This window comes from Carassius gibelio, chromosome B19, assembly GCF_023724105.1.
Source record: "Carassius gibelio isolate Cgi1373 ecotype wild population from Czech Republic chromosome B19, carGib1.2-hapl.c, whole genome shotgun sequence".
Lineage (NCBI taxonomy): Eukaryota > Metazoa > Chordata > Actinopteri > Cypriniformes > Cyprinidae > Carassius > Carassius gibelio.
This window is the reverse complement of record NC_068414.1, coordinates 31,287,467-31,359,555: the sequence shown is the minus strand read 5'-3', so window position 1 is coordinate 31,359,555 and position 72,089 is coordinate 31,287,467. Positions and strand designations below refer to the sequence as shown.

The window sequence follows — 72,089 nt, the reverse complement described above, 5'->3', positions numbered from 1 at the left end:
CTCTATTTGAGGATACTAGGAAAATCAGATCCTCTTTTAAAGTCAATGAAATGAGAATATGAAGAGTTAGGAGCTTCAAGTTTTTTTCCAATAACCATTTTAATGCAATTTTCTTGCCATCTCGTCCTCAGACTCCTTGCCTCTTGAAGATATCCTTGGTTGTGCATGTCATGCAATCGACGACAATTGTACAAGTTCAAGTCAATCCTAGGCTCGATCCATGGCAAAAGGTTGAAAAAGACATCTAGAATCTGACATGCAAGTCGAGACTTTAGTTATGTAGAAATCCAGTATGACATCTTAACATAAGAGGTATTTCATGTTGAGTTCTAAGTCGTTAAGGACATATGAAAAACTGGTTGATTCGATCGCAAGAGACATGTTATGCTATCTCTGGTTCGTTTGATCACATTCAGTATGTTGTAAAAAGCATGGGCCTATTAACTAGCGAATTCCTTTTACACAACATCTTCATGTAACAGGTTTAAAATATTTACAAAGTTTTAGAATCTTTAAAAACTGGAATTATGAAAAAACACCCAATGGAAAAAGGAAATGCTTCTATCCTTATTGTGATGGTCTATGCAGCCCTACTTTGATATTTACACTGTGTACACAGCTTGTTATTATTACTGGTATTTGCTTCTTCCAATAATCCCTACAGATAGAGAAATTAAATGGAGGTAAAAACATCTTAAATTCTGTCGGACGTCTTATTACCTCAGTGTACCTTCAAACTAGCAAAAAAGGCTACACATTCCTTGCATTTCCTTTATCAGTACTTGAAATTAATTTTAAAGTATGACTCACTTCCAGAAGCAACAATCACTGGGAAAACCTCCCTTCCTATTCTCCTAAATTTCTTTCATCTTCGCACTCTCATATCGTTTTGTCCGTGTGCGTCCGTAAGTGAGACTGGAGCCTTGAAGACTGGGAGAAACTCTTTCCACATTGTGGGCATCGGTTGGGCATCTCCTCATGCGTTTGTCGGTGGGCTCGGAGAAGATGCGCTCGGCTGAACTTCCTGCCGCACTCTTTGCAAGCATGGGATTTTCTCCTACCTTTGGATTTCAAGGACTCGGTCCTGTCCCTCGTCTCGTCACCATCTTCATCATCCGCCTCATCATCCTCCTCTTCTTCCTTTTTCTTATTCATCTGGTCACTCTTTGAGCCCTTACAGAGTTGCAACTCAGCCGGATCTGTAGACCCTTCCATACTGGGAACGGCATCCATGGACTCATCGTCATCCTCAAGAATCTGGGAAGGAAGCGTCAGGAGTCTTTGCAACATTGACGAGGATCTGATTTGAGAGTCGTCACCTGTATATACAAGGACAGCGAGTTAAAGTTGGTATGATTTCAAATTACAACCCTACTCAGTGCTGGGTAAAATACTTAAAAACTGTAGTTGTTAGTGACATAAGCTAGGTTACTTATTTTAGATAATTTATTCTTTTTTTTTTTAGATTAATTTACATCCAATTTGTTTTACAAAGAAAGTATATATATATATATATATATATATATATATATATATATATATATATATATATATATATATATATATATACATACACACACACACACACACACACACACACACACACGTATATATGTATGCATTAAACATTAATTACACCAGGGTTTCCCAAACTGGGCTTAATTTATGAACTGCACTGATTTTATAAGTTAATGAAAATCTAATAAATCATAAAAATGTAAAACAAAAATTATTTAAAAACTTGAACACTAAAAATAAAACCTGGATGTCAACCTGACCATGATATCAGAGAACTGTAAACATGTGAATCGTGTGTTGTTCAATTATTTTCACATTATCTAACCTATTTTATTTTAAGGAGTTTGGCTGACAAAAAAACAACACTTGGGAATCTGACAATGACATTTTTTTATTCTGGTTTGAAATATTTGTCTTGAATTCAGTAGTCACTGAATTTGATGATGCCATCGTGTTTCACAGCTATACGTCACCAAAGTTTAGTCACTTGCATAAATATTTGTTTTGTACATGGTCTGATTATAGACTGGATATAGGCCCAATCCCAATTCTAACCCTTAGCCCTTCCCCTGTCTCGATTCTCTTTCTCTTTTGGTTGGAGGGGTAGGGCCAGATAGCCCTTCAATGAAAGATTTTTCGGGACCACACTTCAAACGAAGGGGTATGAATTATCTCGTCAACATGGCTGCTACAGCGAACAAAAAGACACGTAAATGTAAGCTTTTTTTTGGCATAAATAAAGATTTTAATTAAAAGTTAACATTTTTTAAATGTTACATTCAATTGCGAGTTCATATTAATGGTCATGTTACTCAAAGAAATGTTGGCAAGAAATCAATAATATTTCCTAATGTCATATTACAGACTGCGTGATAGTGATACAGCATAGGTCTGATCAGGGCGATAACTGCCGTAGACATTGATGGGGGCTAATCCCCCCAATAATTATAAATCGCTAAACCATTTTCTCAAATATTGCCTATTCGAGAAAGAAAGAGAGAGAGAGAGAGAGAGAGAGAGAGAGAGAGAAATGGAAGTTGCGTGTATTCGCGTCTGTACGTTTATCTTTTTAGAGTGAGTTTACTTAAAAACAGTGATGTATCGCTGCTGGAAAATATAATGTAGCGATTCAGTATTTAAACTGTATTTAATAAAAGCCGTGGGGCAACGTTGAAAAGTTTATTTTCTCCTAGATGTGTGAGCTGCGCGATTTCCGATATGTGTGTGTCAGTAAGCAGCTCATAATACAGAACGATAATTAAAGGCTCTAATGCACACCAGCACACCAGTATATGTGTTTATTGTAAGAGTTAGATGACGGATGATGACGTGTGACGGCACTGTAGTGGTGTCCCAATCCTTAGGGGAATATGTTCTGCCCTATCCCTTGACACTCTGTTTCAAGGGACAAGGGAAAGGGGTAGACAGAGGGGTAGGGGAAGGGGTATAAAATAGAATTGGGATTGGGCCATAGTCAAAGCTAAATGGTATGAATGACACACAGTAGGACTTAAGGAAAGGAAAGGAACTAGGGAGAATCAATAAATTATGATTAATTTACTGCCACTGTGTTTATATATAATCAATAAAAAAGTAACCTGAATATTCACATTTTAAAATGTAATATATATAAAAAATAAATATGAAATAAATATGTTCTAATGACAAATACTTCATTTTTGGAATTTGATTACATGTAATCAGTTCCAACCCAGCACTGAGCATTCTAGATCATCAGCACAGCTCAGCCTACCTGTGGCGCTGATGACAGGAACGCCTTGAGTCTCAGAGGTTAGAGAATCAACCTCCATATCATCAAGTGGCAACCAGGGCTGCTGGCCCACCTCAAGCTCCAGCTTCCTCTGAGTGGCCAGGCAAGACGGCATGAGCGTCTCCCGAATTAAGCTGTCCATGTCGGTCACCGAGCCCGAGCTCAGACCAGTGCACTCCTCTTTACTGCTGGTGACCTCTTTGATCTGCCAGAGGTCACTGCACCACTTCTGCCCGAAGACTTTGTCCAGGATGGGCACCCAGTTCTGAGACACTGCAATGACAGTCTGCTTGTCTGGTTCTTTTGGGGGGAAAAAACATTATAAAGATTAAAAAAAAAAAAAAAAAATACTTATTTTCCAGGTTTAATTATATCCATTAATTTAAATAAGTAGGGTTACACATTTAAGGAAATGGGAAACCAAATTTGTTTGCTGATTTCACATTCAAATATATCCAGAGAAGTAGTGTTGAAATCCACAAAATATAATTGGCTTTTAAAGGTGATTTTTGCATTTGAAAGCAATTTCAGTAACTAGTTGGAATGAAATTAAATTATTATAATAACTGAAAAATATTACCATATTTCAGTACAAACACCTGGGTCTTATTCAATAATTACCTGCAATGCAGGCGCTATCAGTCTGAAAACTGGTCTGCTTTGTTTTTATATAACAGCTTAAAAAAATAGAATTTTTAATGAAATTCAAAAAACAGATGGCAAAACAAAGTGCTTTTGTTTCTGGTCTGTCTGCTGTTAAACAAACTGAGGCGGCCAATATAATGCCTTAATAAAAGGGGAAATTCAATTTTGGTGTAATATTACCTATGTTATACTGAATACTGTCCAAGCATTTTACATTAGCTTTTTAACATTAGCTCCACACCAGCCATATCTAAATGAACTCAAAGTCATATTTTAGCACAGACATGCATTCTATGAAAAATCTGATTGCATCTTATTCTCAAAAGCCTGCTGCAATTGATTTCTGCCCATGAAAAGGGACAGAAAGTAATATTTGTGTACATTTTTATTGATTGTAGGAGCCAATCAAACAAGCGGTGGACAACAGTTGCATATCCAGCCTGATACCCAATAACAGATATAGGAACATTGTGAACTTCATTTTGAGACGTTTCAGGTTTCAGGTAGAGGAATGATGTAGAGTTACAGTAAAGTAAGCCACATCACAACAGTGAACCCTCCACAACCAGCCTGAAGTTAGGGAACTGAATCAAACATGTTTACAGTTACCTGATTTTCATAATTAGTTTGGTGAACAGATCCCTGAAGCAACACGGACAGCGCATGCAAATAAACAATGTTATCATAGTGCACAGTTCATTTGGAGGAAATTCTTTCTACAAAAAGAAGTGATTATATCCAACTTTACACTACCAGGGTCAGTAATTAATACTTCTATTCAGGAGGGATGCATTCAACTGATTAAGGGTGACAGTAAAAATGTTATAATGTTGCGGAAAAAAACCTACTTCAAATTAATAAAATGTAAAGCTTTTCACAAAAAAAAAAAAAGCATTGATAATATTTATATATAAAATAATAAGCACTGAAGACTGGAGTAATGTAGAAAATTCAGATTTGCAACACAGGAATAAATGACAAGTATCTTGTATCTAGTGTCTTGTTCTAATAAAAGGAAATGAATGTCAAAATATATCTTTTTCTTTTCTTTTTTATAACATTTTGCAGTATTACTGTTTATAGGCTATTGTATTTTAATCAAATAAATGTAACCAAACCTTTGAACAGTAGTGTACATACATTCTAATTATCAACTACTAGAAAATAAAACAGTTTGTACCATTTGTGGTTTCCGTTTTTCCCCTTTCCCACTCTTTTTTGGGTGATTGGTCCTGCAGGCCTTTCGACTCGTTCTTTTCTGCTTTGGAACTGCTCGGAGAGACAGAGTCGTTTTCACGGTCCTCTGTTTCCACAGCAAGCGCATCACTGTCCTCCACTAGGTCCTTGTCCTGTAACTGCTTTCTTAAGATCTGGTTCTCCCGCTCCTTCTTGGTGAACTCCGAGAGCAGGTCGTCAAAGCTGTCTTCCACGATTTTAGTCAGCTCACAAACGGCGAATTCCAGCACATGCTCCATAACAGATTTTAACTGACCTGAAAATGGAGACAAATGGGGGACATCGTGATATATTTACTCAGAAAAATCCATCTGTAAGGTTCTTGCGACACAAACAGGTAGTTATAGCCTGTAGGTTCTCCGATCGCTCTCTGCACCATCCACACACTGCAGAGAAAGGCACAAAATAAAGCCGCTGACATTTCTGAGAATCACACTCATTTGCTTCACTCCCGTATAGATCTTCTGCAGGAAAAGTTCAGATTTAAAGCCTCAATTACGCTATGTCAAGATCTGAATGCAATCTAAGAAAAATGCGTGTCTGTTGATACAGAAAAGGAACTGATGGACTGTTTAAAATTAAATGGTGTATTTTAAGCCTGACCTATAATAACACCTGCATACTTCCATAATGTATGTACAAACTTATGATGGTCATATTAGGAAGCTCACACTGCAAAACCAAGTATATTGACATTTACTAAAAATCCTGCATTTATTAAGAACAAAAAATAATACAGATATAATAATGCTTTTTAGCATATTCACAAACTGAGCAAATGTATCCTTTTTTTTTTATTTAAACCCAACGTAACACAAAACTGTCAAATTATCAACAGACGGTCAAAGTATTTCAGTCTGAGGATTTAAAAGGTTTAGGCATCTCCAGAAATCTGTACTTTAGGACAAGAGAGGAATCTTTAGTAATCTCAACTTAATTACCCAAGCACTTGTTATAGTGACAGGGTATCGGTGGCTCGTACTCAAATCAGAAGTGTTGCAGGCCTGAATTTCAATTTGGACGCTGATCTTGAAACTTGTATGAAATGCACCTCTCTGCAGAAATACAGTCTTTAAAATGCACCGCATGCAGTCCTCTGCATTCCTCCCTGACTGTACGGAGCCCATTTTGATCAGACAACTGAAAAACCACATCCAAAAATCTCCATGAATGCCTTAAAATATGAACAATATTAACATCTAATTGCCAAAGATATTATATATTAACAGAGGTGGTCAAGTTTTCCTAAAAATGGTCTAAAATATTTTAGTAGGGCAGATGCATTATAGAAAGTAAAAATCAATTAATAACTAAAAACCTTGGGGAAAATAAAACTAGTGATGTTGGAAACTTATAATGTAAATATTCGTTCTTCATTCTTAAACGATGTAATTTGCAAACTGGCTCACACTAATAATAAAAATGTGCTTTCTAGGTGATATGAAATATCATTTGCTCCCCATTTTACTTCAGTAATATGATGCATTGCAGTATGGAAAAGAATATTAAAAGAAAAAAAGATTTAGGGCATGCCGACCTCGTCCTTTCACAACTGATTTGATCTGTATGACGAGGAGAGGCTGGAAAGTAACAGGGCTCTGTGACACTGATCAAAAAGAAAAGTCATTTCACAGGCTTTTATTTTAAATAACGAGCACTAAAATGAATCATTCATAAACATTAAAAACACAATAAAATCGACAATAAGGTTTTCACCAAAATTGTCTCTGTCCTAACTACTAAAATTACAACATGAGTTTATTACACATTATTATTTATAGCAAATATTAAATTGTAAAAATGTGTTTTTATATTCTGATGAAAGCATCTCACAATGGCCTGAAAGGGCCATTCTTACTGTAGAGTACTTAGTGCTGACTATAAGAAAACTGCAATTGGAAATAATAATGATTTACCTAATCAAATACAATTTTGAAACATATTTAATTGCCATTAAGAAATCAAGATCAGATATTCCCATTCAATTTTCATTTTTATTGAAAAATCATTTTTATTTTATTTTTATAAACTCTTTGTGTACATGTTGACACACCAAGCTATGACATCACTGGGCTCCTCTGTGATTTGGCTGCAGTCTCCGCTTAGGATGAAGACTCTCATGATACTCCCCACTGAAACCCCAACCATGGATACCCTCCGCAGGGTCTGGTGGGTGTGGCTTCTTCTAGCCACCTCTATTGGCCAAGATGCAAGGCAAAGGCACCCTCCCCATGCAACCGTCACCACAGTATGAAAAGCAGCGCAACGACAGAAGCGTCATCACCCAAACCAGCCATTGGCAGCAGTCACAACAAGTAAGCCATACTCCAGACATTAAAAGGAAGGTCTATGTATACATGCCCACACAGGCCTGAAGACTGCTGACTAAGATTCATTTCAAAGACCAGACAATTTAAAAACATCCTTCAATCACACAGTTGCACTCAACAAAGACAAAACATTCAATCTAAAACAATGTGTTGCTTCTCTACAGTCACCCATGCACAATTATGCAGATTTGCACACTTCCTCCAACAGAGTAAATGATTGGTTAAAAAAACAATATAACAAAGTTAGATCTAAATAAGTTAGACTTATAAATCAAACAAGTATTCTGGTAGCTGTGTTTTGCATGGTAGATGGTTTGCAGTTGGTTTAAGATTATCATAACTTGGTGCTAACTGGTAGACCATTTTGGATCAGCAAGAAAACAGTTGGTTAAGACGGATTTAGGAACTAGTCAACCAGCTAATGACCAACTTAGACCACCTAGAAAACATCTACCATGTTCAAACCATCTAAAGCTTGGGTTTAACCACAGGGTTACTCCTGCCACGTTCTAAAGTACAGGGGCGTTTAACCACAATTAGGGGATTGAAATCCATGGGTACAGACCAAGTTCATTACGACTTCCTTCTTCCGTTCAAAATGGTGTATATCCTTGTTTTTGTAAACCTCGCCACTGCGCACCAAGCCATCGAGGCACATTTGCATTGCAAACACGAGCGTTTCAATAACACGGGTTATTGAACAAGACACCCAACAGCTTTTCTTCATTTCCATTAAATAAAAACACGGTTTGCACTCAAATAGCCTTACCAACTGCTCGCGCTTTCTGTTCTCGCCTGAGTGTTTCAGATTGAACGCCACATTCAGGGCTTTGACTGGGGGTGTGTTGCTTTGTTTCATCGTTCGTGTCTGTTTTTCCCTTAGACGCATTGCTTGTCCCGTTCCCTCCACGAGACTGAAGGGTCGCCCTTAAACGCTGGTTTTCTTGCTCTTTGGTGGCCGTTTCCAATAGCATTGAATTCAAAGTGGCCCCAACAGTGTTGGTGATTTCCTGAACGGAGAGCTGCACTACCTGCTCCAGCGCGGACTCCAGCTGACCTTGGAAAAACGAAATGTAAAGGGCACCGTTCATGTTTACGATCGCTCCGTTGGAAGACCTCTTTCATTCTTCCTCTTCCCACCTCCCAAAATAGTGTTAAATATACCAAAGTCCCCCAGAACGACTGCCTAGAAACGAACAGTTACCCCTTTCTCGCAAAACGCATCGTGGATGTATACACCCCTCGGTATGTATTACCGTACTCCACTTCGGCAAGACGCACTGGGAGTCCAATAGTCCACAAGCATATAAACGATCTTGCCTCAGACGACCGCTACGCCATTTTGCCATAAATATGGACACGTCTTGCGCATATAACCCAGCTATGTGCGTTAGGAAACACGATTAATACAAGTAATTTAACCGAGCTGTTTACGGATTGTTTTATCCGATGTCGCAGTCGAGTAGCGCGCATAAATGAGCCGATTCAGTTAAACTCCTGAGTAGATTATAGCCACTCCATTATTGACAGTTATATCCAGTTACGCGCTATTTTATTGCATTAGGACTGCCACTTGTAATAAAATGTTTATGATGCGCTCCTCTAATTTAATTACGGTAAATCCGCTGCTGCATTATCTAAGAGGAAGGCGTGACGAGATTCACGTTAGATTACAGATGTAAAGGCATGTTGTGCGGCGCGTAGAAACTCGGCTGCCAGGGAGTGTATATAATATATGTTTTTAATATTTTGTGTTTAGTGCATGTTAAATTTAAAAGTAATTAGTATTCAGTATATTGACCACACCCACAAAAAGCATGGATATTTCAGTTATTGGTGCCATTGTAAAAAAATATCACTCATTCATTCACTTCGCAAGTAAAAGAATTGTAATTTAACCGCAAATTGGTCCCAATCTGTACGTGTTTCTTTCTTCTGTTGAACACAAAAGAACATATTTTGACAAATGTTGATAACCAAACAGTTGACTAGTCATTGACGTCCATAGTATGAAAACTATGCAAGTCAATGGCCTCCATCAACTGTTTGGTTACCAACAGTTGTTTAAAATATCTTCACACACACACAAACAAAATGAAAAACAGAAGGTTTGGAACAAGTGGAGGGTGATTACATGATGACAGAATGTTTTTTGGTCGAACTAAATCCAAGCAAACAAAACACAAAATTCTTAGACTACTAATTTGACTGCAGTCTTCATCTCCTGTGACTGTAATTAAAAATTCTTTCAGGAGTGCTGTTTATTTCATCATGTGTAAATAAAAAATGTTTTCTTCTTCTTCTTCCTTTTTTTTTTGTTGTTATTGATGACATCTGTTGAGATTTTGAAGTTATAAGACAGCAGGAAAAGAACTTCTCCATCATGTGGCCATGAATATAGCACAGCCCCGGTTCCTGTTCCTATCAGAGGAAGAAGACTGACACTCACGCTAACACAGTGTTATTAAACTGCTAGTGTACTGGGCCAAAGAGAGACATAAGTAATTAAGTATTTTCTGTAGATAAAATTGATTGTTTTAAGGTTGATTCATTTTGAACAGAAGATTTTATTGATCGTGAACTTTTGAGAAAACTGATCCCCCATCAAGGAGACAGTTTTCTATAACACACACATACAAAAAATATATATATAATACATTTCTTTACTGTTGGAAGAATTCAGTTTTCACATTCCTTTTTCATAAAGTCTCATTCATTCAACATTCAACTTTTAATCTTGCTTTTATTCAAGGATTAAAGTTCATTACAACTTGTGAAGTGAGTGTTCAGAAGTGCAAATAACAGCACAAATCAATATCATACAGTTATTTATAGATACAATCATATTCAAATTTGAATAGGAACTGCCAGCTTAGAAATAATGCAGTTAACGTGTCAAGACTGTTTGAAAATACGTTTGAAATAAAAGTGTGGTTTTGTCATTTTCTGTTAGAAAAGCTTCTGCGATGTCTAACAGCTGCAGCAATGAACAACTTCATGCAAACCAAACATTGCTATTTTAAATAGTTATTAATATTTAAAGTAAGTACTTACATTGAAATTAAATGATTCATATATATATATATATATATATATATATATATATATATATATATATATATATATATATAAGAGAATATTTCAATATGGATCACTTAAAACATGACAAATTAAGGATAGAACTATAGACTAGCTATATATATATATATATATATACACACACACACACACACAATATATGCATGTTTTCTAATGTTATCATTGTCTTGTAGATGTAGACATAAGTGTTAGTAAAAATAATCTATAGCTTGTAACTACTGTACAATGATAATAATATATATCACTATTTAAATAACAAATTATGTTCCAAAGTCTGCCTTAACTATGTATCTTCTAAGTTATTAAAGTAATTACAATGCTCTAATCACAGCACAGTTTTTAAACACCAGGGGGTGCAGTATGATAACTATACAAAACGTGTTTCATAATGTCATCCTCTTTGACATGATAACTAAACTAATTGCATTCAACTTCTCAGAGGAGAACAATTAGCATAAAGCAATACCTTGATTAAAAAAAAAAACATTAATTAGGAATCATATAAACAATTTGGACAGGAACAAAATGCATAAATGGAGCTGCTATAGAGTTTTAGTTTAAGACTTCCAGGAGGTACGAGGAAGCACAATGCAACCATTGCAAGTTCAGCCATGTCTTCTGCTCTGCCAAGACCTTTAAATCATCATTTATTTCATTATTTCAAGGCAATGCAGTGCAGGTTTTATGCCAGTTGGTTGGTTTGGCCTGTTGTTCTATAACACCAGAAAAGACTAAATCAAGTTTGAAGATAAATCAAGTTGATGTATCCATTTTACCTTGATGTTCCCAATAGAACAGTATTATTCAGTTTTTACAGCCATGCTCTGAAATGACAAGAACATCACAGAAAAAAACTCATTCAGACCACTCATCATGAATTAAACATGCAGAATGTCATTAGCTTTTTCACTGGTGTTGATACCTTGCTTATATATATATATATATATATATATATATATATATATATATATATATATATATATATATATATATATATATATATATATATATATATATTATGCCAGAATTACAAGCAAGACAGCTAGAATTCTCAGAATATCTTACATAAATTAACATTATATAGTTTCCTGGCAGTAAAACTTGTGACAATGTTAATATTAGGTAGTTGTGGAGGGTGACACAACCAAAAAGAATTTCAAACTGCTCTTTCATGCACTTGGGGAGCCCAATGCAGCGGTGAATTAATGACACGTGACAGAGTGCAATAAACACCTGCCCTTCATCCGCGCGCAACGAAAGCGCAGCTCATGAATATTAATATGGCCATATTGCTTCGTAACATTACGCAGGTATTCACGCCACCTATTTAATAAACATAAGCTCAATCCTTCCCTGTAGTAGAATTCGTAAGTTCATCAGCAGTATTGCGCCTTCTCAGCCAATCGTTTAGCGCTACTGATCGAACGTCTCGTTACATTATTAATATTCATGAGCCTCAAAATACCAGCGGTATTCCATTAATATGAGGCTGAGGGACCATGTCACAACATATTATTGTGATAGAGCGGTCTGACTCATATGCTATTATAACTGTGTTGTTATTAGCTTATGTTAGCTTATTAAATGCGTTAACAACACTAAGATTGTGATTTGGTACAGTACAACCCATAATAACATCATAAAAATTATGCCATATGGCAGAGATTAACATTATAAGACCGTTTTCTACCATTATTCTATGTATTTTAACTTCTAAAATTCAAATAAATAAATAAGTAAAATAATAAAACCCTTTGTTTAGGCAAAATTTCATGTTCAAGTTGTTCAGTGAATTCAGTGTTGACCGAAGCTCGGCTGTTTGGTTTAAAAGTGGCTTGTGTTTGAGCTGTACTTCATTCATTACTAGGTAATCGTGGTAATTGTGTCTTTTTATCCCACAGTTCTTACAATTCAGACTTGTGATTCTGAGGAAAAAGTCAGAACTGTGAGATATAAATTCAGAAAGTGTAATATTAACTTGAAATTTAAAAAAAAGTCAGAACTGCAAGATATAAAATCAGAACTGCATGATATAATTACAGAATTGCAAGATATAAACTAAGAATTCTGGTGGAAAATTCAGAACGGCAAGATATGAACTCAGAATGTTGTGATATAAATGTACAATTGTAAGATGCAAACTCAGAATTCTGAGGGAAAAAAAGTCAGAATTCCAGATTTGAGATATAAATAGAGAATTTCATGACAGAGACTAAGAATTCTGAGGGAAAAATCAGAAGTATGAAGTATAAACTTGGAATTCTGAGAAAAAAAAATCAGAATTGTGAGAAATAAACTTGCAATATCAAGAAAAAACAGAATTGTGAGATGTAACCTGAATTCACTATTAGATTCACATTTCTGAGAAAAAAATACTTTAATACTTGCTAGATATACAGTACACTGAGTCATGAAAATTGCAAGAAAAAAAGTATTTTTTTCCTCTCAAGTGTTATGATTTCTCTCACAGTATTTCTTCAAAATCATAATTTTGTGTTCCACAGAAGAAAGCAAGTCTTGAGTTTGGTACGATACCAATCGTAATGATCAAATTTCAGATTTTGTGTGTCATTCATTTACTTAGAATGAAAACATATTGGATGAAATAAAGTAAAATCAATAAAAATGTATATTGATAGCATAATTTAATAGAAGAAAAACACAATCTCATGTGTGTGTTCCACTGGTAAACCCCTGGGGTCCTGTGTGGCCTCAGGGACGGCTGCAGCATTGAGATGCAGCTTGGCAGGCTTTTAAAGATAGACTGCAAGTTTCTCCCTCCGCTGCCGCTGCACTCAGTGACCTGTACGTGGGTCATAAATTCCAGCACAGAATGCATAACAACAAGCCCTCCTGCAGCAGTGCTCTCAACGCAGCCTAGCAATCAATTCAGTGGTGTGTTAAAGAAATAGTTCAGCCAAAAATGAAATCTCTGTCATCATTTGCTCACCCTCATCTTATACCATGATGTTACTCCTGCTTGTGGAACACAAACAAAGACGCAGCATATAAGTATCACAAACTAATACGACTTTAATTTTCATTTCCTTTCATTCTCTTATTCATTTTCTTTGCATGATGAGCAGATGATACAGGTTTGAACTGACACAAGGATAAAATGTGTGTGTGTGTGTCAACTGTTCCCACATCTTGCATTGCTCATAATAAAGTTTGTTTTCAGACCAGGCCTGTCAGAATGAAGAACTTTACAACTGATGTAACATCTGGGTCGGACTCAGCTCCGCTGTTGGTGTAAATGGGTTAACCCATATTCCACAGCAAGTGTTCATGGCCTAGATCACAATCGGGACTAAACCGAGATCTGAAGCTGTGTGGCACTAGTAACCAAGGTTATAAGTCACATATATTTTGAACACAATTTGCTATTAATGCCAAGTTTGGTCATTAGAAATGGGTCATATACAACAAAGTATTCAAAATGGTTTTCTGGTGTGCCAGGACACTGTGGCTTTTTAATGGCTGCTCAGAAAACACACACACACAAAAACATAATAATTAGAAAGTGGCCCTTAATTTATTTTTTAGGTGAACTGTTTCTTTAAACTGGAAAGAAATGCAGAACGAAGCCCAAGTGTCCACAACAATACTTCTATTGATCCCATTCACAGAGATTCAATAATGTTTACTAGTAAATCTGCAGTTATTATGGGGTTCAAAAATACAATATAAGTGGTTAATTCATTCCTCTAAAATCCCTGAGAGCAGAGTACCGATACTGAACCTTTCCAATTGACTCGATAGGAATTTTCATCCAAGTAAGATAAGAATCAATCAAGCACAGATCCAGAGATGCCAATCGCAGCCAGTGCGGAGGTCAACAGTCTGCAATTGAATGCATTAAACACAGCAGACAGAAGACTGAATCAAGACTGAGATCAAATCTTGATTAGTTGATCCTGCAGTGGGAGCTTCACTAGAAGACTATGTCATGATTCATTTGCAGTAAGTGCACATCATTGCCATTGAGAAACGCAGACTGCAACACAAACCGTAGCTTTAAAAGAGGCTTCTCTCCTGCTTACTGTTACAGCTGGAATGCAGTTATGTTTTACTATTGCATCGCATACATACAAGTCTTTGTCTTGATGCTGTGGGAGGAGAGTGTGAAGGTGACATATAACTGGTGTTTCTGAATCTGCTCTTTTTGTCCCCCTTTTCTTGTTTTTCCTAACATTGGTGTTATTTAACAGTCATCCACCTTTTCCTTCCAAGACTGTTAAGAAAAATGTCTCAACTAGGTAAATGTCAGCATGCTTGGTTTATCATTTGAGTCATTAGTCGTTTTGTGAATTGTTCATAATTAATCTGACTGTGAATATATGAAAGTCTTTCTGCGATGCAGTGTTGAATGAATGAGTGTTAATCAACTTTAAAAAAAGTGTTTTTAATTTATCAGATACTTCGAGGAGCTACATCTTATTCATTTATTTGATGTGAAGGTTTCACCTCTCTCTGTTGTCTTAACGTTAAGCATTTGAATGTTATTATCCCTGTCAACAGTCTTTAACTGAAAGTAACTGAATTGTATTAATAATGCAGGAAAGTGAATGTGTTTTAGGGTGGCTAAAGAGTGTCTGATTCTTTAGTAGGCATTTTTATGACAGATCCCTCTGCATTTTCTACTTGCATCATAGTTTTGAGACAGTTTAACTGAATATATGTTTATGATGATTTTTCAACCCTTTTAATTCCAGCTTTCTGCTTACATGTTTGAAATTTTCTTGTAGTAAAACCTGTAATATTTGACATATTTATTACTTAATTTTCTGTGAAGCCTGAGAAAGCAGGATGTTTTTTGGTGTAGTTCGGTGAAGGAATCTGCAATAATGTAGAAGTAAAATATTTGTTGCACTCCAAGTATCTAGTGGCTTTAATACAGCGTCACTGTGTACCTGAAAAGGTTTCATAAAGGGGGGTTGAATATCTAATAAATTAATTTTAGAGAAAATCTGAAGTCCTTCTCAGCTCTCTTTCTATATGCTGAAATACTTGAGAAATAGGTTTGCTTTTTTTGCCATTTGATTGGACATTTTTTTATATGTGACCCTGGACTGCAAAAACAGTATTAAGTGTAAATATTTGGCTGAGATATAACTATTTAAAAAATCTTGAATCCGAGGGTGCAAAAAAAATCTGAATACTGAGAAAATCGCCTTTAAAGTTGTCTAAAGGAATTCTTGGGAGTGCATATTACTAATCAAAAGTTAAGTTTTGATATATTTACATGTCAAAATATCTTCATGGAACATGATCTTACTTAATATCCCAATGATTTTTGGCATAAAAGAAAAATCTTTAATTTTGACATACAATGTTTTTTTTTTTTTTTTTTTTTTTTTTGGCTATTGCTACCCCAGCCACTTAAGACTGGTTTTGTGTTCCAGGGTCACATATAATGCAAAGACATTGTACTTGTAGTTTTTGCTTATTTATGAGTCTTATAATTAAACTGGGATTTAATTAAAAACACACTTTTAAAGTGCTAATGTGAAACTCGATGATTGGTCATTTTCATGAGCACGATACTTATGACATTAATGTGTGATGTTTTGTTTCAACACTGGCAGAAAATTGTTCAACATTTAGCAACTACAGTTTAAAATGGAGTGATGAACACGCAACGCAGTATTTCATCAGATTTATTGACCTCATTAATATACAAATCAATATATTTGCAAAGGGTTTAAAAATGTGCACTGTGGAATTTAAAAACTTAGCTACTTAAAAAATTTCAATTGTTAGATATATGAAATCACAATTATGAGATCTTATTTCACAATTATTAGAGATAAAGCTGCATATTTCAAGATCTATATTTACACCATATTTAATTTTTGTCAGAAATGAAAACAAGGCTGTGATTGAAGTACAGTGTGTAATGGATTGTACTGTTGTTTAACAACATGTGGGAAAGAACTATTTGAAACAACAATAAAAATGATATGATCGCACGCTCAAGCTGCACTTTTGTGTACTTTTGTACCTTTAATGTTTTCACTGTAGGTACCAGAATGTTCCATATCTTTAAAAATGCTTTTGTACCTTTTTTTCTGAGAGTATAGAGCTTTATACAGTGTGTACCACTGTAAAAACTGTAAATCTATTCCTCACAGACTAGTTTTTTCTGCCAAAAAAGCAGTATGCCATCTAATCTGACTATAAATCTCTATAAAGTCACAATTACCTTTTTTTTTTTTATCCTGTGGCAGAAGCAGGCATCCATACTGAACAAGGTGAAATGAGTTACCAGATATCCCAGGTTCACATTAGTCTGGGGTTTGGACTGACATTGAAGCATGAAAACCCAATAAAGTCTTTCTTTCACAGATTTCGTCTTCAGGCTGAACCTCCAGTGACCAAAGAACTTTTGAAATCCATCACTTCACTTCCTGCTAAATATGACAGCCAGTCAAAAAGTGCGTACAACCATTTCATCTTGATCTACGGGACACACTTCTTGTAGAGAGTTGACCTGGGTGGCCACGTATGTACAACCACCACTATGAAGACCTGCCAGGTTTCCATGAAGGGTCTGTCGATACATGAATGTGAGCAACTGCCTATCGACGGAGGCGTCTGTCTTCATCAAGGGTGTGGAGGTCAGTGGCTAGGCAAGCTACTGCAAAAGCAAAACAAATCAACTGGAGAGGGGCAACAGCTTCAGCAGTGCCTTCTCCAACCGAGTCACTGAAATACTGCGCGACAACGGTGAGCAGCAAGACATCCTCTTCACTCCAAGCAACATTAGTGGTTATGACGTGTGGCTCAAGTCACTGAAGAAAATTCCTGGAGTGGTTTCCTACGCCTTGAGCTCATTGCATATGGTGGTGAAAATCAACCCAGCTAGACGAGCCAGTCTTCAAGCGGCCTACAGCAACCTACTGCTTGCTCCTCCTGCTGCAAAGTGGCCCATCGTGCCAATAACTGTGCAAGCAAATGCAACGGTCATCAAAGTGTTGATAGCAACTGCTGCCCAAATAAGCCAGGAGTAGCCATGTTGATCATAACCGTGTTGAGCACTAAGGGATTATAGGGAGACTATTTCACTAAAACCTATGGTAATTTGAAAGTGTTCTGAGGAAACAAAGCGTATGAGACCCCTGTATTTTCAAACTGTGGATCTGGATCAAAGAACGTAAGTGGTTATGTACGCGAAACCTTCGTTTCTGGTTTCTGTCTTTGTTGAACTTGAAATACTACAGATATCTGTTGTTTGTACTTCACATCATGCTTGTCTTACAGGCACTTGCGATTTGAGGTGTGGGACCGCGAGAACCAGTATGATGATGATCTATTAGGAAAGGGTTCTCTTGTCCCACACGAAGGAACAAATGTACAGTCGTCGTTTAAATTAATCTCATATACTGCAACATGTGGCCCAAGTCTTACAGGGTCTGTCTGTGAGAAATATGCTCCTGCACCGGGTGGTGACGGTGCTCTAAAATATTACCAGCCCTTTGGAGAATAGCCCTTTTCATTTAAAAAATTGAAGGATTTTGGAAGAAATGTCCCATTTCTCTAATAATACAACTGCAGAATGTAAAGATAATGTAAAATACTGATAAAGGGCCTTCTAATAGAAGGTATTTGAAATTTTTTGCGAAGATACACATTGAAAACAGTTACTATAAATCAAATATCATTAACTTCTAGACAAATGTACAAAACTAATTTCAATAAACACCTAAAAATGTTTAATACATAGAATTTTATCTGTATTCAAAAAGTATTCTTCATTTGTTTTTTTTATTTCAAATCTATACAAATTCTGAAAAAAAAAGCTTTCAGATGCAATAAAATTTTCTAATCTATTGTCTACCGCTCACTTCAGTCAGACTTTAGGTTGATGGCTGTTTTTGTTCACTCAATGAAGTGAGGTCTTAGATTTGTGAGCAATAATAACAATTAAACTAATGTTAGAAAAATAGTAGGGAAATTATAAAACTGGTTCTGAGGAAATGAAAAACACATTTGATTATATTACATATGTTCATTCATTGATGGTTTTAATTAAAATGAATCACTTTCAAGGAATGCTGTAGAAAGTGTTACCTGTCATCTGGTTGTTAAGTGTAAGTAAAATAAATGTAGCAATTCTTCAGATTAAATGCATTACAAAGACTGACATACTTTGATATAGATTTGATAAAGATTAAATAGATAAATATTTCTGGCAGGCCAAAAATGTAATTGCAGGTTTTCTGAGCCAAACAGTGCCCTCTGTAGAACAGCACATGATTTACACATTCAGTATCTCCTGAAGGCCTTCTGCTGTGTTCAATAATTTAGGCCCAGTGCTTTAAGTGGGCTGGTACGCACGGGTACTCACTACCGCCACTTCCAAATATAGCTCTTGAGCGTACCACCACCTCTCTGTGTGCCCAGAACGTGCTTTTAGCATACCGGTATGTTCATTTGGACATCTGTTTTAAGAGAGGTTTAAATCATTTGCCTTCAGAGCACCCTTCACAATGCATACTTTCCTAATTCTTCCTAGCTCGGAGTATGGAGCGTGATTCATTTGAACCAGTTCGGGAGTTCGAAGCAGCTTCGCGGATCATTTGAATCAGTTCGAGAAATCGGAGCGGGTTCGCGAATCATTTGAGTCAGTTCGGGAGTTTGTAGCGGGTTCACGAATCATTTGAGTCAGTTTGGGAGTTCGGAGCGGGTTCGCGAATCATTTGAGTCAGTTCGGGAGTTGGGAGCAGATTCGCGAATCAAATCATTTGAATCAATTCGGGAGTTCGGAGCGGCTTCGCGGATCATTTGAATCAATTTGAGAGTTTGTATAGGGTTCACGAATCATTTGAATCAGTTCGGGAGTTCGTAGCGGGTTTGCGAATCATTTGAGTCAGTTCGGGAGTTCAAAGCGGGTTCGCGAATCATTTGAGTCAGTTCAGGAGCTCAAAGCGGGTTTGCGAATCATTTGGGTCAGTTTGGGGATCGCGAATCATTTGAGTCAGTTCGGGAGTTCAAAGCGGATTCGCGAATCATTTGATTCAGTTTGGGGAACGCAAATCATTTGAATCAGTTCGGGAGTTCGTAGCAGGTACGCGAATCATTTGAGTCAGTTCGGGAGTTCGTAGCGGGTTCGCGAATCATTGGAGTCAGTTTGGGGATCGCAAATTATTTGAATCAGTTCGGGAGTTCGGAGCGTGATTCATTTGAGTCAGTTCGGGAGTTCGGAGCTGGTTCGCGAATCATTTGAATAAGTTTGGAAGTTTGAATGCAGTAATGCAGTAGCTCTTTCTAAGGGTATTTTTTCAAAATCCTTTTGCACATTTTATTTATGTTCAGTAGTTCTTTCTAGCTCAAGCAAATCCACAAACTAATAAAAGGATTTATTATTAAGGTTGCCTGTTGACTTGCTGTATATAAAAGCCCTTCAATATAGTTGTTGTTACCTCAGGGTATGAGGGGAATCATAAAAAAAAATGGCAATTTTTTTGGCTATAATAGAGTACCGGCAACACTTTTGGGCGACTTAAAGCATTGTTTAGGCCCAAACCTCCCAAAAGCTGGTTTGTGTGTTTGTGCTGTTAGTGAGATTTATACATTAAAAGCCTTGTGGTCAATAATGTGCTATTATTGAACCACCAACTGACTGAGCATGGATGACTGAAGAACATATTTAAAGCCAAATCAAACCGTCACTATGCAATGGCATTTAACATCATTTTATGCATGTTGCGTGATTCTTCTTTTACAGAAATATTTGCCTAATATATATATATATATATATATATATATATATATATATATATATATATATTAGTGGTGGGCATATTTTTTTTTTAATCTAGATTAATCTCACTGTAATCTTGGAATTAATCTAGATTAATCTAGATTAAAATGGCTCATTTGAATTCTGCCAAAGGCATTCAGAATATGTGTGCTACCCAAATGAAACAATGACTAATAGTAAGTCTTTTAGAATGGGTTTCTCAAGCTAGGTGGTGCATTAGACCAGGGGCTCATCTCCTGTTTCTAAAATGCATCACAAACTGCTTGAGAAAGCTGTAAACTAATTCCACATTGCACAAGGTGCAAACAACCCTACGCCTGTTTCACAAATACTCCGTCTACAGTGCGTATGCGTTTCATATTTTTTTTACGTACCGATGTTAACGGATTCCAGCGTTCATGCGGTTGCGGTCCGTCAGTGCGAGTCTTGTCGAGGTTTCCATTGGGAAGCTTCTTAAAAAAAAACTATTCCCTTAAGCAAACCCGGCAGCTTCATATGCATCCATGTTAGCACGTAACGTTTGAACATGTAAAATTTATTTAATTGCACATGGACAAAAATGTTATGTGTACAGTATATCTTTATCTTAGAGTGGGATGTCTTTGTCTAATTTGAAGCGATTTGATAATGGTATTACTTTTATTCTTGACCATATATTCTTTAAACCAGTTAACAATTGTGAGCTCTGTGCAGTCAAGACAAGGAACTGGGGCACAAAGATGCATTGAAGATCCCTCCCACAGATAATTTGCTCTAGAATCTTCCCTTTGGGAGAAGTAGTTCAAACCAAGTAGTTTCCAACCCATTTCAAGTAGTTCAAACCAAGACCACCAGATAACCAGCTCAACCAGGAATCGCGATTTAATTAGGGGTAGGTTAAATAAATGTATGTCTGAGGGGAACTTACTGTCTTTTATAAAAGTTTAGATGGTATTTGTTTTCATCTTGCCTCAGTTTAATGCATATTAAAGTTCATAAGTGCAGCGCTGCTTTGTTTACAGCAGAAACCATGGAAATGCATTAATCGCCACCTGCTGGCCTAGAGTGAATCTGCGTTTTGTTCAGATCATCTGCTGTTTCTGTTTCATGCAGATATTTTTCATGTATAGTTTCATAAAACTGAAGTCAAATTTTGTGTCAAAATTATTGTCTTTGCTTTATATTTCAAAATTATACAATATAATTTAGATTAAAAACTGCTCATGTTGCATCCATGCAGCATCTTGGTTTGAATCATGATTAAAATGCAGTGATTGCCTCTCTAAATGTTGTTATTTAGCAGATGCTTCTATCCAAAGCAGGAAAATAGAAGCAATCAGAACCAAAAAAGGGCAATAATATGCAAGTGCTATTAGAATATTGCATTTAGCATACGCTTCTCCAAAGCAATTTACAGGTTATTATTTTTTTTTTACTGGTATGTGTGTTTCCTGGGAATTGAACCAACAACCTTTTGCGATGCTAACATAATGCTCTATTAAAGAGTTATATTTCAATTTCACAAAGAAACATGCAGCATTTTGTCTGTTTTGGTGCTTTCAAATATAAGCATCTTTCAACAAAAATCACTTAATGCACCTTTAAGTTTCTTTTGAAAATACTTAATTATAGTAAACTGGTTGCAATTCATGTTGCCTTTAAACACCTGGACACTCAGTTTATATGCAATATTTACACTGTAGATTGCTGTAACGACAGTGTTAGTGTATATGTATCATATATATCATAACTGTGACATTTGGGATCTGAGGACAATTCCCTTAGGGTACCTCACACCTCTAATGACTAATAAGTAAAAAAATAATAATAATAAAAATAAAAGATCGTAAAAGTTCTTAATGGCATTAGATCGTTTGTTGCGACTTATCCCGTAATTCATTTAGAATTAAATAAATCCGCAACGATCATTTCGTGGGGCCTAAAAGAGGCTCCTGCTCTTAAACAAACTACAGTTCCCTAGTTATCACTGGGAGCGCTGCGGAGACGCGCTGTACAGCGAGCGAGCGGACTGGGGGAGGGGCGGCAGGTAAAGCGAGACGGCGGCGCATGCGCAGAAGCGCTCCAGCCCTCTGCATCGCTCCCCTCCCCCCACCTCTCTCTCTCTCTCTCTCTCTCTCTCTCTCTCTTTTTTTTTTTTTTTGCAGCATCAGTACCGCGTTCGGAATAGCATTCGTGTGCTGGAGTCAGAGCGCGCTGCGGGGCATCACTGCACCGCCACGGAGGACACACCATCACAGAAGCAGGAACAGGGAAAAGGCAAAAAGGCGTGAAATAGTGCAGAGGGGGAAGAACAGCGCGCCCTTTTTCCCCTGAAATCATCTAAATCTGTGGGAAATTAAACAGGACCCAGACATTCGCCTATAATAGATCCACGAACGCAGCGGACATCTCAAGCGATATTTTTGGCCAGCACGGCGGGGAAAAATGAAGGATCGCACGCAGGAACTACGAAGTGTAAGTCTGGATTCCTGATGCTTTATCCTTCATCTCCTCCCATTTCCTCCGTCTCCTCACCGCAACCGGGCGTCAGCAGCTGACATCTCACTGCTGCTCGCTCACGGCTGAGCATTTATGGGCATAAGCAGGGGTTTCATACATTTTCCGACGTTTTTTCTTCACACAATCACATATGTAACCGTCTGCCACATCGCGCGTATATTACCGTTTTTAATAGCGGCTCACACGCGCGCTCTGTTCCATGTGCGATTGATCGATTTATTCATCAAATCGGGTTATATGGCGTAATTCGCGAAATGAGCCCCCTACATTAGCATGCATGCAAACAGACTACCTTTGATACATGTCGCCCAGGAGCGTGATCGGCTGCGGATAGTTAGCCAGCATCCTCCTCGGATACGCACCATCCCAATATCTAATTCTGTGATCACCGCATCATTAATTATTGACACCGATTTTTGTCAAACGAAAATAACATACACCACTGACTTGTTCCGTACCATAATAACTCTTTTAGATTTTGCACCGGGGAATTTTGAGCATCTCCACTAAAGCTCCATTCTTGATGCATGTGTACATCTTCATCGGACGCGTTTGGATCCTTGGGTGGGATGTGCAATTATTGCAGCACGCTTTGTTCCGTTCTTAGCCATGATGTTAAATTTGAAAGGATGTAATATTGTTGCATGCATCGCCCAAGTGAGCTTAACAAATGCAACATGGCTGCCAAAAGATTCCCATTTGTAGTCGCGATGGTATAGCGACTTAATTGCTTATTTAGTGATTTCTATTTCAGTAATATCGAAGGTGGGCCTTGAGGCTTTAATGCGTCGCCCAGCCTCCACGAATTTTCCGTCGCCGGAGATCAATGAAATATCGTAAAGGAAACGCCTGAACCCAGTGCACCGCACTCATCAGTGAATGCGCGTGTGGTGCGCTTGCTAAGGAGCGAAAAGGGAGAGGAGGGGGGGGGGGGTTGAGTGTAAGAGAGATATGTACATTATAATGTAAAAAAAAAAAAAAAAAAAAAAATTATATATATATATATATATATATATATATATATATATATATATATATATATATATATATATATATATATATATATATATAGCAACTTCACAATCCAACCCAAAAACGCGCGTCTTCCCAAAAGTCCGGAATCAGCCCGAGACTTCCCTTACTCCCCCGGAGACCCGGAGCATCTGATACCAGCCTTTGCTTATCAGACGCAGCGTAGAAATGTAATCTACAGATAATTGGATTTGGAGAATTTGCAATTATACGTGATGCGCGCATTCACTGTACGCTGCTGCCACAGTGCTTTTAAACATATATGTATCATTAGTCTTGCTTCTAAAGGTGTTAATGGCTCAACGCGAATCTGATGCGACATGATTGGGCAATAATCACATTTTACGTAATCATCAACATCACTGTGACGTATTGGTCGCGCGGTGAGGGAAGTGCACGGGTTACTTGGACTGTGGGCGTGCGCAGGGCGAGCGTGTCCGTGCAGAGCAGGGACGAGCAAGGATAAATCAGACGGAATTCATTGACCTTGCCCCTTTCAGTATTAGGTTTCAGTTGTATAGGGGAGAGATCTGACATTAAATGAATGAGTGTGATTGAATGGGATGCTTGCAGCCTGAAGTATTTCTCGTGATAACGGGTGGGGATGCATTATGCTGCAACAGTGGCAACATTTCACATTATAAAGACTAGATTAATGACTCCGATGAAGAAGTCCACATAGCAGACTCGTTCTGATAATTAGCACACTTAATTTCTTACGAATGCAATGGCAACTGCAAGAAGGGTCCTACAGAAAATGGACCAGAATATCAATGGCAGATCATTCAGATAATAGGCCTGTGGAGACCGGGCTGGTTGTCACACGGGAGAAAAGCTTTATCTCAATACTTATAAAGTTTTGAGTCCATGTTTGATCAAATCTTGGAAGCCAAGACTTTAAAAGCATCAGCAGCCTATACTGAAATTGACTTGAGAAAGTAAAATATTCACCAGAGGTCTCACCTAATATATATCTGAGATAATATATCTTATGGTCTACAACAAAGTAGTGATGTGATGTCTGTGATATGGTTCATGTCAGCATTAGTGACAGAGCAAGCATGCATGCAATATATATTATTATTATTATAGTGTATAGTGTAACAAAATGATTCCAAATCCTGATACTAAAGATGCACAATGTATTGCTGTGCTTCACTGTGCCCTGTGATGTCCTTGAGAGAGGCAAGGTTGAATGTCTGTGTCTCTTCGTCTCTCTCTCTTTCTTTCTCTGCCTCTCAGCTAACCGGCTTCAGTGGGAAAGTCATATTTAACACTTCTAATGTAAATGATATGAGGCAGTGAGCTGTGCATTATGAAGTGTGAAACAACTTTTGTTGTGCCTTCAAAATTAGGGATCACCTTTTACTCATTCCAAACCTACTACTGTTTGGTCAGTTCGTATTGTAAAAAAAGAATGAAACATTTCTCACAATATCTTCTTTAAATGTACCACAGAAAAAAGTCACAAGTAAATGATGACAGAATTTGCATTTTTGAAGTGAACAATCCCTTTTAAGAATAAGTCATCATGTAGACATGTTCGCAGACTTAAAATTACAAGATATGCCAAGATGCTAGTTTAAGCTCCATGTTGAAATATTGAAATGTTTGAAAATACTGAACATGCTCAGTATGAACTTTTCTCAAATCAGCTGAATGTAGGACATGGTTTTCCACATGAGTTGTGTATTTCAATTGAGAAGAAGAAGAAAAAAAACATGAAATGTTGAAAAAACCAACACATGTTTGTTTGATGTTAAGTGCATCAAAATGAATAAACAAATGAACAAGCAAGCAAAACAACATGAAAAATGTATGCAAACGAGTAAGTACCAATAAATTAGGACCCCAATTAATATGGTTTGGAACCACTGACTGTTGTCGAGTGTTGAATTTCACAGTATTTCTAGAGAAGAAGGCATAAAGGATGAGTTTATTTGAATATGTTTTGTATCTGGCATGATGTCCAGATAATAATTTGAGATAGTAATAAACAACAGGTGTGGTCTTACTGGAAAGTTGGCAACCTCTTTAACTCAGAAGCGCCAGATTATGTGGCATCACGTACTGTCTCTTGCCCAGTTTTGTCCAGAAAAGGAGAGGTCAGACACATTGTGCTAATTGAAACTAAACGAGTGCTAACAGAGCCCACAGAATATAATTCAGCTGCAAGTATGACCATAGACAGGTTTTGAACTCTAAATGGCACATTTTTTAATTCATTATATATTAGCTCCTAAATAATAATAATAAAACTGCACAAAAATCACTTCCTTTTGATGTTAGCATTTGTTTATATCACCAAGCAAAAATAACTAATGCATATCTGTAGAAATATATTAAAAAGAGCATGTTTGGTTGCATATTATTATTTAGTGATTTCATTAGAATGGCCAAGTGAATATGTCACTTACCAGGGTTAGCCATAGACTGCAGGAAAAATAGTAACATAATGAACTTAAAAGTTGAGCACTATATTAGTGCATAAGAAACCGATTTGATTGCCAAAAATATGTTCTAGATCAGTTCGGCCTAATATAATCAAAACGGCTGATTTGTGACTTCTTCCAGTTGATCAGTTGCAAACCTGTTAGATACTCCGAATAGTTTTTTTTTTTTTTTTTTTTCCCGAGCATGTGTGGGATTAATTCTCTGGACAGATGGGATAGAAGCAGGGAACCCCGGTAGCCGACGCGACACACAGAGAAAGTATCAGAATGATAAGCAGCGAGCATCGCTACAGCTGACTTGCAGCAAGAGCTGAGCTCATGGGGAAAGTGAACTCAGTAGGTGTCTTGTCAGCCGACGGGACCGGAACAGGTAGATAATAATTGGCAGAGAGAGGGACAGGGGAATATACGGCTATGTATGTGAAGTTGGCCGCTGCCCAACGACAGATGCAACAGATAGGTCACGATAGGTCACGGATGGGAGGGAGGCGGGGGCTGTTTCCAAGCTGGAAGAATAAAGCACTGCAGGTACGGTGGCGGCCAATGAAACTGCAGTAGGGTTAGAGAGGGAAGTGGAAATTTCCCAAATCTCTGATGGGGGAATTGGAAGAGGACATAAAGAGTAGAGAAAGGAATAAGCAGGGGTGGCCACAGGTACTGTAGCAGATGAAGGATAAATGAAATGCATCATAAAGACATTTTTTTAGGAGATAAATGAAGGTTTTTAAGAATAAGTTGTGGGGTTATTGCACTAAACGAACGTTGCGTAGATTTGCTGACGTGCAGGAATTGGGTAAATCTGCTTCCTAATAGTATAAAATGAATTTTGAGCACCGACACTGGGTTGGGAGCCTAGACTGATTTGGTTGGCTTTTTTTGCTTTTACAAAACTCTGCAGAAGATAGTGTTGTAAGTATTTTCAGAGGTTAAACTGAAGGCAAAATGATTCCGAATTTGTTAGTGATTTGAAACTGATTCTGTCAAAAAGCGACTGTGACTGCTGGAATGGTTAAATGTTTAGATCTAGTTGAAGGACTCATGTCAGAGGATTCTTCACAAACTACAACCAGATTCAGCAGAAATGTGGCCATGGATGCAGACTATACATGCTAACTATAGTTTAGGACTGGAAAACTTCAAGTCAAGTCAAGTCCCCTCTATTTATATAGTGCTTTAAACAAAATACATTGCGTCAAAGCAACTGAACAACATTCATCAGGAAAACAGTGTGTCAATAATGCAAAATGACAGTTAAAGGCAGTTCATCATTGAATTCAGTGATGTCATCTCTGTTCAGTTGAAATAGTGTCTGTGCATTTAGTTTTGATAAATTATTTATTATTATTTATTATTTATGAAAACCGATCCGATTAGACCAATCAGATGAAAGCAGCGTTTCAGCTCCGCCCACAAGTCCGAATGAAATATTGAAGCCATAAACCGAAATGATCAAAACATACACGGACCAACTGTCTTGTCCATGTTGTCTCACTTGATTGAATCCTCTTCTTGAGACTTGAGTCTCTGACCTTCTGTAAGCCCCGCCTTGTTCACACAATGATTGACGTGGCGCGAGGGCGGGGACACGTGATCGGCTCGGAATGCATTTTCAATGTGCACATTGAGTTTTGCTACATTCATTGCAGGACACCGAATGAAAATGCAATCGTAAGTGTCTTGACTGTGAGTGTTAATGCAATTAAGAAAAATAGCATTTAAATGATCATTTTGCCACAGTTTTTGCTTTAACCTGTTAGACATATCTAATCATTTCTGTAATACATTTTCATTTTAATTTTGCAACTTATAAAGCTTTAAAATTAATATTCATTTTACATATTAAAACTGGTGTAGGAAATGGCAAATGAAAATTATGTAATTTCATTTTCATTTTCATTTTGCACCAAACGTTGCACAGATGTATTGGAAAATGTAAATGTAAATACAGAAATGCATTGCCATTTTACATATTGCATTGTCATTTTGCATATTACATCCCAAATTGAATAATGCTACCCATATGCTTCCATAAACTTCAGGCTGAGCTTTGAAGTGAATTATAGTTGTTGATCTTTTGTTAATACCTGAAGCATCAGCTTCCTCATGGTTTTAAATGGCACTTTAATTCTGCATGAAAGACCTGAGACCAGTCTTGGACATTTCCACTAGACGTGAAGACATCTGCATGTTTTAAAGCATGTTTTTATGTAGTACTACTGAATAAGCCACATCTAACTAATATGATACATCACAATAACTGTAAAATTGCTGGAGATGGTACAGTTGTAACATTTTAATTTGAGCAGATTTACATTTGTCATGGACTACTGATATTTTAACATTCAAGCATTTACAGTTTTCATGTCCGGTTGTGTTCAAAAACACATAAAACATGCTCAGAAAGGGATTTGTGAATTACATAGCGACCCCTGTAGGCCACCGCATTCACTGACAATTGGTGACGGGATTCGTAAGAACCATTCTGAATCTGGTTTAACGCAACTGTTCACTTTTTTAATGATTTCATGATCCGTTCTATTAGTACTTTGTTAATAAACTTCATTGGCATTTACTACACAGAGCTGTAGTTCACTGCAAAGCTACACAGAATCTCATTCATAATGGGCAATGAATTGCCTGTGTATATCATTTAAGCAAGAAAACTCATGAACAAAATACAAGTCAAAGTTAATTTATTTGGGTGAATACAGCATAGTCTATAATATTTACATACATGTAAACCTGTTTAACAAGCATTTTAGAAATAAAAATGTAACATTTAAAAGTAGCATTTTAAGTAAAGTTTATTCAACCTTTCTCTGTAATCGCTTTTTGCCAAAATAATGGTAATTCGTGTGCCGGTGTGTCACCGAAATCAGAGCCGAATAAAGGGCCGCTGTTCGTGGGGGGAACTACAAATTTCACACCGTGGCCTTAAGTTTCATCCATAGCTGAAAAATGTCACAATATGTTGCATTGCATAAAATAATAAAATTTACCACAGTAAAGTCTTAATAAATTAAATAAAATGTATGCTAACCTTTATTGTTTAGCGGAAGAAGTGCACCTGATCGGTGGCGGGGATGAGAACCGCTCTCTCTCCTGTAGCGGACACAAAAAGCCTGTGATCAGACTGTAACTCAGTAGCTGGGTTGTTTCATGGGAGGCAGGCTCAACCCAGCGGTTGGGTAGAAAAAATAACCCAGCTATTTAGTTACAGAAAAAAATACCCAGCACCTGGGTAAAATATTAAAAACAACCCAATAAAATGACCCAACTGGCTAAACTCAGCATTTGGCCTAAGAAAAAAAAACCTGCAATGGTTTTTTTGAGTGTATGCTCCTCTTAAGTTTCTCAAAAGAAGTGTTGGACACATATTTTCAAGAAAACTGTTGATCCAAAAATGAAAAATCAGGTCTTTCATAATTTACTCAGCCTTAATCGTTACAAGCCAGTATGAGTTTCTGTATCATTTGTTTTGCGCTAATCACTCTGATTGATTGGATTTTTGTACTGATGTGCTGGTTACTCTTTGCTAATGCTTTTAAAGGACTAATGCTTTTAAAAAGCACAGAAAAGCATCATAAATGTATAATAAAAATCATTACTCCAAATCTTGACCTAATTTTCACTCTGTTCCTCAAACAAAGCTCCTATATGGATTCAGAGAGACAAACACATTGTTCACAATTTACATTGTGTTCTGTGGAAGAATGTCAGTCATATAGGATTGAAACAACATTAGGGGGAGAAAATGATATTGACGTTTCATTTCTGGATGGACTGTTCCTTTAATCGGTCTTAACATATGGGTGGGCGACCACTGAAGTAATTGGATGTTTTTTGTTGTTGCATTTGGTTGCTTCTCCATTAACAGTCTTGGTAATCACTAAAGAATTTAAAGGGGGAGGTCCTGTCAATAACATCAATAGTATTGATGCATTCATTTATTGATCCATTTTCCTCCACTTTTTTTGGCTTTAAAGAACTACAACACAAATGTAAAAATGCATTTTTGAAATATTTATTCCAACATCATTAACATACACAAATTCATTCACTAGCAGTTCACTTATGTTCATATGGCCTTCTGCTGAACTATTTTCCCTCAGATTTTGCTTAGTTGTTGTTAAAGTACTAATTGCCCCATGATACATGTGCAAGGACATCTGCTGTGCATCATACATGATAATATATGTACCATCTGTGGTTCATTATTCACACCACCTAATGGAAATTTCATAACATAACAGGATCATTTTGGCATCAAAATCAAGCGAGACTGAGGTCAGGTTGGCATTCGATGTTATTTAGACTGAATCACACTTTTCCCGTTCTAACCAGCACTGATTTCATATCTTTCAGTCCTGCATACAAAATACCACCCTGATTGGTAATTCCAATAGATTGGCAGGAATTGCCATGATGTAAACGTTGCAGGGTGGATTTATGCTTTAAATTGCGGTCTGTGAATGAGTCAGCAAGTTTGTTCGTTCTCCAGTGGCTTGCTGTCATTTGAACCAGATAGTTTTTTTCATACCTTAGTCATTATTGGCTAATATGAAAAGACAGTAGCTATTCCATTGGGATGCAGGAAGTGGTTTTATCAGCGCCAGTAAGGGGTCGAGGCGTCAGTCCCAATCGGCCCACAAACATGGCGTGTTTTTGTATGTTTCTTAGAAGTACCTTAGTTTCTTCGCCGCTGCAGTCAGAATTCAAGATCTTATTAACATGACTGATTTTACTGATTTTACTGATTTTTCAATATCATAAATATTTTTTCATGATTTGTTTCCTTTTTAAAGATTGAAATGGGCAAGGAAATTATTGAGTTGACATGTTGTAAGACTTTACTGCCCTTGGACACAGCTTTTGTGGCATGCAAGCTTATATTTTTCAGTCAAGTATTTAAATATGTATGAGTATATAAAATGTATTGGATATTGCATTGCCATAATTAAGGATGGCATTTGATAAAACTATCAATATAAAGTAACTTAACAAAAAACAAGCCATATTTTTGGAAGAACCATCACTTTGCTAAAATAATGACATATCAACAGCAACAATCATTACCTTGTATAATCATTATAATCATAATCTTGTAATGTCTTTATATTTATTATTTTATTTTTTTTACAGTTTCTATCTTAGTGTCACGTCTTTGCTCCAGATTTTTCTTTAGAGCATATTTTTTTCATTTAAACTCTACAAATATTTTTTCACTTTAGGTTATTTGTCTTTTTTAATGAAGACTTGTGTGGCACTATCAATAGCCCTTGATACATTTTTAGATTTATAGCCTTTTATTTGGCTTCTGCCTCGACTGATTTGTAAGGAATAGAGGTCCTTTGAATGAACATATATATATATATATACTTTCAGCTCTTTGACAAAGGACTCATCATCAGTCTATTTAGTTTCTTGTTATTAGCCTCGGTTTATAGCACAATTGAACCGGGGATAACCCCGTCCCTTGGGTGGAAAGGAGAGAATGTCATGCACCACTAAAAGACAACACAAAACACACACACACACACACACACACACACACACTATAATGCATCTTCCTCATCTATTATACACACAGTTATTGTCTGCTTTTTTGTTTTAACAGCCACAATTTTTTCATTAAATGGCCTTTGGAGAAATGCACATCATTTGTTGTTTCTAGACATGATGCAAAATATAATGCAATGTTTATTTTTAGCCATAAGGCATAATTTAACAAAATGATAAATTTAGGATGATTAAATATACATTAAACAAACTATGTTTTGCAAGAACTATAACTTTGCTAGGAATAATTTTGGTTGCATGGCACATGATTCAAAAGCAAAACTCTTTATAATATCTTTCCTGTTTTTTGCGGATTTTCTGCATCGGATTTTCTCTCTCGGTTTCACGATGGATCGCACATCATTTGGTGTTGCTAGACATGATGAAAGACTGAACACAGTGCCTCATATTTTTTTTTTTATCCCAGAATGTGGCATTGTATATCGAAAGAATCCACGGGTTAGAGCGGGAATGCGATTTACTTCCACTTTGGAAATATAATCACATTTTCCACCACTTCTCCTCATGTTTGTCAACAGAAGCTAATGCAGTATCATGAGGCTAAAGGAGGTTACTGTCTAATGCTGTAAGGACTTCTGATGCCTGTGGCCAGTGGCCATCCTCAGCGCAGATGGGTCAACGGCAGGGAAGCAAGATTCTGACATTTCTGCATTACCCCCGCACCTGATTTTACACCACACTATCCTGAGAAAACCCGACATAGATTCGGATGCACGTTTCCGAGAGCGTGTCATATCTACTGGCGAAGGTCCTGGTCACCTGCTTGGAAGGGGATATGTTTTTTAAACATCCTTTTTTCCGGTGACAACTTATTAACCTCCCCTCCCCCAGTGCTCCCTCTTTCCCCGTGGAGGTCTGTCTCTCTCCCCATCCCCCTCTGATTGCACTTTCCTGACCCTCCCCCTACAGCTGCACACTTATTCCTCTTGATTCTCCCTGCCACACATTCATACATGCTTGCTTTCACATCATAAACATACTCACTATTGCTCCATCCCTGCCAAGGCCCCCCCCCCCCCCAAATCACAGTGTGGGTAAATAAATCAAAGTATGAAAAAACTGAAACTGACACACATTCATTCCAAGGAAAGCACCACTTGAGCAATTCAGTGCGTTCTTGAAACTTATCAATGTGGGAAATGTATCTGTTAGAATAAAAAACACTGATGCATATTTCAAGCACATTTTAAAAAGTATTTCTTATAATGGGTTGCATGGCACATGTTTCAATAGCAACAATTATGCTAATTAAATCTTATCTCTTTATAATGCACTTGAGCAATTCAGTATGAATGTGGGAAATTTATCTGTTAGAATTTTAATAAAAAAAAAAAGGAAGGAATATTTAATGCACATTTTAAAAAGTTATATTTTATTAGCATTTGTTTGTTTTTTACATTTGATACCACATATTTAAGAACATGACATGATGTACAATTAAATCCAGTATTTTTTTTTTTTTTTTGCCACATTTAATCTAGAATTCAATCAAATGATCAGTTTAATGTGATTAAATAAAACCATGTTTTGCCAGAATTATCTTTTAGCTAGGAACAGTATTATTGGTTGCAGGACACATGATTCAATAGAAACAATCATGCTAATTAAATCTCTTTATAATATCTGTCAACTTGAGCAATTGAGTGAGTTCTTGAATCTTATGAATGTGGGAAATTTATGTCAGAATTATTTAAAATGAAATAAAAGAAAAATAAATCACAACACATATTCCATTCCATTTTAAAAAGTATTATTTTATTTATGCATTACATTTGATAAGAAATATTTAAGAACATGATGTACAATTTAATTCAATAATTATTTTTAGCCATATTAAGATATAATTCAATACAATTACAAATTGAATGTGCTTAGATATAAAACAAACTAAAAAAGTATTGGTTGCGTGGCACAGGATTCAGTAGCAACAATCGTGCTTATTAAATTTTGTCATCTCTTTATAATATCTGTCTTGAACAATTAGTAAGTTCTTGAAGATTATGAATGTGTGCAATTTATATATTATATACAAATTATATATATATATATATACATATCTAGATTCAAAGCTGAATTTTCAGCCTTATTTCTTCATTCTAATATGCTGCGTATTTAATTATTATTACTTAAAATAAATTACAAATAATAATAAAAATTGAAAGAGGCATATTTCATGCACAGTTAAAAAAAGTAATTTATTTATATTTTTCAATTAACTATAGCAGGGTTTGATACCTCACATTTAAAAAGAACCTCACAGCATTTTTAGGCGTTTGAAGGTTTCATATCATTGTTGAAGCTTTTTTATCATTTATTAAACAGCAGAATCAGCAGTAAAGGAAATGAAAGAAACTTTGTGACATATTAAAGCAATGCATGCATGTACAGCTAAATGCTTAAATGGCCAAGTCGTGTTTGTATTCCAATCACTGCGTGGGTACGACTACGCCTGCAGTGTATTGTGAGGACAGTTTTATTGCAGGGACAATGTCATGTCCTCTCTGCTGCACACCACCCACCAGTCCTTAACACCGCCAATAAAATGGCTAAAGCAAAATGGCTTCCTGTCTAGTTATGGTACATCTGGCTGGCAAAATATACCATTAACACCAGCAAGTCTAATATAAGAATATTTGACTATATTGATTCCATTTTTGGTAATTTGTACACGAGGTGGGATATAAATTCAGGGTCACTTAATCTCATGTGATACACCCATTCTTGCAGATTCAGCTCAGTTAGATGCTAACCAGCAGTGGCAACAAAGTCAACAAATTTCATTTTATCTTGACAGCATAAAAGGGAGGCCCTGAATAATTTAAAGGTAAATATCAGGGAAGGATCTGGATTCATATCCTCCATGCTACGTTAACATAACGGGTTTGTTTCCCGAGAAAGAAATGAACCCTGAATGTAATGTAAGTCACTTTGGAAAAAAAAAGCATCTGCCAAATGCAGAAATGGAAGTTGTTCATCTCAGACATTTTTTATGTAGGTGAGTCAATTACCTGATCTAACTTCCTCCTGGTGAAATAGGGCAACAGTGTGCCACTGGGATTTCTCACAATCTGATTCAGAAATGATAGTAATAAAATCCCTACAAAAGACACAGACACAGTTAATGAAAATCTATTTGCCCTGAGTTCAAGGATTCAGTTCCCACTGAATGCATGAAGTGATAAAATGTACCTTGCTTGGAATGTGACTTGCTTTAGATCAAAAAAAAAAAAACATCTCTAAAGTAATAAATAGTCTTAAATCACAGGCCGAAACATCAGCCCAATTTCTTTAGACATGGCTGTCCTATTCAGAATGACTCATGTTCAGCAAGATCTCTGTATACTTCTTCATATGCTGAAACATCAGCTTGTAATTAGCAATGCTAGCTAGATGATGTTGTAGCATGTTTTTCTATGTTGGCTGGTGCACATGCTGATCATCATACAATGCACTCATTCTTAGCTTGCATCCCAAACCACTGCAGGTTCCTGTTTTCAACATATGCATATTAAAGTGTATCTTTATAGTTAGGGTGTTACTTAGTATCTTTTGCTGCAATATTTTGTACCTATTCAGCTTGTATACTGCATTGAAGAGGCTCTTAACCGGTGGGCTGTCTGACAGGTTTGGTGACAGCAGAGGAAAAAACATGCTAAACTATATAATTATGCATAGTTAGGATAAAAATAGGCTTATAAACTTTTAAAAGGAGAATAAGTTTGCAGCATTGTTTCTTGTAGATGTCAAAGGCTATGGAAATTGCAAAAATATAGTTTTTAGAGCATAATTACCTCTTATAATTGGTAGAATCTAGACAGATGTCAACTTAGACAGGTCAAAATAAAATAGGATCCAAAATACATTTAATATGCCCTGCTGTAGTTTATGCATTTACAGACTTGCTACTTTTTGATTCAGTCTTTGCTATGTAAATAATTTTGCATATTGGTGAACCTACACAGTTCATGGTAATCTACATACTAGTAATATTAGACATTATAAATAAGTGCTACAGGTCACTCACAATCTTGATTTATTGTGTTTGTTACAGTTACAAGGTCTTTGAAACTAACCACATTAAACAGTCATGTAGTATGTAGTTTCCCCTCACAGCGGAGCTTGTGTTTTCTCACCTGTCTGTGGCCTGTACAAGAATAGGATTAATTAAAATAATTTAACCTCAAATAAACATTACAAAGTCCATGTATTTAATTCTTTGTTAAGTAGCCGTGTAACAAGCGGGTAATGTACATTCAGTCACTCATTATCGCTAAACAAACCCTCTCAGGGTGGTACAAGCCTAGATCCTGATCACCCCGACTGGGTTTATTTTGTGATAATGACCCTCTGATTGTATAATATCCCTTACTTAAAATCAATCTCAGATGTTTGCTGTGGTCCCAGATAGACTTTAATGACCTTGGGTTGCTTATGCTGTAGTTTTGCAGAGAATCTGTCATAAGGCTGGCAGTGAGTAGATGTGACATATCCCCAAGCATTCAGTGGTGCTCTTTTTTAAAAAGACAAGAAGCCAATGTATCATGTGGAAAAGATGACTCTCAAGGTTCTTAATAGTGTATTTCTATATTTGGATTGAATTGAATACGTCCTACCTTGACTTGAACCATAAAGGACATTTGTTTTGTGGATTTTGAGGAAAGTGTCTTTTCTGCCCTTCATTCTCACGGTTCTCATCTAGCATTCCTGCAAAGCATGAATAAAAGAACTGATAAAGTGAATACTTTGAATGTTGTTTAGGTTGCTTTGGATAAAATGGACAAATGTCGCAATAATCAGCCATGAAAGACTGGTAATGGGTTCCCATGTCCTTGATATGAATATCTTCCTCGTGTGCAAAAATAGCTTGCAGAATGCATTTCATAGAAAGATGTGTTTTTAAAAATGGAACTATTTTAAGGTGACACACCAGCTTGTGAAACGCCCAAAAAACAGCATGAGATGCCACACAATGGCCAAATGCAACAGCATGCTGTCAGCACGCTAACTATAGCAGTACTGCTGAACATATCAGAATATAAACTTACATTCATTCAAAAGTTTGGGATTAGTAAGGTTTATTTTTATTTTTTTGAGAAATTGCATTCAACAAGGCATTAAATTGAACCAAAGTGACAGTTAAAATATTTATAATGTTACAAAAGGTTTCAAGTAAATGCTTGAATTTAAATTCTTTTTTTTACTTTATGTTAAAAAAATAATCCTGAAAAATGCATCACAGTTTCCACAAAATATTAAGCAGCAATTAAAATAAATTAAAATACATTAAAATAGGAAAAGAGTATTTTAAATTGTAACAGTATTTCCTATTTTTATTGTTTTAGTGTATTTTTTTAGGAATGCATTTTTTATTTGTATATTTTTAATAAATTCAGCCTTAGTGAGCATAGTGAGATTAGTCTTACTGAGATTTCTTTTTAATTTTTTTGGGTAAAAATCTTACAGATATATATTAGGGCTGTCAATAGATCATGTTAAATCTAATTAATGTGACAATGTGTTGATTAATAATTGATATAATTAAATCGCAAATGGCATTTGCATGTACTTTTGTCTTAAATGAGAATGAATTAAGTAGACATTACAAAAAGTAGCTTTAGAAATGAATATTTAATTTGATTCAACATAAAATTGATTACATATAGGGTCTAATAGCTTAGGATACAACAGCCCAATATAAACTATGGAAAAGAAGATCATTTGAGACATCTCCGTTCATGCAATGGAAGTCATTGGTAACCAAAACAGCTTTGTTACCAACAGTCTTCAAAATACCTTTTTTTATATTCCACAAAAGAAAGTATGTCATTGAGGTTTGAGTAGATGAAGACATAATAAAAATTTTACTTGCTGCACGAGACACAACAGACCCGCTAGATTTAAATCAGCACAGCAAGTGAAGGATCGAACGCAACTGTCCTGAATGAGCGCAACTTCGTTGATGCCCGAGGCGCGGATATAGCGAGACCTTGACGGAGTGATGCAGAATGAAAAGGTTTTATAATCCCGCCCACTTAAAGCGGTACTAAACTGCAGTGGAAACGCAAACTGAGCCGCGCAGAGTCGTACCACACAGTGGAAGAGTGCCATATATGAATGGGTTTTGAACCATTGGTTCACACGATTAATCAAAACGCGGATTCATTCAGAAACTAAACACCGCTTTGTTGTTTGGAGACACACAACAATTCTCCTATGGCTTTAAAAGGTAATATATTCCCTGAAAAAAAGAGCAAAAACACATAATATTGTGTTTAAATATAACAATATCAACTTCTTATTTACTTTACTGTTGCCATAAGTCATATTTGCACTCTGTTTATTTGGGATAAAAACAGCACTCGTGTGATACAACTCTCCCTGCTAATACAGGAGCATTTTTTTCCCCAATATCTTGAATTTTTATGCAGTTTTTGCACTGCATCATATTTGGCAACAGTCAACTGTATGAAATGTAAGATGATGTACAGGTTTGGGGGTGGGACTAGTGCTTTAACTGCATTAAAATATTTTAATCGCTTGATTTTTTCAGAACCAATTCATCAAGTTAAACTGACACTCCCAATATATATATATATGGAGAGTCTATCGAGCCTATGGAGAGTCCACGTAAAACATGTAAGCCCATCATGTGCATGTGTGTGTGTTATATATAAAATCGAAAAAAAAAAAACTAAGTAGTCAGTTGTTCGATGACTAATAATGGCACCCATAATCTTCATAGCAAATGAATCCTAAGCTACTTAATTAAAAGCCGATATAAATCTCCATTCTGTTGTAGTCATTTCCAGGCTGACAGATTTTAAGGAAGCACCAAATAGATCTCAAAAACAATTCTCTAAAATGTCTCCCCTTGTTCGAGCAGAGAATCCTTTCTTGTCACTCAACAGCAAAAGAGATGAAAGCAGATATGAATAGTTTATTGCTGTCCCACTGTGAACCTTGTCTAACATCGTAGGAGATTTATTGTCTCCAAACTCTTCCCCCAGACCTGTGCTCTCCAGCTTTGTAAAATACGTCTTCCAAAAAAAAAAAAAAGGTACCAACATTTGCAGAATCCTCCATCACCCACACACTAACTACACTGGTAAAAGGCTTCAGGGGCGTCATGCACCCATGATTTTTGAGGGGGCACATGGGGGGCAGCACTGTATAACTGATAGAGGTTTATGTTTTCCTTTTTCCTTTTTATTCGAAATATTTCCAAACGTGTTAACTATATTAAGAAATATTATGATTCTCAAATATGTGTAGCCTATGTCCATTTTGCACCTTTGTTATTCGATCAATAAATGGTGATGGGAAAAGTAGGGCCCAGCACCACTCGTCACACCGACTTTTTACTTAAAGGTGCTGTATGTGCGTTTTTGTCTCTACGAAAGCATAAAAATGCCATAATATGTTTGCAGATATTAAGAAACAAAGATCATCTTTCATCGAAAATGTCATCTTTGTTTTGGTTTGTGAAACCCACCAACTGCCAGTTTGCCCTGTTGTATTTTGACAAATATCCCGGGTTGCCAGTTAGTGGAAAACAGTGCATTTAATTCAATTCATAGTCAAGTGCGCTCGTTCCTGTTGGTGTCATCAATCTGGCAACCTGACTGTCAAGCCTGAGTAAGAGGAGCCAGGTGAAAAAAACCTCTCCAATATTTTTTATTTGGACTGCAATACCTAGTTACACCACTCGGTGTCAATCCTACATACAGCACCTTTAAGTACCAGATATGGGCGTTATGCCATAAAATAATTTTATACGACTGACTTAGCATTTAATGTGAATTTAATAATAAGTTACTATTTATAATGCTTCAATTTTACAGAGAGTAAACAACATTTACAATATCAAAGAACATTTTCATTCAGTCTAGCCAGAGTTCAGCCACTACCAGTAACTCCCATTTAAACCACTGAAGCTGTTTACATTGTGGAATTAATATCTTACATTCATATGCACATCTGCACTTTGTTGTTTCTGATTTGAGAATTCGCCAGATAATTCAGTCAGTGAACAAGTGAACAAAACACTGCGTTTCAGCGATGACTCATCTGGACGTCTCTGATTGGCCATTGTTTTCATAAGCTCAACAGCAGGGTCTGTGATTAGTTATAATGTAGCGCTGTACAAACTCTGGCTCAGCGTCAGCCAAAGCACGAAAGCAGATTTGAATTTAGCAGCTGATGCTGTGCCGCACAGAATGATCTAATCATACCGGTGTGATTTTATCAAATATAAAAAATATTATTCATCTACTTTTTGTCTTTTGGAAGCTCCATTCAAAATCCACTTGGCTCAGAATTCTGAGGGGCACGTGAAATCTGTTGCTATAGATTTTTTTTTTTGTGAAGGTCATTAGCGACTGATACTGCGGTACGGTAGACATACAGCGCAGGGGACCAGCGGCAAAGCCACTCCCCGTGAAACCAGATGCTGAGGGGGCAGGGAGGGCAGGGCTCGGGAAGGGAGCGGCCAGATAAGGAGAGAAGCAGGAGAGTAAACATTAGCACGGCTGATGAGACAACACAGCAGCCGCTTTCTGCTACTATTTCATTGTGCTTTGACATGCAATCCTCTTGTCATGTGGAAATACATAGAATCGGGGGGCTAAAACAGAAACGGGTGGCTAAAATGTTGAATCAATAAGCAATTGTCAGTAAGTTAAAAGCATGGGACATTTCACCTTGGGTCCTGGGGGAAGGGACTTTATTGCCATTATCTGATGACGGGAGAGTGAAAATAGCCTCTGCATGAATTAAATGACGTTAGCTGCAGATAGGCAGGCTGGAGCATCCATCACTCGGCTGGCAGACAGTTATGTCTAGCATAGCACTGCTGTAGAAGTATCTAATATTAAAAACATTCAGCTCAAGAAATAAACAGTTATCAATCACCTATATATAGTCTTGTAAAATGATGTCATCCAAGTCAATGGCAGAGTACAAAATAAACCTTATTGCCCACCCACCTCATTTTTTCCCCCCAGTTCATATAAAACAAACCTTATAAATGTTTTCTATTATTATACAATTTTTTTTTTGGAAACCAGTTTATGTTGCTGTTTTAGCAGTAATATTTGAGTTTCTAATTCTACTGTAGTTTTACTTTAAAACAGAAGTAACCCTAAAGAGCTTTTTATGCTTTTTCTAGAATTTAAATGTCATGCAAGCCACATTGTATATTAAAAGCTAATTCAATTTAAGCCACCTTTAAGATGTTTGCTTTACATATGACTTTCACAATATGTGCCCAGATGGCAGTCAAAGGGAACTTGTTCGTGAAAAAGTCATGTTTACTTTTGTGACTCAGCAGAAGAATTTACCCACTATTCAACATAGATGCTGCATCCAAAATCAATTACTTCCCTATTATACAGCATGCAAAAAACAATACGCCCAAAGATTATAATGTCCTAATTTGTATTATTAAAAAAAAAAAATAATAGGTGAAAAGTTCCTGAGTGACCTAGTATTTTCGCCAGGATTCTGAAGTGTAGATTCAGTGGACACTTTACAATCCCATGAGGCCACAGGAGAGGATTTATGAATGGCAGTGAAGTGATGCAACTAATATTGGTAGGTCGCGTGACAGTAATAACTTGGCAGATGAAGTATAACTGAATTTCACGTATGCACATTATATAAAGTGTACTCTTAGTGGTTGCGAAGTAAATTCAAATTTAGTACCGACTCAGTAAGCCTTCCATTACGTCCATTTCTTTTGTAAAGGAACATGTAATGTCTAAGGCTACAGTGTTAAAGAGAAAAAATTATTATATTTGACTTCTTTATTTATATTTGTCCACTTTACATAAATAGCAGGTGCTAAAGATGTAAAGGTGCTAAAGAAGAAAGTTTTTATTGGAATACGTAACATCCAGTCGGACTGTCACATACAGTATCTTTACTGTGCAAGTTGAGTGAATCTGACGTTCGAAACAAATCAGATCTGAAATTGTCGCATTGGCAGAGAAGTGCCACAACTCTTGTAAAACTCTCAAAAAAAAAAAACGCAACTTCCTGTTTACAGTCTTGCGTTTGTCGTAAACATTTGTTCTATGAAAAGCAAGCATTTGGGAAACCTGTTTCAAAACAGTCATTATAGATGTCTTTCAATAACTTCAATTACTTAATCACACTCTGTATTATATTTTAGATGCTTTGTTTTTTCATGTGCTCTCGTTTATTGATAATTGTCCAATTTACAGACAAAGCAGGTGATTTTTGCAGGTGAATGACTTTAAGTGCAAAGTTAAAACAGCGATGATATTTGTCTAAAGTACATCACATCCGGTCAGACCATTGCTGGAATAGCAAAAGCTTTTTTAAATTTACTTTCATAAAAATTGATAAATCAACAAATAAATCAGACAAGACACCACCAATTTAAGAACCGCAATTGTGGTCTTGACCAATAAAATTCTAAGACAAGACAGAGTACAAGTACAATGGAGAACGAGACAAGACCAAGACCTTCAAAAGATGTCCTTGAGTTTCTTCAAAACCAAGACTGGCCTTGAGTACTACAACATTACTGCTGAATATGAATCAGTCTTCCAGTAAACAAGATTCCTTCTCAGTCTCCTGACTGTCACTATAATATGTTTTCTCTCTGGAAGGCAGTTTGCTTGAAATGAAGAGTTATTAATTCCCAGAAAGGGTACAGAGGTTGAGCGGGATGGTCTTTATGGGTACAAACACAGGAGAACGTCATATTCTGCTCAGTGTGGATTGGCCATACAGCTAATCTGAGATGGCCCTCCAGCTATCCCCAATTCTCATACCAATATGTGAACACAATCAAACCATCTTTTAAATGAGACACCGTGTGCTCATCTGAAAACATGTGATTTGCATTAGTTCATAGGGTGCCCTACTTTATCCTATATGAGAAATGGAGAAGCTGTCCGGATGCATCGAATACGAAGCCCAATTGCGGAGGAGCAGCATGGTGTGTTGAAAAGTGTTTTTTGGGCCATTATTAGTAATAATATATTACCATGTTCTTGGGCAAGATATTGAGTAATGCCACCAAAAACAGCAACAAAGAATGATTAATACTGATGCTTTCTCTCTTTTTTGAGCAGTTTTGTTTGTCTCGCATTACTGTCTATTTAAGAAGAATCACTTATGTTGTTGTATTCATCATTTGTAGGTCGCTTTGGATAAAAAAACTTTAGCTTAATAAATCCATGTAAATTATTATCAAGACATTTAAGTGGTGTGTTTGTTTTTGTCACAGGCTAAGGACAGTGACGATGACGAGGAAGTCGTTCATGTCGACCGAGATCACTTTATGGATGAATTTTTTGAACAGGTAAACTTTATCTTGAGGAAAATATCATCATATCCAATGACTATTTATGCAGATGTAGTTGATTTGATTCACTAATCATGGTTTTGATAATATCCACTTGAATGCTTCTGCCAATTTTCCAGTTAAACTTAAATACATTTGAACAGATTTTAAAACACTAGACATCATAAATTTGTTAACTTTGTAAATGTTTACAGACAAAAAAAACAAAAACTGGGCATCGTATACTAAATGACTAGACATCACACACTACCAGATTTTCAAGTTGTACCAAATTCACACAGAAACATTATATATTGTTCTCAAAATATTAAATGTTTGATATACTCTAACTGAATGTACTCATAATCTGAAGCAAAAAAATAATAATAATCAAAGTCTGGCTCGTCTAGACTGCAAATTCTGGCAAAAATCTGTACAAAAGATGTGTATTCCAGCCTTTTCCATATCAGCATGATACTTACTAATTTTTATGCAGTTCATACTTTAATGCAGTTTAGATTCTGCATGCTTACTTAATAGAAATGAACGTTAATATCAAATTAGTTTCTACAGTATATGACAAGATATAATATGGTATCTGTAATATAAGATACAGAAGTATTATTCAAATAATAAAATATTTTATAGTTGATTACTTTATAGTTGAAATTTAATAAGAAAAATACTATTATATTAAACTTTTCCACATTATTTAATATTATTTGTCACAGAGCATGACAATATGCAATTAGATTCAAATGTCACTGTATTGATGCATTATTTAACGCATGTTCTTCTGACAGGTGGAGGAGATCCGTGGCTGTATTGAAAAGCTGTCGGAGGATGTAGAACAGGTCAAGAAGCAGCACAGTGCCATCCTAGCAGCACCCAATCCTGATGAAAGTGAGTTCCAGCCATCAGCAAACCGTTTTATCGAAAATACCATCTCAGCGTATACACTGCATCTATGAAAAAGCATTTAATGTGGTTTAAAAATTAACATTCTGCCTAGAAGGTAGTTCTTTTGTAAGGACACTGATGTACTGTATGTGTCTCCTCATCAGTGAGACACTCAGACATTCAGTATTAAAAAAAAAGGTGAAAATTTGACATTTTTGCTTCCCCATATCCATCCACTTGCACATGGAAACACACATCGTGAAGACATGTTTGTGAATGTATATCTTTATCTCAGGGCAAGATGACACATTTTTACATTAGCAATCACCTGCACCCACGTCTTCAACATTAACAGTGATGCACTGGATATATTTGGCTCGTCTACTATACTGCTCGCCCTTAAAGGTATAGTTCATTCAAAGATGAATAATTAACTCACCTTCTTTACATAAATGTGACATAAAAATATGCGTGTGCTTTATTAAAGAAAAAAAAAACACTTGTGCTGTATTTAAAATCTTTCCATGGAGAACAGATGAAAACTGAAGGTGTTAGTAAATTCAAAGTTATATGGACTATTTTATGTGCAGAAGGTGAATAAATGAACAATTTTAATTTTTCAGTAAACCAAATTGCACTCACGTTCAGACCATCAAAGATGCAGACGAGTTTGAATCTTAGAACAGATTTGGAGAAATTTAGCAGTACATTACTTTCTCACCAATGGATCCTTTGTAGTGAATGGGTGCCGTCAGAATGAGAGTCCAAAGAGCTGATAAAAACATCACAGTAATCCAAAAATAATCCACATCACTCAAGTACATCACTTAATGTCTTGTGAAAGAAAAAAACAGTGTTTTAACTAATCCATCAATGCATTTTAACTTAAAAAATATCCACCAACAATTTTGTTTTGCTCGTAGATGGTGATTGATCTATGCATATGTCTCCCCTAATTCAGATGAGACAACGTTTTTACTGGAGTAAATGTTCACATGGATAGAGGACTTATACTTTTGGATTCGTTTTAATAAATTTAATAAAATAAAAAGCTGTGTGTTTTTTTACAAACACACAGCTTTTTATTTCACAAGACATTAACTGATGGACTGGAGTGGTGTGGATTATTTGTTGATTATTGTGATGTTTTATCAGCTGTTTGGACGGCACCCATTCACTGCAGAGGATCCATTGGTGAGCAAGTGATGCAATGCTACATTTCTCCAAATCTGTTTTGATGAAGAAACAAACTTATCTTTATCTTGGATAACCTGAGGTTGATTAAATGTCCAGCAAAATTTGCATACTGTCACAATGCATGAAAATCTATAAAGTATTTATCACATTTGGAAAGCACCAGCTCCATGACTACACTGCAGCTGTGTGGCAAGATATATGAGCTCATTGGTGAGCCTATTCAAGCCTTTCTCCAATACCTACATTTGCACCACCCACTCTACAAAAGAGGCACTGTCACCACATCACTTTAAGTGTTTGTTAGACCCAGCCCACACACCTCATAGTGCACCAGCCCACACTGCATCTATAGAGGCTCTTTCTTCAGTCCTCAAATGTTGCTAAAAAATCCTGCTCAGCTCATCTTTCCCCAGCAACAGTCTTCAGTTGCAGCAAATGTCTACGAGTGTCCGAGTCATTCCTGTATTGTCTGTGACTAATGTGTGAGGTCATTCTGACAGAGCAGCTCTTTAGTAAGTGTGCATGTGCAGTAAGTCCACTTTAAAATCAGTGAAGTTACAATGGTATTATATATAAGAAAATATTCTTCCGTTCAATCTGTTACTTGCATAGGTACTCAAATATTGCTTCTAAATTGACAGATAGAAACGTGAAGTTCTCATTATCGATGTTAAAATACGTTTATCCAACTTTTTTGCTAAAAAGCAATTGTGGCTAAAACTAAATGCAAAGTCATTATTTTTGCAGTTCCTTTTTGTCAAATGGCATTTTGCCACAAACGCTGTTTGCCTTATTGAACCAAGTGTGCCCTCTGAGCTGCCTGGCTTAGTTCAAGAAATCCACAGCCTACGAATGACTCATCTGCTATAGATCAATCTTTAATAATTGAAGTCTAGTTGTGTCTGACAGTTTTGGTTCAATTTCATACATTCGACTGCATGCGATTTCTTTGCATGGTTTCTTTGTTTCTGTTAAGTTGTTGCATGCATGCATAAGAACATTATTTTCTGTTTTTTTTTTCTGTTTCCTTTTTTTCTGTTCTCTTTATGTTGCTCTCCTCCCTGTCTGTTTTCACCATGCTGCATGAAGGATGAAGGAAACCTGTGGAAGTTGAGTGTCTGTCTCAATATCTGTGTCAGTGTGAACCAGAAACCCGAGGAGAGATGGAGAACTTATTAAATAAAAGTAATTCTTAAAGTAACAGTGCACCCAAAATATGTCCTTATTATTTACTCATCCTCATGTCGTCCAAGATGTACTTTTCATACACATTGATGTAATTCGTTTCTTGAAATTATTAAAATAAGTTCATGATTGACTTAAACTGAATTAAATGAACTTAAACTTGTTGAGACAACTGAAATATCTAACTTTAAATTATAAGTTAAGACAAAATTTTAAATTTTGGGACAATAAAAGTGGATGGTGATTTATACACTCATGCTCCTAAAATTGCAAAATCAATCATTTTGGTAGTCTTATGGACTACTTTTATGGTATCTTTTGGTTGTATAAATAACCATCTACTGTCTTTTATATGAAAAATGATGCCCAGACATTTTGCTTAAGATCTACTTTTGAGTTTCGCGAAATTACACACAGCTTTACGACATGGGAGTAAATATATAAGATGAAATTGTCATTTATGTCTAACATCAGTTGTTTTTCTTGTATTGTTCTGCTTCAGTTCCAGTGTATGTAGTGTTGTGTGTGTTTTTGTTATTTATTGAGCTTGTAATGTTATACATACACATGCATAACAGGTACAGAAGTAGTGTTCATTTCGTCAGACGAGACGAGACGAAATATGTATTTTTTTCATGACTAAGACGAGATGATGACAAGACTGCACCACTGTCCAAAAACGCTTACTTAGACTAAATTAACATGCATTATTGTTGACGAAAAAATACAAGATGAAAATGTTTTGTATAAAATAAAAACTAAGATAAAATCTCTCTTCATTTTCGCCTACAATCGTCTCTGCTTTTTCATCAGCTGTTACGTCTTTAAAATATTCAGAACGAGTCCGCGGCTTCGCGCTGTTGCTAAAGTTACTGGTTTCATACTCCTGTGGCTGCAACACGAAACTGCTGAACCCACAACACCCAAAGCGAACACGAGTGATGAGCGACGACGACATGCTAGGTCGAAGGAAGAGGCTCCATATTTGTGTGTTATAGTTAGCAGCGGTCTGTTATCAATAAATAAAATAGTGTGTGCGTAGAAAGAATTCGTCCACACGCCACTCAAGTCCACCGTCTAGGCCGGCTTTTTGTGTTAAATTATATTTCCTGACACTGCGCAGACTCTTTTATTGTACATGACAGCTTATGTCCCGATGACCGGTCTTTGCATTATGATTAAAAGCAGTATCAATAAAGTAATTTTTGTTTTGATGATTTGTGAATATGTCTCCTAAATCAGAAATTGAAAACCAGAAACAAAAATCATTCAACAAGTGTATTTTGTTTTAATTTTAATTATGACATTTATCCAATGTTTGAGTTATTTGAAACACTTTTTTTACTTAAATGTTTATCAGTAATAATCTCAGTATAAATTTGTTATTTAAAAAAAAAGACAAATTTTTTTTGACTAATACTAGACTAAAATTAAAAGACTTTTAGTCGACTAAAACTTGACTAAGATACCTTGAGTTTTCTTTTGACTAAAACGACGAGACTTTTAGTCGACTTAAACTTGACTAACAAAAAAAGATGTTAGTGACTAAAAATGACTAAAACTAACAAGAACATTTGACTAAGACTAAATAAAAAATAGGTGACGAAATTAACACTATACAGAAGTATTCAAGGTTTATTGCCAAGGCTTTGAATTCAGTCACTGCTCTGTCATTTTTCATTAGTCGATGCCTTTTATCCGAACTCTGAATACAATGACAGGAATATAATCTCAGTTGCTGGGTCACCTCTACTTGGGATCAAGATAACTTGCGTGTTTGCTGCTTAGATCCTTAACCAAGGCTGCAATACCATCCCCCTTGCCCTCAAGTGATCCAGTGTTATTGTGATCTCTGTAACATTTCTGGGTCAACACTGCCCGATGCTAATCCGCAACATCTATGTTAGCAGCCCAAGTTCTCCATTAAGATACCACCGGCGCACAACTAAAGCATTTTATATGATCCCTTAACTGACATCACCCTAGTTTTTTTACATTATTGTGTAAGTGCTACTGTACAAAGCTAAACATTGAGCAACATTTGTGAAAAAAAGCCAGATTGTTAAAAGATTTTCAGCTGCAGATGTCACCTTGAGCAGAATTTGTAACCTCTGTTGGCTCTACGGGTGACTAATGGTTAGCTCTTTGTCCTAGTTCATTAATGCATTTCACCCAATCAGCTTAAATGACTAAATTAGCCATCAGAATTCCAGCGCAGTGCCCTTAAATGTTCTCCATGTTGCCCAGCAGGTGAGTGACGTTAGCAGGTAAAAATGAGCCATGCGTAGTTCACTTAGCTGAGGGGTGATAAATTTGACGGTTAGCATTTCTACACTTCCAATCCTGGGGGTCGATATTTGCGGTCTGGAGGATTTGTGATGCATGTTTGATTTTCTGAAGCAAACTTAAAAGTATGTATTTGTTAGAATGTTGTGCTAAATATATTTTGCAGAAGGTGGTAGCCAGAAATAACAAATAACCCTGCAAAAAATTACATAATCTTTGGTAGACATCAGCCAACGCCATATGCTGCACAGAATTTCAGGTTCATGCAGTTTGTTTATCTATAACTAATCTCTAGTACATTCTCATTAAATAAACATCAGCTGATAAAATATTATAAAGTTTGTGGTTAGTAGTTGGTCTAGACAGAATCTGTAAAGCTTTTTAATATTTTGAGAAACAAACATTTTTAATAACCAGGTAGATTTTCTATAATTTTGCACGAGCACTAAACCTGTTATGTTTCTGCAACAGGTCTGCTTCAGCAAATTTGTGGGTGCTGCTAAACCAATACAAATGAAATCACATTCAAGAGCTATTAAAGTGCTGGTTAGATGTCATGTTAAACAGTGTCATCGGTCAGATCGATCTCTCGACCACATGAGCAGAAAGAAAAGAAAAAAAAAAAGCTGACATGAGACGATGGCTTGTTTTCATAGAGCGTGAAAGAGCAGGGCCGCATTTAGCTGTAAGCACAACAATAGTGTAGCGGTGTGCAAATATTATGATGCGACAGGAGATACATTACACTTTTGTTGAATCGATGTACGGGAACCGGCCACACCCTGACTACAGCACTTTAACACACACCAGTGTCCAAACAGATCTGCTGTTTTACATGACAGCGTTGCTTTTTAAGTGCTTTCAATAACGTTTTGTTAGTCACGTACTTAAAAAAGAAACAAAAAAGAGACTTTTCAAAAATATTTATCAATCATTTAAGTATTTAATTTATTTTTACATTTATTTTTAAAAGTTTCTTTCTCTGGAAAAAGAAATACGTTTTGGAAATATGTTTTTTTTTTAAACCTCAAAAAGCAATCACTTTTTACATTTTATTTATAAATTGCAATAATTTCTTTATTTTTAAAGTTTGTATTTATCTAAAATAAGAAATACGATTTACATGCAGATTATCAATATTTATCAATGACTTTATTAAATTATTTGTAACTGATTTTATATATACTGTATATATTGAGTCAGTCCCATAGACTGGTGGTTTTGGTCTATTTAGCTAATGTTGCGGCATGATAACTGAGGGGGGGGGGGGGGGGGGGGCTTATTTTTTTTATAACTTGTCCGTTTAAATTTAATTAAGCTTTAAAATTCTGTATAATTAAGGGTGTGGCCACTTGAGTGACAGGTGGATTGCCGTGGCTGTCACCACAGTTGTGCTAGGTGGGCGTGGCTTCAGCAACCAGCTCCCGCCTCTTTGCCCATTTTTGATTATATGGTAATGATGACACGCAGTGATGCGCTGCCAAGATGGTGATGGCTCCGCCCACTTTAGGTTTTCAAAAACCTACGGGTGATGTCACGAACACTACGCCCAAGTTTTTATACAGTCTATGATAAATACATATATTTCTCATATGCAAATATATACATTTAGCAATTTGGTCAATTCAACATCTTCCTTCGGTTCAAAATAAATCCCAGTATAGCCAAAAGCTAATGATCGGATTACTAAAGAGGAGAATGGAGGAATTCTGGGAAGATTAGCTTTCGGCAGTTCTGAAATTGAGGGAAAAGTCATTAAGGACACAATTAATACCTTACAAGCTATTACGATCTATCCTTTAAAAGTTAAAAAAGCAATCATCCATTGGGACAGAAACGTTCCCCTAATAGAGGAATCGCCCATATATACTATGAAATGACAATCAAAGTGATTAATTATGGAGCACAATGTATAGACGTATAATTTATCACTCTTCTCCCACCCGCCGCCCACGGTCCATCCCTCTGAAACTGATCAGCAGGAGTCACAATATTGATGGCCAGGAGGAGGCGCCGAGAGATTTGAAGCATGGGGCTTGTCTAAATCCCTCAACCTAGCTGATTTTGTGATAATATGTTGTGTACATGAATATATGAAATGCATAACACATCAGTTCAATGGATAAAAATTTGAAACTAAAATCGCTGACAGTCAATGTGCACATATGTGAACCTGGACCACAAAACCAGTCTTAAATGTCTTTTTTTTTATTGAGATACATATATTATCATCATCTGAACGCTGAATAAATAAAATATCCGTTGGTTTATGGGTTATTTGGATCTGACAATATTTGGCCGAGATACAACTATCTGAAAATCTGGAATCTGAGGGTGCAAAAAAATCGAAATATTGAGAAAATCACCTTTGAAGTTGTCCAAATTAAGTTCCTACCAATTCATATTACTAATCAAAAATTAAATTTTTTATATATTTATGGTAGAAAAAATGACAAAATATCTTCATGGAACATGATCTTTACTTCATATCCTAATGATTTTTGGCATAAAAGAAAATTCACTAATTTTGTCCCATACAATGTATCTTTGGCTATTGCTACAAATATACCCCAGAGACTTAAGACTGCTTTTGTGCTCCAGGGTCATAAATAATATAGCAAATATTTCAGCATGAATTTGTAAGTGCATTATTCCTCTTAATAAAGGCTCGCTGGTGATAAAGTGATATTGGCATTAAGAAATGTGATGGTCATCAGACTGTGATGAGAGAAAGCAGCGAGGGATTGGATTAGTCAGAGGAGCGGAGCGTGTGTAGGTGGGAGTTGAAAAGGCTGAGGTGGAGTCCAGAGAGTGAATGGCACTGCAGTAACTATCAATCAACATATGACTGCAGCCTGCAGTCTGTACACACATCCAGCGCTTTACCACTGACGCCTCGCTTTCCTCTTTAAAAGAGCACCAACGTTACATGACCTGAGACCTGCTAAGAGCCTCCAGTCCTAAAAGAGCAAATGTAGTGCATCTATATTTTTGTCGTGTTCTCAAGTGTAAAAAAATGAATTGATTGATGTAAAAGATGTAAAAAATTGATTTCTATCCATCTATATAGTCACATAACTTTGTACACTATATATAATGCAAGCTAGCTCATTAACATTGAGAACTCTAAATGATATGCATTTAAACTCCTTCTCTTTTGTATTTCCTTGCGTTTTTTCCTGCAGAGACCAAGCAGGAGCTGGAGGACCTCACAGCTGACATTAAGAAGACAGCCAATAAAGTGCGCTCTAAATTAAAAGGTATAAAACCAGAAATTTTAACTTTATTGGAACTTTTAAAGTCTTAAATCATTGTAAAAGTAGTGGATGTGGCAGTCAAACATTCAATTTTCTAATACATTAAGGAATAACTAATTTCCTACTGTATATATGAACAAAGAAACAAATCGGAGATCAGTTTCAGATGATGAATATTCTTAAGGTGTTCTTTGACTCCGAATTTATAGCGTGAGAAAATTAGAAAAGTTCAGGAATATCTGCAAGTTTGAAGCTCCCAAAACCTTCATCATCACGTAGGCAAGGCTAATTTAGAAACGATCTTTGATTCTGAAGGCAGCCACCTGAGGCCAAGGGCGTTCAGCAAAAGAAAAATCTTAACAAGTAGGGCTTTTGACTAATCTCTTTTGAAGTGCTTTCCTTCTGAAGTCACTCAGGAAAAGTAAAAAGTTGCACTTCACCCCAAGCACAATATGTTTCAGTAACTAACACAATGACAATATGAGTGTCCTTGTTTTTATTACATCAATGTCTAATAACTTGAGAGAGCTATCAGTCAGCATTCTCATTCATCTCACCGGCAGTCGATCAATCAGAAATATGACTTACACTCTACTAGCTTTGTTTTCAGATTTAGTTTTTTAGAGCCAGTTACCTGAGCAGTAAATGCCATGTGACTAATCTCTTCAGAATAAAATAATTATATTATGACAACACAACACTGATTGGCTGATAGCAACACAAACCCTTTATTATCGACTATTCTATGTTTTTTTTTTTACAATATATTTCAATGTATAGCGTGAGGGATTAGGGTTATATATTTATTTATATTTTTAAAATGAACCAATGTTTACTCACTTTAACTAAATGTTATTTTTATTTATTTATTTATTATATAATTTGTTTTTTGCTTGTTATTTATTATGTACTTGTTAATTTTATTTGTTATAATATAATAAAATAAATGTATTGAATATAGTGTAAAGGTTAGGGCTATACATTTATTTTTATAATGAATTATTTTATATGTCTTTATAAATTTGTATTATTTTATACATTTGTACTTTTTGTTTAGTTTATTTGTTATTGTTTACATAATATTACATATTATATATAATATTTTATTTAGATATGATATATGTTATTTTTTTAGATATTTTACTTTTATTACATATAGGGTAAGGGGTTAGGGTTGTACATTTATATTTGTTATAATAAATGCTTATTGTACACTTATTATCTACTTATAGATATAATATAATATAAAAAAATTGATGTATTAAATATAGTGTAATGGTTAGGGTTATACATTTATTTTTATTTGCTATAATATAATAAATGTATTAAATATAGTGTAGGGGTTAGAGTTATACGTTTATTTTTATAAATGTATTATTTTATAAATATTTTTATTAATCGTTTAGTTTTATTTGTTGTATTATATATATATATATATATATATATATATATAAAATATTTCTGTATTTTACATTTATTATATATAGAGTGAGGGGTTAGAGTTATAAAGTTTCTTATAATATATTTCTATTACTATTATTAAATAAATAGTTGTTATATTTATTATGTAATAATAACTTGTATATTCATATATACTATGCATCTAATGTTTAACAAACAAACAAAAAATCAATAAATGGGATTTTTATTTTATTTTATTTATTTCTACATGCGAGTAACCAACAGTGATGGTCCGTATGATAGCAACTTCATGCACACTCTTGCTGATGGTGTGCAGGGCTCCATTAGAACTGAATGGAGTGTGAATCCCATTGTCTGCTGAAGTGGACATTGAGATCTATTGTTCTTCTGAGATTAAGGGACTTGTTATTACTCTGGGACCACTTTGTCTGACACCTAGTGTGTATGCACTTCCATTGTAACTGTTCGGTCCGCCAATGACTTCAGTGCCATGGGTGGATTTGATCATGTTGTAGTTGCTGTACACCTCAGTAACTGTTGCAGCAGGAGTGACAGGCTATGGCTTTAGCACATTTTGCTAGAACAATTCATTTATTTCTCTATTCTGCAGCAATCGAACAAAGTATCGAGCAAGAGGAGGGGTTGAACAGATCATCTGCAGATTTGCGGATCCGCAAGACACAGGTATGAAAGTAATTAAAAACCCCAGTGTATTTTTATTCTTCGAATGATAATCAACAGTCTATTCAGTCAAATTAATGTCATGTGTAAAATACACACTACAACATATTCCTAACAAGAGAAGGAACTTGACAAGGATGAACTGATTTATTTGTCAATTTAGTTTTCTTTGTCAAGCAACAGTACACCTTTTGCATGGTTAAATTCAATATTCATTTTTTTTACAATATTAGTTCCCTAATATTAGTCTCACTTTTTATCATCTTTCTAAGTTACTTATCATTCATAGGTTATGATAAGATGATAATAGTGTAAAAAAGTCTTCCATTAGTAAGGCATTTCATTGATATCACTATTCATAAATGTACATTACCACCATAATAAATGTAAAATAATAAAACATACTTTATTATAAAAAACATACAAATATAACCATAACTTTAATTTTTTTTATGTTACATAATTTTATATTATATTATACATATTAATATTTATAAATTATTTTTATTTATGATATATTTACAAATTCCGTTTTATATATATATATATATATATTATTTTTTTATTTTTTTACACACACACACGTATTTTAATAATAAATTGCAAAATAAAATAAAAAAACATTAAAATATAATAAATAAGAATAAAAATAAATATTAAATTAATAAAAATAGTTCATAATTTTTTTCATGATTTTTTTTAAGAAATTCAAAACATTTGTTCTGCCAATGTGTCTCTCATATGGGAATAATGTATAATATGAAAGAAGTGCTCAAGAAATATTCAAAACTGTACACGTTTTTTTTTTTTTTTTTTTTTTATGTAAACTATATTCAGCAAAATAATGCTAATCTGGCCTTCAGGGTGTTTTAGAGACAGGCACACTTCCTGTGACCTCTGCCCTCCCACTGAGCAGCTTTGTCAAACACCCTCCTCAGTGCCATCTGCTGTCCAGAAGCAGAACAAGAGCGGTAATCTCTCAAACTGCAGCAAAAGCAAGGCCCGATTTCACAACAATCACTCTTGTTCCTCCACATTACCCTACTGTCAGAGAGCGCATTCACATCGCGATGTGCAGTAACACTTCCACATCCCTGACGCCTGCACATCTCTACCTTCATCCCACAGCACTCCACGCTGTCACGCAAGTTTGTGGAGGTGATGACGGAGTACAACACCACGCAGTCCAAATACAGGGACCGCTGCAAGGACCGTATTCAGAGACAACTGGAAATTAGTGAGTTCTGACATGCCTGCAACCCACGCGCACAAACACAAGCTGAGAAACAGCCTCCACATTACTGGAACATGTATTAGCTTTTGAAACACTTTTAACACAGCATTCAAGATATACATTTTATCAGTAAACATATGACCAGTTCCAGTGCTCATCAAAATGACCAGGTACGCCACAAACTGATACCATGTTCTTCAAATATCTTTAATCAGCTGGAAGAACAACTACCAATGAGGAGCTGGAAGACATGTTGGAGAGCGGGAAGCTTGCTATCTTCACTGATGATGTAAGTTTAAAGGGTTAGTTCACCCAAAAATGAAAATTAGGCTGCATTTTACTCCCGTAAAGCTGACCTCATATGTAATTCCCCCAGAACTGCTTGTGTTTACAACAGTGAGCGCAAGCTAGATTCATGTGATTATTATGTTTTGAATATGGATATTTTTCTTACAAAAATGCATCGATTCGCTACGGGAGACCTTTGTTCATCCCCCTTTTCTTGAAGGGTGCTTTTTATTTCACTTCTTTTGGACTGAAGGAATGCAACACCCACTGACTGCAGTGATAGAGCTTTGAATATTTTTTATATAACTCTTGACTGTATTCGTCTGAAAGAAGAAAAAGTCATATACACCTAGAATGCCTTGGGGGTGAGTAAAACGCAGCCTAATTTTCATTTTTGGGTGAGCTAACCCTTTAATAGTCACTGATCTTTTACAAAGTAATCTATGACTTTTGTTTCCGTGGAAGATAAATGTGTGATTTCTACAGCTACTGCTGCGTTGTGGACTTCCAACACTATTAAAAAATAAAGGTTCTTTATTGGTTCTTTATGGTTCTATTTTAGAACATTAGATTCTTTCGCACTGCGTAGTTCTAGGAACTAGCCAGCAGGGTGGTTCCAAGAACAAATTTCTCCCTCAGTTCATTTCTTTGGTTACATTCGAACCGGCCGCAGGAACTCTGAAGCAGCCGATAGTGAAGAATTTATTCGTGGCATTTACAAACGTCAACAACCAGTGAATGGAGGACGCCCCATTCTGAGCTGTTTTTTATGTTTATTGTAGGGATGGGCGATATATATCGAATATTAGCGATAAATTTGTAATAATTTTGACAACGATGTAAAATTTCCAAATATCATGAATATCGAATATTTCAAATTCAAGCATACTTCCCCAAAAGAACGTGCTGAACGTCCAAAAAGTGTAACATGTTATTGGGACTGCTCTACACTCCTCTACTACGTGAGCTCTCATGAGTGCGGTTGCCAGATATCAAGTTCAAATCCCTGAATCAGAGCTTCGCTGTTACATAGATATATTTTTTCCTGGTGTTTTGCTTATTTTAAGCAATCTGGCAACCATTTGCACGCAAACAGTCACTCCTCATTGCGGAAGCGCCGCTGCAGATGATCTGAAAAACAATCAAAGCTGGAGTTTAGCATCTAAATGAAAGCGTCATTCAGCCAGTCTGTGTTCTGTCATGAGATCTCGACTGTATTGTTTGTGATTGTGGTCGCTGTATAAATGCAACTCAGTCACTGTTGTGTGAATAGAGAAACATAGGCTATGGCAATGTGGAATTACTAAAAGGAGTTACCGGTTTTCATAATATAGACAGAGAGAGTGTATAAATCTTTGGTATTAATATAAGAAATACCCATGTGCTTTAGCAAATAGCTCCCCATCTGAGAGGGGCTTAAGTGGCAGTGTGAACATAGTTTCATGTCACATAGCTTCTCTTAAACCAGAGACAGTAGACAGACTTGTGCTCTTAGCTAAAAACTTGTAAAAAAAATAAAAGAATTAATAAAAATCACCTTCCTTATCCCTGTTTAATTATTTCCCCCAGTTTTTTTTATTTAAATGCAAATGCCAACATATCAAGATACATATCAAATATCGTAAAAACAATATTATGATTTTTTTTGTTGAGATTTCATATATCGCCCAGCCCTAGTTTGCTGTGGGTTTCGTGATAACGAAGATGAAATGTAAACGCACAATTTATGCGATTGAAAGAACAGGAAAATCTGACTAAATCTCCTATGACAACTTGTAGTGTAATCGGAGGCTGAGAAAAGAACACAACGCTGCGGACAACAGGTAAATGCCATTATCGCCGTTTTCCCATGGAGTAAATATATTTACATGGCTTTTTTTTTCTTATGCCGGGTAGACAGGGTTTCGTATGTGTTTGGCCTGTCAGCGCAGAATGAGTCACTGATAGTTCCTATAGGACTGTTTTATACACTATTCTGCAGTAGAAAACAAATTAGTTCCCCCAAATGGAGTTCCTAGTACTAAATACATTCCTAGTTCCTGCGGTGCAAACGCGCCAAAAAGCACTAACTTCCGCCAATAGTTCTAGGAACTACCGAAATGTTCCTCAGGTCCAAAAGCGTATTTTAATATCCACGGAACCTTTTCATTCCACAGAAGATTCTTTAGATCATTAAAATGTTCTTCACACTGAGAACAAATGGTTCTTTGGGGAACTAAAAATGGTTCTTCAATATGCCATCACTGCAAAAACCCACTTTAGGTACCTTTTTTTTTTAAGAGTGCAGATGTCCACATCGGTTTCCAAGTGATGCATATTCAAATATTTCTTTACAACCTAGCCTATAGTCTTTAGGAATCTTTACACCTTGATTGTGTAAAGATGTAATGCTGATTTTTTTCCTGCTCAGACCCCTGAAATTGCTGTGTGAATGCATTCATGGCATCTCTGAGCAGCATAACACAGTCTGTGTAAAGACACCTAAATACCGCTTTAGAAGCACTTTTGTGCCACCATTTGCCATTTTAGGAATGAATTCTGTACAAATTTTTGTTTAATAATAGTAACTTGCTCTTGACCGCCTGCCATGTTTTCTTGTATTTCCCATGTAACAGATCAAAATGGACTCCCAGATGACCAAGCAGGCACTAAATGAGATTGAGACTCGACACACTGAGATCATTAAGCTGGAGAACAGCATCCGTGAGCTGCACGACATGTTTGTGGACATGGCCATGCTGGTGGAGAGTCAGGTACTACACAGAAAAATGACACGTTTCACCACAGCAAAAATGACAGGAGGAAGAAAATAGTTAGTGGTGTTTTTGCTTCACAAAAGTCCCTTCCAAAAAGCTGTTAAAGAGGCATACAAATGAGACTTGATTTGAGATTTTCTTTTTATATTCACATTATCATGGCCAGTACCAGAAGAATTTACTTAAAAAAACACAAAATAAAATTCCTATCATTATTTACAGACCCATATGTCACTGTGTGCAGCCTTTCTAGTATTGTTTATATCACTGTAGTTTTGTTTGTTAATATGTAGAATTTTAGATTTTCAGTTTTAATTTAAATTTTCTTTAAACTTAAATCAATTATATTTGTTTATAGTAATTTTGTGTGCTTTTCTCATATTTTTTGTTACATCTTAAAAATTTTTTCTTGGTTTTAGTGTTTCAAATGGTCTTCATGTACAACCATTTAAATGCTACCAATTAAATATTTTAATTTGTTCAATTTTTTTGCATTTTCATCTTCGTTTTCCTATTTATTTTTTCTTTACTACAGTTACGGAAAACTTTTTTTTTTTTTGGTGGAACACAAAAGGTAGATTTTTTTTTTTTTTTGCCTTTTCTGTCATTTTTATTCCTTATCTTTACATTTTATTTCATCAAATTAATCAAAATATTTTTTGCAAATTAAACATTAAATGATTTTTCAAATGAAGCATTTTAATTTTTGGTGAATTTTGTTGAGTTTCCCATTAAATTGTTATATTTATGTTATATCCTTTTTATTTCAATTATTGAAAACAAATTTAAAAGGATGTGTTTTAATTATAAATAGCACTACACTGCTTGCATGTTCAATGTTTTTTTTTTAATTCATGTAGCTCATTTCCATACTATTTATAAATGCCTCATCTATCAGGCTAAAAAAAACGATACCCCATTGATAGATATTTATACACTATTTTAAAATTCTGTTTGTGAACACTGGCTAGACAAAAACACGTCCTTGAAGTACACTTTGCTGCAAAGTGAGGCTGACTTTCAAATGTAATTCACAGATAGCAATTTATTTCTTCCTCCACGACCAAGAACAGGTGAAATTATTTACACGACACAGTCCCCGTGGATCAATCTGGGGTTAAGGGCATTCAAGCATCACTGCTTGTGGGTTTTGAAATCAGGCTGCATGAAGTACAAAGAATTTAGCCTGCAACACTTAAACTAGACACAGAAGTATGTCTAACAGGAAACAGTCTTTGTGTGATTTGTGCATTGCATACAGTGATCGTAAATGTGTGCCTATTGTGAAGACGTTTGTTTGAAGTGCCTTTTTTGTCATTCACAGGGAGAGATGATTGACAGAATTGAGTATAACGTGGAACACTCTGTGGACTATGTAGAGAGAGCAGTTTCTGACACCAAGAAGGCTGTCAAATACCAGAGTCAGGCACGCAAGGTAAAACACCGTCAGCTGCTACACCTGACGTCTTTAAGTATTATGCCCTTTGTGTACAATGACTCATGCTCTCAGTGCCTTTGTAGAGAATGCAGTCATAAGCTGTCATGCACAAAAACGAGTAATAGAAGAGAATTATTCCTAAGCCATTCAAACCATCCAGAGAAAAACTATATTGCTCCTTTGGCACTCATTGGTTCTTCAACAGATGCTGTCTGTTCCTAGATTTTTTGCTGTAGTTTTACTGGCTAACAGCCATTGCAGTGGTGGTCTAAAAACTGCAGACTCTTGGTGTTATGCCACGTACTTCTGCGCTTTCTGAGGAGTCAAACTGCAGAAATGGGCTGGTTAGATTCTTACCGGCCCCATGGATATTTGCTAATAGTTAACGGCTGGTTAAACTTAATATGGAAATTATTTTATCTAGTGTTAATTACTAATTTTAACAACTGAAATCTTACTGTAAAATGTTAATAGATAAGAATTGTTAATTATGGAAGCCACTTTCCGCCATGAAGTAAAAACTAAAACAAGCAATTGCAACTTTTTATTTCAAAATTGGTACTTTTTTACAATTTGTACTGAACTGTGTGATATAAACTGCAGTTTATCCAATGAAAACAAGTTTCAATGGATAATTGATCGATCTGCAATTATTTTCAGGTTATTAACTTGCAATACAAAGGGTCACAATTCGCTAAACAAAGACATTGCTTAGTCCCTTTATATGTCGGATGGATGATCACCAGAAAAAAACTTAGATGTTTCTTTGCTTCCAACTTGTGTGGTTTTCTATCTGCATGCCCATCCAAGCATTTCCATTTAGTTACTTTAGTTTGGCACACGTTTCTTGGCACAATATAATATTTGCAGCTTCCCTCCATGACATTCAATACATGTGCAGTTTCTAGTGTATTTAGCCTTTACAGTTCCACAATATCTAATCACCACCTTCTCAGATGAAGGCTACATCAAAGGGGCTACATCTCAGAGTGGGTCCTTTCATCAATAATTTAATTAACATTTAATTGATTTAACGATTTACTCTGGTAATGGTTTAATTGTTAATGGCTTCATTTAATGATTTAAAGTGTGGTTAAGATGAGGTGATGCTACTTAGATTAGCTGACTATTGCAACAGAGTAGCTAGATGAGATAAAGGATTTGTGGTTTAATTTGTTTATCTTTCTGTCTTTCGTTCCCCCCCTTTTTCACCCTCTGCAGAAGAAGATCATGATCATCATCTGCTGTGTAATTTTGGGAGTGGTTTTGGCGTCCACTATCGGAGGAACCCTGGGCTTCTAAACGACACGAAGAGAGACAAACACTTGGAAAGCTGAGTGTTTTATCCACTTAAACACGAGATAAGGAAACTGTCATAAAACGGGGGTTGGGTAGGGTAAAAATCGAATATAAAAAAAAAATCAAACAATCAAAAAAATAAATAAAGGAGATGTTACGTACTAGCGGATTTAAATATATACGAAAGTGGGTTCAAATACAATATAATATTTACAAACTGTACATGCAAATGTATTGAACATAAAGCAGCACATGGGTTACTACCTGTAAAGGAATAAAAATCCATTTTTGTTTTTATTTTATTTTTTAGCGTTGCTTTCATTTTTGGGGGGGCCTCCAGGACAGTGCCAGCAACTGCTAAATTGTTTTCCGTTCTGGCAGAACATGGTGTTTGGTAAACCATACTAGCATTACAAATACAAACCAACCGACTGCACAGATATTATAGATAGTAGTTCTAGTCAGATTTCAATGGCCTAACGTTCCGAGTGGTTGCTTGCATTTAGATGAAATCTCTCATCGTTACATTATTAGCTCATTACCGATGAAGTGCTGCAGTTTAAAAGCAAGTCTTAATACACTTACTGTGGGCAACCGATAAAAAAAAAAACGAAGAAAAAAGAACTAAGAAGCACACATTTCAAATTGTGAGAGGAAGTGATATCACCAAGCTTGTACATGAAGATGATTTAGTTTTTACTTCATTTGCTGTAGGCAGCGGGGGAACGGACATTTCATTTTAACACTTTACGAAAGCTACAGGATAGATAGCGTGGCATTGCGCAAACTGTTGAACTATGCAGTTTAGATAGTGATTTGCCCCTGCTTTTTGATTTAATTTATGAAAAGATTCTGAAAGAAGATTTATTGTAAGGAACGCCTAGCCTAAATATTATCTTTTGGAGGATAGCTAGGTCTGCTGAAATGAATTTTCCTTATTTTATGTTAGTTTTGTGCTTTTTAATTTGCCTTGTTTCATAAATTGCATTTATATTTTACATTATAGTATAAAGGATGGGCTTGAACAGGACCATTTTGGTTTTGAAGGATTGTTTTGGGAGTTTGCGTGACGTTTTACCTTGGTGCTAGTTTATGAAGAGAGAGTAATAAAATTAACTACGGGGACGTGATAGACACTCTTAGATCCTTATTGTTAAATTCTACATATCATATGGGAGTAGGTGCAGTGCAGACGAGCTATCTGATGAAATCTTTACCTGTAGATGCATTCTTCAGTTCAATTGAAGAAATTTGTACGGATGGTCAGGACACTTATTATGCAGCGACTAAATGGAAAGACATTTACACAAACTTTATATGAAATAACTAAAATATAGCTCTAAACGCCCAGAGAGACGACATCTTGTTATGATAACTCTTGCTTAGAATAGGACGCTTCGATTTTGTCCAAATATATATATTTTTTCTTTCCAGAAACACAAATCAAACAGCTGCATCATGAATTTGTTGCATCCTTTCCATTGCGGAGAGAAAGTGCCAGATTGGTTAATTATGTACTGCTTGTTTTTAATTCAAGGGCTAAAATGTTAAACCAAACTTTAGCCCTGGGTTTTTTTTTTCTTTTGATGAAGAATCCCTCTCGGCTTGATTCAGATTCGTTGCACCCTTAGAACGCCCTTGCCCTCATGTTAATGATGTCCAACTCTGAAAGTGCAATCCTTTTCTCAATACGGACTTCATTTTCTATGTACTGCTCATTATAGAATATATAACAGGAGCCCCCCCACCCCGTCCCACCACCCCTTTACCTACCCAAAGCAAGTAGTAGGGAACAGGAATGATTCTGGGGATAAATACTGTACACTTTTTACAAAGCCTGAGGCAGAGGGCCGGGACTATTTTGCTTTAATCATTCCAGTAACGTCCAGCATGTTTTCTTTGAAACTTCTGTGTATTTAGTGTCAAATCACTTACATGTATGGTAAAATGAGGTAAATATGTATGTCGGTGTTGTTTTTTAGTAGACGATATAGCTGGAAGGCCCTTATTTGTTAACGCATGCAACTTTCGCTTTGTTAGTTTGCATGGCTCTCGATCATGTGTGCACTTTACAATCAAAGAAAACAATGTCGTATGCCGCCACATTTTTTGGGTTGTACCGTTTTCCGTTTTGTTAATATGTTTGTTTTGTTAATTTATGATTATTTATTAAGACTCTTTAAGGGTTGGATGGGGGGGATTGACTTCATTTACTAGTTCTGCTGCCGATTTCATCATGACCCTGACGATGCTGGAGTTTTACCGTGGTCCCCATGAATGTGTTCCCTGTGGATGTGCACATGAATACAAAAATCTGTTTGTTGTCGGGTATTTTGTTCCTAAACCACATCCGTAGTGTAAAACAACGTATTTGCCCCCCCCCCTCGCCCTCTGGAAACACTCTGGGTACAAATAATTTTTGCGCATCTTGTTCATTTTTCCTTCCCCCGATGTTTTCCCGAACTTGATTGTTGTGCTTAACTAGTGATGATATGTGAATTCTTTCGTAAGACTATTCTTTATTGTGAGTCGTGTGCTGCAGTGTCGATTTGCGCAACTCAAAAGGCCATGTATGCGTGCCCTGTCCCTTCGGGATTTTTTCCTTTTTTACGTACATGTTGCTGTATATGTGAGCATGAGCATTTGTGTGTGTGGTTGTGCGTGCGTGTGTGTGTGTGCTCGTCTGGTGTTGGAGCCGCAAGGGGCTTCTCTGGTCTGCAGGTCTATGGTATGCAGCTCTAACGCTCCAGTTCTGTGCCGACTTCATTCAAATGTTAAGAAAAGTAATAAGACTAAAAAGCCAAAGCATTATGCGAGTACAGAGCACAATGTTACAGTCGACTGTATTGTGTAGTCCACCCTGCCCGTGAATCTTGTGAACTCTCTTGCATATTCATTGACTGTTTTCAATTCCACCGCTTTCAGCGACAAGGTTCTTGATATATAAAGGTTTATTTATGTTTCTATTCATTCTGCACAATATGTATAATGTATACTACACAAGCTTGTTCGTTTTAAAGCACTTTCTCCAAAAACAGCTACGTACAAAACAAATATCCCCCAACGATGTTCAAATGTTTTGTGTACTGTATGTTGTTTTTTTCTTGCTCCCCTCAATGATGCTGTTTATGTTACCATTTTCCCCTTGTTCAACTCACTTGCATTGCTTCCTCTGTGCTGGCAATACATTAGACGTAGACATTAGATCAGCTCTGGTTAAAAGAAAATGAAATAAATAAAAAAATCTGTATACTGACATGGGCACAGATCTGGATGAAAGTCTTCTCAGTTGTCTTATTTTCATTTTTCAACAGTTTTTGGATGTTTGTCACTCAGACACTGAAATGACCAGACAGCACTGGCATAACACAGCACATTGAGAAGGCATTTTGTAAATGAGTGAAAATTACAAACTATTATATATTAAAAACAAAACAAAAAACAATGTACCTTTTAGAGCTTAATTGCATAATAGTCTTTTTGGTTGGGGTTGTTGAGTGCCTCATCACTGCAGGTGAATAAAAAACCCAATCCACATGGCGAGTGAACGGCGACACTACAAAGCTAGAAAACTTCCGCCATGATCGACGAAGCCGTCTGCTGCTATGTAGACTGCTTTGTAGATTGTAATGCTCGCTTGGTTTCCACATGTGCTATAGCAAAGACTTTTACGTTAATTGATACGACTTCTCGGTCCAAGGCTAATGAGCGCCCAAGACCTGCGATCGTGATTTTTCTCAACAGCCCTAGCCATGATCCTCCTTAATTTCATCCCCTTTTGTGTCATTCCTTTGATCTATATTCCCATTAAACTTTATGCCAGTATTCTTGTTTCAGTGTTAGATTTAGAATGAGGAAACGGTTTGTGGAGATGGTGCTCAAAATGTGATTTCAGCAAAATGATCATCAATTACAGAGAATGGCCTGTAATGATGTGATGAAAACACTATTCTAATTAGAACAGGAAGAATACTGTATAAGGATGACATAATTGAATAATATCATTATCAAATGTGATGAATTATATAACTGCGATGATTTAAAGAATCCCGAGAAGTTGTGTTATATTAGTAGTACTATTGAATGCTCGCGATTTTGTCAATCTGAACTGAACCTTTGTCTTGTAATTATTGTAAATATTTCAAAGAGAGAAAAAATGACTTGCATGTCCATGTATAAAACTACTAAAATAGTTCCTGTCAAAGTTGTGAGATTGATTGATTTTCTTGTTCTTTGCCCTTGTCGCAGTAATTCGCGGCTGATCGCTTGCTCGCTTGTCTTAAAGCAGTATCTGACACTGTCAGTGATGTCAAGGGTGCTCTATACCGAAGAAAAGACACAAAGCTTTACCATCAGATTCAATACAATACGTTGTGTTACCTCGGAGAGCCATTACCGGTTCAACTCTGAGGGAAAAAAGTGCTTCCCTCCATGTACACCTTCGATAGGTCTACAGGTCAAATGCACACCATCCGTAGCTTCCAGGCACCTTGAACAATTTTCTTTGCAGAGGTCCACCACATTGGCAATGGCAAATTTAGAACAATTAGTGGCATTTTTGTGCATTTCGTGGAACGTGTTTGGACGCTTTCATAATCAGTGTCGGTTAGAAAACCTTGCATGCGTAAACTGTAGCATGGCTTAAACTCAAATGCTCTAGTTAAAGGTAACGCGGGATGAGCTCTGCTCTTATACGAAGAGCGCAGTTCTTGGGATTTGGAAGTTTTCTTTTTAAAGTACAGTAGGAAGACAATAGGGCTCAAAGCAAACCGAAGCAAAACACCTGTCTGTGCAATACAAAGAAAAGGGCTTTCTCACACACCCATTTGAAAGCACTGAAGAATGCTGACTTCAATATTATTTTGGGAGTTGAGAGAAACACCAGCCACTAACCGTGGCTCCAGCTGTCGTTTTACGTGTCCCCAAACATCTTCTCATTGAAAGTCCATTCAGGGCAGAAACCACATTGAGATGGGCACCAAGGATGGGAAGGAAGAAATTAAATCGATTCCTGCAACTTTGACTTGAATTTAAACTTCTGTCTTTTATTTTCTGTGTGTGTATGTGTGTACTGTATTGTAAAAAAAAGAAAAAAAAGGAAAAAGATACAAACAAACAACATAACTGTCCTTCTCTCCCCCCTCTCTTGTAATACTGTTTGCTGTTCTGTTTGGTTAGTGTGGCGTATACCAGTATCCCTCTCCTCCCCTAAAACCCTTTGCTATCTTCCTCCCTTCTCTCACAATCGCTCTCTCTCTCCCTCTTTTCTCCATGGATCTTTAAGATGAGAACTCTATGCAGATGCTGTCTTTTATAAGTGTGTCAAAATTTTAAGTTGAAATGAAAAAAGAAAAACCCCAACAAACAGATATTATGAACTGAAACAAAAAATAAAGAAAAAAACGATTGTCCAGTGTACAACTGCTGTTGTTGTCTTCCCTACTTTTACTCCTTTCTCAAATCATGGGTGGGCTGCAGGACGTCAATAACGTGAAAAGGAAGCTTGCCTATTGATCAAGCAGACATACCGAGTGTTTTTCCAAGCTAATTTTCACACTGCGCTGTCGGGTGCATCATCATTTTGGATTTAGATGTTTTTGCCAACTTTCTGGGTGAAATATAAACAGTTGGAGTTTCAAGTACGGCCTGATGGCTTTCCATCATAAAAAAATAATTAAATCAAAGAGATTTGATCCTGGAAACCATTGAGAACGGCCACTGTGGTAGCAGCATCAGGGCAACTTAACTTCTTCCCTTAATTATATTCATAATATATTGTAATTTGTGAATTGTGTGAATGTCAGTTTATAACAACAGAAACGTCATAAGTCCCAACTGAATCTGTTAATAAAATAGGATGTCCTCCTTGAAATTGTAACTCTGATGTCATTTAGCACACTAATTCCAAACAAACGGGTGCTGAAGATGTTTCATCCACTGTAAAGCGTTGGACACACTTTCAATTAATATTAAGCCAGCCACAATCACCCCAGACCCCTGTGTGCAAAGTAGATAAAGTTATTTAGAAAGATAATGGGGTTTTGCTCAATTACGTTGTTATTGATTGCAGCAGAAGATGCCCTGGGAGCTCTGCAAGACCAATAAGTGCTTATCATTACTCTAAATTAATTAATTTAGTCATTGCAGTGAAAACTTGCCAAACTTGGCAGGTATGGAGGGCTGGTTTTCCAGTTGCTAAGCAACAGGCTGTAAATTTTCGTTTAAAAATAATTCAGCCACTGCGCGCTATTTGAGCTACAAGCTTCGTATGTTAATCTTTTATACAGAGGTTTAGATACATTATGCTCAATTCAGACAAAATATGAATTATGCATGTAATTTCTATAGGTGTGAAAAAATAAAATAAAATAAAAAACACTGGATGATGCGTGCCATTTTCACATCTTTTAGAAACACTTTTCAAGAATGTATTTTGGAACCAAAACATGGACTTCTCAGCCTCAAAACAGGTGTAAGTTGAATTGCAAGCATTGGACCCGAATGGAGCTCAAGTAGAAATGCCTAATCTGAAATTTAATTAAGAAGCTGCAAATATTGCATTCTCTTGCTATCAAAGCACTGCTTTGATATGAAATGAAATTGAATAAAACATGTCTAGGCTGCTAAATATCTTGAATGGTTTCAGGGTATTGGCCAACAGACAAGACTGTCTGAAGGTGAAAACTTACCTAAAGGCTCTTTCACCATCTAGTGGACACTCTGGGACCTCCAATCAACCTTTCAGTCATTCAAACACAATTTTTCACCCAGCAGCTCCTGAGAATACACACACACACACACCCAAAACACACACTCAATGTATTTTGCAATTCTTAGTATTCCACAATCATGAGTTGTCATCTTTTGTCTATAAGCTGTAATCTATTAAGCTTTATCTCATAAGATCAGTGATATATATATATATATATAGATATAGATATATATCTATATCTATATATATATAAAATCTCTTCTGAAGCCATTTGATAAGATTTGTGTGGAGAAAATACAATTTAAGTAGATATTTAATGGTTACTGTGCTTTTCTCAAAGATACCAAATAATAAAAATTTCCAAAACCAAATGACTGTCAATAATTGTACAATAAAATCACAGACATGTTTGCCAAAATTGTTTAACAAAAGGCCAATGCCAAAAAAAATGTATAATAAAAAAAGTACCACTTAAGGCCAACTGACACAAAAGGAGCATCTAAAACAAAAATCAGATTTAAATTTTACCAAATAATATTTGGCTGGCTAAATCCTGTATATAATTTTGAACGATACTTCCTTTACCTTGTTTGTAATTAAATATTGATTAAGTATTAACCAAACCTTTTTCCAAGCAATATTGTCTGTCAGGCGATAGCAATATAAATAAACCGTAAAATTATTAAATAAAGCTCTTTTGGAACTGTTGTAAACAAATATTGCCTATCTAAGAACTTGTATTATATTTGGCAGAGACCACTGTTGGATGTGTATTCCTTTCTGATGTTTAAATAACATACAAACTTCAGGAGAAATAACCCCCAAAACTTTGGCATAATCCCCTGGTGTTACAGGAATATTATAATGTGCCAAAGAACTCAGTGTAAGAAAAAAGAAAACCATTTAAATTAAATAACTGATCCACCAATATGATGCCATTATCAAACCACTGCTTCAGAATAATCGATTTGTGTTTATAGAATATATACTTGTTCCATACATAGTATCTATAGATGAAAATTGTGATTGTAGATCAAAGACTATGTAGACCATGAAAAAAAAAAGAACCGAAGGTGAAATTAAGCTAGTTTTGCTGTTATTTTATCAATATAATTACAGCTAATATTCACCTCGGCCCATGACGTCAACGCGCCATTTCTGACGCAAGCGCGCTTCGGTTTTATGGAAAATAAGTGTTTTACGTCAGTTACTTACCCGGAGTATTTTTAGGATAAAATGCTAAAGTCATACTGAGGGTTTTTATGAAAATGTTATGGTGTTCTTTGGTCATTCGGGAGTTTGACAGTCGGTGTCACAATGAGCTGTCCTTATTTGGAAATGAATTAGATTACAAGTCACAGGTTTGAAACGACAATAGGGTGAGTAACAGGGGCGTGTCTAGGGGGAGGCTGGGGGAGGCAATGCCTCCCCTAGGATAAGCCCTGCCTCCCCTGAGAAATGATCTGTCCCTCTGATGATAAATTAAAATTTAAAAGTGGATTGTTTTGTGCATATTTTTCCATAGCTTGCAGATGGGTCTGATCCAACAAAAATCCAGTTTGGCGCTGTTTGACAGTGCGCGCTTCGGGGGTACGCGCTCAGAAAAAGCGCATCATGTGAGAACAGAACGCTAATTGAAATGTTTACCTGGCAGAACTTTAAAGCAGTGGCGTGTCTAGAAGGGTGGTAAAAAAATTAGATTTGCCACCCCAAAACAGCGTATAGTGCATTGACAGCTGAACAGACTGATTTTGTCCTAGATTTCTGCCGATGGTAGGATGTTAATAGTTTTGGTTGTGGGCGATAAAAATGTCTCTACAATCTGCTTTCGAAGAAATATCGTTGCATTGTGTGCTGCGCACATTCTATCAGCTGCAGTTCTGGCCCAGCGGGATTAATATACTGCGACATACATTAACATCACAGTTAACTCATTCACATTTTTTTTGGCATCTGTTTAAATCCTTACTCAGTATTTAACTGAACGTTTAATTCGTTCGTGTCCTTTTCTGATGTGCGGTTTTTCTGAGCACAAAGTGCGGCCCGAAAACGAAAAAGCCCTTCGAACTGAGCCTGATTGATTACTAAGTTATGTTTTGTGCTAATACTGTCAAAACACACAAGGTTTATGTATAGACTCATATGTTTAAAATGAAAGTAAACAACTGAAAGAAACAAATGCATGTCTGAATATTAGAGGCGCGCAGGTCTTAAAGGGACAGTAGGCTACATGCTGCCGTGTGAATTAAAGGGATAGATCACCCTAAAATTTTATTTCTGTCATTGTTTATACACTCACATGTTGTCCAAAACCTATTTTAACTTCTTTCTTGTGCTGAAAGCAAAATAAGATATTTTGAAAAATTAGGATAACCAAACAGTTGCTGGTCCACATTGACTTTTATAGTAGGGGGAAATTACTGTGGAAATCACTGTGAACCAGCAACTGTTTGGTTTTCCACCTTCTTCAAAATAGAGTTTATGTTAAGTAGAAGAAGGAAACTCATTCAGATTTTTCTTCACTATTTAAATTTTTGGGTGAATTATATGTTAATGAAACAACCAAAACTCTATACTCTTGACTGAAAAACTTTAATTCAGTTGCTTTAATAGGAATCAATGTATATAGTTTTTATTTTTATATTTGTTCATTAAATTTTTTTAATGCTCCTACTAAATACACCCCTTGTACCTGAAAATGAAGCACTTTATTTGTATAATATCTGTATTTGTAATGTGTATCTTTGTTATCATTTTTTAATAACAAAGATAAAATAATGACAAAGATTTTAATCCATGCACTTTGGCCTAAATATCTGCAACACTCTTTCATATTTTGTTACCTTAAAAGGCTTTATAATAGGGAAATTAGTTTAGCTGTGATGCTCAAACAGCTTGCAAAATAGAAATACCAACATGACAAATATGATAAAATCATGGTATTTCTGAAAAAAAAAAAAAAAAAAAAATTGTTCGATTTTTATTATATCACCCACCCCTGAGGGAGACCAAATCCATACAGACTCCAACCCCCCATAAAATAATAATAATATTTGCCTATGGCAAGCACCACTAATAATAAATAAAAAAATAAAACTATATTTAAAAAAAGTTATGTTGCCTCTGCTAATCATATCATAATTGAAATTCTTATAGTTTTACAAAAATAGCTTTTATTTCAACTCTCCAAATCTCCTGACACCCTGTGGCCTAATATATTTCTAGGCATACGTGTTTACATTTATTCATTATATATATGAATCTGTCGTATCTGTTGACCTGGTTTAACTTTTATGTGATAGCCTAATAGGGGCCCTGTGCCTATCTCTGGGTTCCTGTCTTAGAAAAAGATATGCATTAAAAAAGATTGTGTGTAATATAGCTTAATTTTGTGCCGATATTTTCAGTTGTCTATGTTGCCCCCCCAAACATGACATCCTGGTAACCCCTCTGGTGAGTAACGTTAAATAATGACATAGATTTTAATCTGGAGTTAACTTAATGTTATGCTTACATTTCTAAAATGCCAACTTGCCTAATATAACCAAGGTATGTTTGTATAAACAAGTACATTATTATAAATTATAATAGTTACCTTTCTGGTCTGCTGCTCAATAACTGATGTAGAATGGCGCGCTTTTCTTGGCGCTGATGTCACGCGCGGGAATTCCTTAGTGCACCTTTAGTGGTCGCTGTCGCTGCATATTCGTCATGAATGCCATAAATACACACACCTGCCGATTGCTCCATTTATTGAGTAACGTTAACTAAATGGTCTATGATACGTTTATCCGCCTTATTTTGTTATTTAATTATCTTTGTATTGCCTTTGATTTGATCTGCTCTGGTTCAGATTTTGGACTGATTCGTAGCTAACGTTATATATAAAAGTCCTTTGTACTATTTATATAAAACAACTACTGTGCGTACATTCAAGGACATACCTGTCCCAATTTAATTCCCCCTCATCCCTACTTTCTTGTATAAACTCCACGATCTTAAAAATAGAGAAAAATAAAATAAATAAAAATAAAATAAAAACAAAAAATCTGCTAAAAGTAAAAAAAAAAAACATAACTTGAAGAAAAACTTGATTTTGGTTTATCGGTTAAAAAAAAAAAAGTATTGCATAAATATTATCGTGCATAGAAATGACTGATTATATATTAGTGTATTTATCAAAAGTTTCAA

The 72,089-nt window shown here is 36.0% G+C and overlaps 2 protein-coding genes and 1 pseudogene across 3 annotated transcripts in view; 2 read left to right on the top strand and 1 right to left on the bottom strand.

The window, feature by feature from the left end:
- The window catches only part of si:dkeyp-113d7.10 (myoneurin), a 12,186-nt gene extending 3,368 nt beyond the window's left edge, over positions 1-8,818 (bottom strand). For both annotated transcript variants that reach the window (XR_008158829.1, XM_052585238.1), the window contains exons 1-4: positions 8,270-8,818; positions 5,115-5,426; positions 3,272-3,589; positions 1-1,319 (exon numbers count right to left, since the gene is read on the bottom strand). The exon at positions 1-1,319 is cut by the window's left edge. Coding sequence is in view for 1 of the 2 variants with exons in the window: in XM_052585238.1 (XP_052441198.1) it covers positions 880-1,319; positions 3,272-3,589; positions 5,115-5,426; positions 8,270-8,591 (1,392 nt within the window). In the remaining variant the exon portion in view is untranslated. The remainder of the gene's footprint in view (positions 1,320-3,271; positions 3,590-5,114; positions 5,427-8,269) is intronic.
- An 8,040-nt stretch (positions 8,819-16,858) lies between these two features.
- LOC127978879 (perforin-1-like) lies at positions 16,859-18,142 on the top strand (annotated as a pseudogene).
- Positions 18,143-22,500: 4,358 nt separating this feature from the next.
- On the top strand, positions 22,501-66,607 carry LOC127979649 (syntaxin-1B). The gene is made up of 10 exons (XM_052585239.1): positions 22,501-22,819; positions 43,187-43,261; positions 44,047-44,146; positions 51,997-52,071; positions 54,101-54,174; positions 55,300-55,408; positions 55,621-55,694; positions 58,309-58,446; positions 59,774-59,884; positions 61,109-66,607. The coding sequence occupies exons 1-10, from the start codon at positions 22,790-22,792 to the stop codon at positions 61,187-61,189; spliced, it is 867 nt and encodes a 288-aa protein (XP_052441199.1). The 5' UTR covers positions 22,501-22,789; the 3' UTR covers positions 61,190-66,607.
- Positions 66,608-72,089: the final 5,482 nt, after the last annotated feature.

Bases quoted from the DNA above. Each gene is read 5' to 3' on its own strand.
- LOC127979649 (XM_052585239.1), top strand. From the start codon at position 22,790: ATGAAGGATCGCACGCAGGAACTACGAAGT. The intron at 43,262-44,046 runs GTAAACTTTATC...TTCTTCTGACAG, and splicing joins TGGATGAATTTTTTGAACAG to GTGGAGGAGATCCGTGGCTG. The intron at 59,885-61,108 runs GTAAAACACCGT...CACCCTCTGCAG, and splicing joins ACCAGAGTCAGGCACGCAAG to AAGAAGATCATGATCATCAT.